Source organism: Nelumbo nucifera, chromosome 8 (genome assembly GCF_055504915.1).
Source record: "Nelumbo nucifera cultivar China Antique chromosome 8, China Antique-T2T, whole genome shotgun sequence".
Lineage (NCBI taxonomy): Eukaryota > Viridiplantae > Streptophyta > Magnoliopsida > Proteales > Nelumbonaceae > Nelumbo > Nelumbo nucifera.
The window spans coordinates 13,939,183-14,011,072 of record NC_142656.1 but is presented as its reverse complement, the minus strand read 5'-3'; the positions used below and the strand labels follow the sequence as shown (position 1 = coordinate 14,011,072).

Genomic DNA, 71,890 nt, shown 5'->3' with positions numbered 1-71,890 from the left:
AGGTGTGGATATGCATAAATCAGATTGGACTGGTTGTTGAGAGTAAGGTTTTAAAAAACTGAAGGCGTTGTTGAGGAATAATGGCCCAAAAAGGTGAGGCATAAACCTAAAGGCGTTGTAGGTGTAAGTCTCAAAGTTTAAGAAAAAAAATTAATTAAAGTTTGTAAATTGATGAAAATAACTTATAATATACTAAATTAAAATGAAAGGAGATATGCATATCTATAAACTAGAAGTTTGTAATTAAGCAATAAGTTTTGGCATTTAAGTATTAAGTGAAATAATAATTAATCGATTAACAATCATAAATATTTTATATTTCATGTAAAAAATAATTTAGAAGAAAGGAAACAACTTAGTTGATTCGGTCTATGTAAATAACAATAATAATAATAAGAGAAGAATTGAGAAAAATAACAAGCTTGGGACATTACATTTAGAATAATAAGGAAAATCCTAGTTGATTTATTCAAAAAAAAAACTAAGAACCTGATTAGTCTTTTTTGTATTGAACTATCTTAAAGCACGAAGAAGAACTAATAGAATTTGATTTATCTTATTAATTTTTCATTTTTAATTTTTTATTTGGTCCATAATTATTGAAGTATCTTTTCATATGTTTTAAATTATAAAAATACATATTTTTGCATTAAATCACTAGTTAATCATTGATATTTGAGGCTTATGCCTTTTTGCTCCTTAGGCTACGCCTCACGCCTTGAGGCTTGAGGCTTACGCCTCATTCTAACAAATGCTTAGATGTGAGGCTTAAGGCTTGAGGCAAAATCTATGCACCTCTCCTCAAGGCGTATGTTTCATGCTTGAAGGCTTAAGCCTTTTAAAACAATGGTTGAGAGAACAGATTAGTTATAAGTTAGAGCTTGATAGCTGTTTTACCGCTTATGAGACCAATCATTTTGCTCCACACCAATCATAAAATGCATATGGCCTACAATCACTCAAGGATTTAACTGTGAATTAAAACATGGAGTGAAATCCATGATTTGTATCACCCATAAGCCAAAGAGTGTAACTATAATACAGAAATGAATATTTAGTGTATGATAAATCTTGATATCAATCAATGGCATTAAAAACATCACATGCTCTATGGTTCACAATTCATCTGTTTATCACTTACACAGGGGCAGAGTTAAGAATTTTGTACTGCTTTTAGAAAACCAGATGGCAAGTGTGACAATGAATCAACTTAAAAGAAAGTTTATTCTCATTTCAACATCAGTGATCAACTATTTATTTACATGAAAACATGATTTGGCACAAAGAAAAGCCATATCCGCATACAAGAGACCAGGCAAAGATTACACATATAATTTGTTTAGTTAAGCAATATCCAAATTGTCCTCTCTTCTCGTCCAGGGCCCATGGCTTCACTCATTTGATGTTATCTGGGTTGTTAGTGTGAATAGGTTAGAGCTCGGCCATGCCGTCACCCTGATCCATTAAAGAAGTGGCTATTGTGTGACTATGTGAGAAGCCTGTATCTAGGGTGGGGGGATGTGGAACAGTGGAAACACAACCAATACCAGGAAAGCCCAAATTGATCGAACCAAGAATCACCACATGCGAACTATAGGAAAAGGACAATCAGAATAGGTTAAATCTAGAACTATTCACTCTCAAATCGAGCCCCAAGTACATAAAAAATAAACCTTATCTTTTTGTATTGTTCACAGACTCATAGATTGTGCACCTGGACTGAGAATTTGTTAAATGGTGAAGGGGCCCGGCCCAGTAAGTAGGACATTTTTGAAATCAGGTTCCGTCTCCTAATTTTTTTATCGTTACACGTTGAAAATCATATTCTGTGGGCGCTTGGGCAAATCGTAATCTATCTTTTAGCTGTTTCTGCTGTTTTTGTTTGCAATGCAGGCTACATTTAGTTGTGATGCAAACATAAACATAAATTGTTCGGGCCATGGGAGAGATGGCTTTGGGTGCCATGTGGCAGCCCAATCACCGCCCAGTCACCTTGGCTACGTCGGTGCAGCTCTACCATTTTCGCGGCGTACATCTGTTAAACCAAGTGCGGATCGAATCGAACGGCTGAGGTCTTTGGTGGTTTTACTTGCACGCAAAGAGAATGAGAGCAGCTTCACAGTATCAGACCCGAGACACCAACCTCTCAAACAATATGCAAGATAGTGTAGCTTAATCTGATTAGAACTAAAGTTGAGAGGATAATTTTCCTTTCTCAATAAAAGGCTTTTCTCATTGTTGTAAACCACTTGGGAGAGGTCTCTTAAATAGTTGCTCCTCCAATGTTAAATTCCTTGACATTAGGAACAATAGTTATCAGAATAACCAATTGAGATAAGCATTAGTATTTATGCTCCACCAGATTTGAGACAAGTGTCTCAACTTGACCAAGGATCTAACCACTTGGTCACCCAGTCTAGACTGGGTCAAATGGACATCCATTGACCCAATAAGAGCTGGAATATGGATCCAAATTATCCAACAACATTGGTATCTCCATGCATGAAAAAGTTTTTAAATAAGCAATCAAATAAATTTGTTTTTATAGAAAATAAATAAATAGGTAATTATTTAAAAATAAATGACTGTGTGTGAGAGTGTTGCATGGAGATGACCATCAACTATCAACCATCAACATGTGGCTTGTCACATGGCCATTGGATATTCCAACATGTTGAGGATTAAACAAGGGCCTATGGCCACTCCACCATCAACATCAACTCCATGGCCACGACTGTGCTATGCTAATTCTGTGGTTTTCACCTTATCCTCCCAACCACATTGACTCCACACCATGTGGATAAGTACAACCAAGAACAGGGGTGGATGGGGACAATTCTGTGGGGGGATTAGGACTCATCCCGAAGACTTTGGCAGTTAACCTCATCCCAACAACCCCAGAAGCTGAATCCAATCAAGATACGGACATTCGGCTATAAAAGGGTATTTCCCACTTAAGGTAAGGGATTCCAACATCTAGCACCCATATTGTTATTTTGTTCAGACCAGTATTGTTCTCTAACTTCTCAGGCCAACCACCCATCGCTTTCTACTGATTTGAACATTAGAGTGCCTACCCGGGGATAACTCCTCGGGCCTTTGACATCTTTCTTGATCATAGATCTTGGAGCGCAACTTCGTCCTTCCACCTCAGCTCCGTTTTGTTGGCAAGGACTATCTGACTATGACCTTGGTTCATGCACCACCTTGGATCGAGCAGTATCATAAATATATATTTTGTATAAATACCCTCTTTTAGGTTCAAGAATGTAAAGTGGGTTAGTAGTGTAATTTTTTTCTTTTTTGTATTTTTCTTCTTTGTTAAAAATTTGTGCAAAACGTGGGTCCCATCATTATATGTATTAAACTTTTGGTCAAATGCACCAATTATTAGAAGAGTACAAAAATGTATTCAAAAAATGAATACCGCATTCTCTTCATAGCACAAAATTATCAAAAAATACATTTTTGACATCTTAATCATTACATTTTTGCATACCAAACAAACAGAATACAAACGAGTCAATGCAAATTTTAATTTTTTTTTTTAAATTTGCTTTTATTTTGATTGTTTGTATTGTAAATTAAGTAAATAGGAAAAAAACCCGAAAACAAGTTACTGCAAGAACTAGTGCAAAAGAGTATCAGAATTTATACTTTTCTTGATACACCCAAAGATATAAATGAATACACTGATATAAATATGTTAAAAAGGTTTAATAATTTGTAGGGGTGTTCACGGGTCGGGTTGGGTCGGTTTATTGGGGTTTTCCCAACCGATCCGACCTGGTCGGGTTACTTGAGGTGGAAACCAAAATCGACCCACTGATAGGCCAAACCGACCTGGTCGGTTTGAGTCGGGTTGGGTCGGTTTGGGTCGGTTTCGGTTTTGCTCCTGTACAAAAAGACACCTAATTGAATTCTAATTGTAATTGCCTAATGAGTTGCCTATTTGGTGTAAAAGATTATATAAAGTTAGAAATTAGGATAAATTACCTATTCTAATTGTAATTGCCTAATAGGCCTTCTAGTTCTAGTAGAAGACTAGTTATAATTAAGTAGAAAACTACTCAAAATAGGTACTAATTCAGTTCGGGTCGGATTGGTTTCGATTTTCATACAAGAAAACCGATATTTGATGAAAACCCGGTGACTTGAGTTGGGTCAATCCGGATTGATCGGTTTAGTCGGGTTGGGCATTCTTATGAATAGCCCTAATAATTTGAGATGAAGGAAAGCATCCTTTGGTTCATATAAAATAAATAAAAATGATGATTATCAGTGATATCTGGGTATATTGATATTTTTAATCCTTGGAATTAAATAAAGAATGATCTGGGCTGTGTCGGTATGTAATTTTGGTTGCTGGTGGCACTAACAACTTGTAGCTCTACCACCCCTTTTGTTGTTAGCAATTTAGGATTGTTGTTTAGATCATTACATATCCTGGTGAACCCTACAACCCCGGTGTAGGTGGTATTCGCTACAATCCACATGGAGTTCACATTTCCGCCTTACAATGCCCTACAATATATTTTTGTCGTGTATTGAAAATATCTTCCAATGATAATATTATTGATTTTGATATTATCATCGGGAGATGTTCTCAATATATGACAGGGATGTGCTGTAAGGCGTTATGGGGCGAACATGTGAACTCACCTATAGAAGACTTACCAACCAACCAGTTCTAGCAGTTTTTATATATTGAACCATGAATTGTTAAATGAATATCAAACCGTTGACCCGTTCAATAAATGGTAAATGTTTAATAAAGTTGCATTTTCAATTAATTATATGAAATAGGGTGGGAGTGGGTTTAAGGAACTCACTAACTCCTTAAGAGCTCAAAATTAATTGGCCCTTGAATGACTCAAGCTCACGAAAGGACGTTTTTAGCAAAGTGAAATCTCATCACATGATCGACCAGCAGTGTTGGTTAATTGCCGTCTGATTCTTGAAATGTTGACCACCCAAATTTGTTCTATATAAGGAAAGCATTTGTTAAATTCCTCGCAAATGGATCAAGTTCAAGCCAGATGTACACCAGCAGTTTGGCGTCCTTGGACAGTTGGGTGCCTCGTGTAGGATCTCACAGTCACAGGTGACAAGCCCAGGGTTTGAGGAGAAGATAATCTGACGGTGCATTGAGTCTCCGCCACCGAATGGTTGTCGGTGGGACCATCAACCATGCACCGCTTGCTTCGTTACTTTCCATTGTACACAACCAGCTGACGAATTTTCTAGACAAATCCGAAGTTATAATTATTAATTAATCCTTAAATTTCTCGATAAACTTACGGTTTTTCAAACAACCCGTATATCTACACACTACAACTTGGGGGTGTTGGGTCGGGTTGGAGTCGGAATTTGTTAATTTTTCAATGGCCTTAAACCCTAAACTGAACTCGATGTAATAATTGTTCAAAAGGGCAAAAACTTCAAACTTTTTTGTTTTTTGTTTTTTTTTGTAGTTGGGATGACACCCCTAACTGCCTAGACTTTGCTATTGTTGATTCCCATTAATTTAATAATATTTTAATTTATAAAAAAACTCGTAGTTGAAAATTTTTATTTGAAGGGTGCTTGTTAACGTGGTTGATATGTTGTTATTGTATTTTGGGTGAATTAAGAAAAAATGTATGAAAAATAATGCTTTTTTATTTAGACACATACATTTGTAATTGGGCATCCCAAAAGCCTACCCATGATGGAGCCGCACATATCTGGAGTGTATAGTTTGTAGGGTGTTTGGCAATATGCTAAGTTTTATTTCTGTCCTACGCCAAGCAAATCTATACTCATTTTCTTAGAAAATTTTCAAAAGGCCTAGGTCAATTGACATTAACAAATACAAAAGCTTAATTCAAATCCAAGCATACTGAACCAGATTTGGAATTCAGCGCTACTAATTTTTTCTCTCAGGATTGGTTTGGATGTATTAGGATGGTGTTTGGAAGCATGGGCATTTTTTAGGACCGATTTAAAAAAAAAAAATGTTCATACTTGTTAGACCCGTTTTTCACAAAAAACACATTGATGTATTTGGAAGTATTTCTGCCACATAGGCAGTGAGCAATATTATACTGTTTGGTAAGGTGATTTTCATCACCGTTTTTCTACCACATATTCGTCATATCAGTCAATTGTTGGGGGCAACAGTTCACTGAAATATGAAAACGCCAATTTAACATTTTATGCAACAATTGGATCCTAATTTACGAGGCATGCCTGTTTTTCAGCATTTTTTTAAAAAACGCTTAAACCAAACAATCATGTATGTGAGTATCTGTTAAATCGCCTACATGGATCTAACGTGGCACCGTTTTTCAGAAAAACGGCCACGCTTCCAAACATCCGCTAGGTTTGAAGAGCAAATTCGATTTGTGTGGTTTATTGTTTTTGGTTAATTGTTAATGATTTAAAGCAACATGACAAAGAGTTAAAACGTGTGCAACAAAAAATGGACGGTCGAAGTTGTTGATATCCTAGTCAGCAAATCCATCCAACGTGTCAAAAGATAGGCATCGGACACATTGCTTTGAGAGACCAAAACACGACACGCGTTAAAGACAAAGCTGGCTTTTGTCTATAAATTGAAGTCCGTTTTTTTCGAGCGTCAAGGGATTTCCTCTTTCAAAGTGTCTTCTCTTCTGTGTCTCAAAAACAAATTTCCATTTCAAATATCTCGTGTTTTAGACTTTCTTTTTGGGTCAACATTGATTGAGTTTAGTTTTATTGATTCTTGGTAGAGGTTGAGATTGATTTTGTATATCATTCGGTAATCTTGTTGAATTCGAAGATGTTGGATATGGATATGGTGGGAGGATCTCTTCATCTTACATCGTTGAATCATGTCTCGATGCTGTGTAGATCAGTCAAAAAATCTCTACATTTCTATCAGCACGTACTAGGGTTCATCCCAGTTAGGCGGCCTGAATCTCTCAACTTCGAGGGAGCATGGTAAATTTATTATTAACACAACTCCATGTAGGATGTTTGATCTAATTTTGTTGTTGTTTGGATTTTCTTTCTTATGCGTAGGCTATTCGCTTATGGAATTGGCATCCATCTTCTGCAAGCAGGGAACCCAGAAAGCTTGCCGACGAAAAGCGAGATTAATCCTAAAGACAATCATATTTCTTTCCAGGTAGTTCCTTCTCTACTTCTCTCCAACTACCTTAATTAATTCACAGACGAGAGAACTGACTTTTTTATTCTTTACAATTAATTTATAAAACTTACTTTAATTTACAGGTTTAGCCAATGATACAAGCAAGAAAAAAGTAAGAAAGCTTGGCTGCATCTTCTGTGAAATTAATAAATGAAATAAAAGTGTGGGTGACATCAATGAAGTAATTAATAATTTAAGGAAGCTGAAAACAAGATAAATTTTAAAATAAATTGAGATTGAAAAGCGTCCTACGTATGTTCTGCGATTCTTTTGGTCCCCTCAGCTAAATTAGTTCTAACCTAAACAACTGAATGCTTCACTTGGGTTTTAACTTTTAATTAATTAACCGCCTTATTTCAGTAGTATTATTATGGAATTCTAGGTATAAGGAAACGACGGAAAATATAATATTTGGATGTGCATTGTGCAGTGTGAGAACATGACAGTAGTGGAGAGGAAGTTGAAGGAGATGGGAATAGAGTACGTGCAGAATAGAGTAGAGGAGGGTGGGATATACGTGGACCAGTTGTTTTTTCATGACCCAGATGGCTTCATGATCGAGATTTGCAACTGTGAAAACCTGCCGGTGGTCTACCTCGATGGCGAACCCGCTGGAGCAGTTTGCTCGAGACGTAGTTTCAAGAAGCACCAGCAACCACCACCATCACCGCAAATGGTTAAATGTGTTACAGCAGTATCTGTTAAGGAGGACTACCTCTCTTGTGCAGGATTCTATCGAGAGGGATCGAATTGTTAGATCAAAAGTATATTCCTTTTGTGTAGTGTTGTAATTTTTTTTTTCACTTTTCTTGTAGACGTAGATGATTGTATAAATAAGAAATTTTCTAATTCCCATCAATATTCATTGAATTCTATTTTCAACTTGTATGCAAAAAAAAATGTAATTTGAACTATTACATTTCTTCTGTTCAATTTCCCCTTATCTTATATTAATTAATCATATTAAAAAATAATAATTGTGATAAAGTATAATTATTTTTATTTATGATAAAAATAAAATAAAATACTAATTTAAAATAAAATAAAATATTAATTAATCATATTAAAAAATAAAATACTAATTTAAAACCAACCCCAAAAAATGTAGTTGCTTTCCTATTTGATTTCCAATTAACAATTCAATCTTTTGAGTCAAAATGTGTTACCTTGATGTTACTTTTAAAAATAATAAAAATTAAAAAAAATGAAAACACACAAAAATATAAAAATGCCAAAAAATTATAAAAAACTATTTAAACATATCTTTAATATTATATATTCATCATTTAACAATTTTTATAAAATAGAAATATAAAAAAAATTTTGAAAGCATATTATTTATTATTTTCGTCGTGATGAAAAATAACCATATACATAGCATCTGCACAATTCCTAATAGTCCAAAGTTCATTAAAGTTTAGGCTACCTGAAAATTTGTTACGTCCCCTACAGCGCTAATACCAAATGTTAGACACTTTTCGTGAGGGATGCATGCCTTTGTCCTTAATTTGTTTGTAACCAAATGTTGGACAGTATACGTCCTTCTTTGTAACCAAACAAATAAAAAAAAGCATTTTTAAATTACTGAAAAAATGGCATGTTTCGAGAGGTGAGAGGAATGCAATTGAGAAAAGTATGGATATATGGTGATAAATTTTCAGAAGATCCATGAGGCCTGATTGGTTGTTGCATGCATCTGTGCATAGCTAGGGGGAGTCAATGGACTGGTTTTGGGTTAGACCCTGTTCAAATCAAAATCAATTTGGCTGGTTTGGGTGGGCCAATAATACATATTGAAAAAGACCAGTCCAGATTTAATGATCCAAAGTATTTATTGGATTGGATTAGATCTGGTCTATTCTTAATCAATTTATATTGGATTGGGTTGAATTGTAGCAATATATTAATAGAAGACTAAGAATACAAATTTGGATTGAAACTAATCTAAATTAAAATAATGAAGTAAATTTGGATTGAAACTAATTTAAATTAAAATCAATTTGAACAGATTGAATGATCTAGACATTGAATTGAATTGGGCCAAAATGGTCCAGAGTATTCATTGGATCATCAGACCAAATCTGGTCCAATTGACACATTAATTCACCCATCTAGCACTGACAATGCTGCAAGTAGTCTATGTTAATCAACATGCATATCTTGTAGGGGAGCCTTGTTGATAGCCCAGGCTGTTATCTAAATTTTTCCCTACTCTCCTCACCCTTAATTTATTCATAAAAAACTAGGGTAAAAGTTCCCCCAAGTGCTCAAAATAAAGCCAGCTATATCCTTGTGGGCTTTTGCTGAATACGAGGAACTCACTAAAAATCAGAGTGATGGTAGATGTTCTGTGGCTGATCCATTAAATCCCCTTACAGCATCGCAAGGTAGCTACCATATATATATATATATATATATATATATATATATATATATATATATATATATATATATATATATTCACACTTCATTCGGATACTCAATTTTTATTGGTTTTGTGTTCTTTTCACAGCGTGTTGGAAAGCTTGTTAGACAGCCTTGTAGTCATACCCACAACCAATTGTATGCGTTAGGACTCCTTATGATGAAATAGAGTTTGGATGTGCTCCTCACACCAATCTCATATATAGTTTATTCCAGTCGCACAATGGGAACTTTTCTTGTCTTTATGTGTTGTTATTCATGGGGAGATGTTCTCAATCCATTGTGGGATGTGCTGTGTGGTTGGTGTGATCAAAGAGCAAATCCTGATTCAATGCAATGGTGATCTGAGTATCACAAGTGTTTTCAGACTCGAACCAGTCCACATGGTGATTAAGCAGTGAGCTTATTGGGTCCCAATTCTTTGACAGTTTCTTCAGTTGGCTGGTTAACCATTAATAAAACCTTGACCCAATGAGCTTAATTTCACTTTGTTTATTGGGTCTGAGCTAGTCTTTATGATATCTTCTGAATGGGGAGGGATTCGATCCCAAGTCTCCGCTACTGATAACACTGGTTAGTGAATAGTCATTAAGGGCCGGGGCATTTGGCAACCCACCTTTGATTGAACTAGCTGAAATGTTGATTACTTTTTAGCAAAACTCTTCACAAAAAATTAATAAAATTTGTTAATATAACGTAGGATCCCATTGCTTGGATTTACTTCATACATTGCCAAGTGACCCGGACTGGATAATGAACCGGGATAATCATCATCCAATTCATCTCAGAGTACCATGCGGATACTTATAAATTGGTAGTAATTAATCATCACCATCATCATTGGACGAATTAGAGTTATAAAAATAATGTTTTGAATGATCCTTCTCTATTTTATTAAATTTAAAAGGCATCAGTGGAATCTCAGGCTCAATTTGAATTGAATAAAAATACAAATATGTACTGTCCAAATACAAGGTTTTGCATACTACAAATTTGTATTTGCACTCCTACCAAACTGAGCCTTAATTATTATATTATTTTTAATTAGCTTGTAAACTAAGCTTTAATTAATAAATCGTGTGTGTGTCAAGGGCCCAAATATTTTCAACTTTTAGAACTTTGCCACCACCCAATGAAATAGCTAGGAATTTTTTAGCTGCGTAAATCTGAACCAATTTGCACCCAGTTTGGTTTTGCAATCATTTATTTGTAATTGTAATTTGCACTCTAATCTGATGCAAAACTTATACCTTTTGTCTTATTTGTATTCATATAAAATGGGACTGCTTTATCCTGCTGCTTCCTGCCTTGTTCCCATATGGATGATTCTCTTTCTACCTCCTCCATTCTCTCTTTCATGTAAAGTGGAACCATATATCATATTTTAATTCGTATTTTATTTCTAACGGCAATCAAATCTAAAGCAAAAGTAAATCAGGTTTTACACAACCTATTTGTACTCCCCTTGCATCTATACCATGCAAATGAAATTTGCGCACTGAAAACAACAAGTATCGAATTGGAAGATCTGCAATGTCTGCAACTCTTTTGAAAGAGGAAGGTAAATGGGGTGGTGGGTGGAAGTCAAGGAAAAAGTCGCCGGAGCTCCAACGTGTATGACGAAGAATATTGAAGATGGAAGAGGATGAATCTCTTCAAGGCCAAATGCAAATGCATGATTAATTGTAGGATGTTTAGTTCAAATGTCAAGCACACTCAATCGGTAGTTAGTTGCAGCGGTGAGGTGGTGAGGGGAGAAGAAATGAGAGGGAGAGAGAGAGACACAGAAACAAGTTCGGAGGAATGAAGGCGGAGAGATTTGGGGTAGATTAAAGGGGAAAGAATTCAAGCAAGTTTAGAGAATTTAAATTTGTTTGGGGTCCATACTGACGTTACCTCTTGACTCCGTTAAAATTGAATTCAAATTAAATAAAGACATGGCTGATTTCTATTGGAGGGGACAGAAATTTATTCTCTTAGGGACAGACGATGTGAGCTGGGTGGAAAGCAGGGAGATGGGGCCAAGTGAAACCAACTTATTCCTTACTTTTTTTTCTTAAAAGAGAAAATTTTAAAGTGGGATCCACCTATTATTTATACTCCATTGCATCTATATCATACTGCAAACAATCTAAGCCTTAATTATAAAGTTTTTTAACATGCAACTCTACATCTTTTATTCCTCTTGTTTTCTTTTCTATCTGATTTGATTTATGGTTTTTTTTTTCTTTTGCGGGAAGCTATATCTGCATAGAAAACTTTAATTTGTGAAAAAAATTGGCAGCTGGTTGGTTGTAAAATTTCATGCTCGTTGGGTTTCTAACAGCCAACAAGTGGAAAAGAAGACGAAGATAGATGGAGAAAAAGGGGAAAGAAAAAGCTTTTGTCAGCTGCTGGAATTCATATCCACTCCATTTGATCAAAGCTATAATAATAAAGGAAATAGTTTCAGTTATAGTTCAGAACTAGAACTATGTTTGTTTCGGCCTTTCGGGAAGCAAAAAGGATTGTTCTTTTTATTTTTTTAATCCCTTCCTTTTTCCAGGAACAAGTGAAAAGTTCTGTACTTCTGTTGGGATCGATGCCACCAGACACGGCCGGAATTCCTGAAACTCCAGAAACATTCATTCTCTATCTATAGTTATATAGCTGCATGTGTGAAAACCTAAAGCGATACATTTTTATTATAAACCTCTGATCTCTCTCCTCTGAGATGGAGATATCATAGCTCCGAGATGGAACCAAACCTAGTGATGAGTAAACCAACGACCCACATTTGAACGAACACAAAACACGCATATGTATATATGTGTGATATTAATTAGCGCCCTGTGATTAGCATTTGGTCAGGATTCTTGAGCGTCTCGAGTCGTTGCAGATGAAGCTTCTGCCTGTACTTCTTGATATATGCCTCAGCAAGGTCATTTACGTCGTAGCTGTCGGTGATGATCACGTTCTTCTTTTCTCCGGCAAGAGACCTTTTGTTTGCCTCCGCAGAGTTGTGCTCCGTGATGCCATGAGACTTCATGGGTCTGCTATCCCCTGAACTAGACCTGCTCGGTGGCCCGGGAACTTCCTCTATTTTCGGCACTATTGCTGATGACTTCTTTTCCCCGGCAAGAAACCCGTCTTTTGCCTCCGCAGAGTTGTGCTCTCTGCTGATACCATGGGACTTCAAGGGTCTGCTGTCCCCTGAATTAAACCTGCTCGGTGGCCGGGGAAGGGGAACTTCCTCTATTTGCAGCACCATTGCTGATGACTTCTTTTCACCGGCGAGAGACCTTTTGTTTGGCTCGGCAGAGTTGTGCTCTCTGCTGATGCCATGAGACTTCATGGGTCTGCTGTCCCCTGAACTAGACCTGGGTCTGGATGGTCGGGGAAGGGGAACTTCCTCAATTTGCACCACCCTTGCTGATGATGACTTCATCTTTTCCCCGAAAAGAGACCTGTCTTTAGGCTCGGAATCGGAAGAGTTGTGCTCTCTGCTGATACCATTGGAGTTCATGGGTCTGCTGTCCCCTGACCCTGAGTTAGACCTACTGCTCGGTGGCCGGGGAAGGGGAACTTCCTCTATTTGCAGCACCATTGGGTAGATAGCAGGAGCCCCGGCGCCCTTCTTCATCTTTTAATCCTCTTCGATATCGATCTTCACTCACAACTGATGATCTGAATCTATGAGAAACGACTTCTGTCCACATTACTACATTTATAGAGAAAGAATATGACGTAAATATGCTTCATTAACAAACAAGGACATTTTTACAAAAGACGTGTGAATGGTTGAAGTATTGAACTCTGCAAAGTCAAAAAGTCTATAGCCGTCTTTTATTTCTCAAATATATATATATATAATAGCCGTTTTTAGAAATAAAATTTGGCTGTCTAAATTTTGACAGCATGTGCTATCAATAGCCAGTTCGGTTACGCTATAAACAAATGTCATTCACACCCGAGCTAGGTGATTTATCATATGAGTGATACTTGGGGTGAGAAAGTGGGTAGGTTTTACCCGGAATCGAATGGAATCTACTTTAACTTGGCCTTGAATTGATTTTACCCAATTTGTTATAGGTAGGGTTTGATTTTAAATTCTTCGAATCGATCTTATCTAGGTTGGTTCTAGGGTCTAGGGTTTACCCTACCCGAATTGACCCAATGAATTGGTCTTGGTGGAATCAGCCTTGGAGCCAAATTTACCTTGAAATAAACTATTTTAAGAATGTGAAGATTTGAATCCAAGCACTCATTGTTACAAAATTCATGGTCTCACTTGATCATTGAATTACTTAAGTAAATTGATCATTTGTTTTCATTTTAATATTTGAATGTGTATAATAAATAATGTGAAAGGTAATATTTATAAAATTTAAATATTATAATATGATAAATTTTGAACCATATGCTAATATGTGATTATAATCTACATATTAAGTTACTCAATTTAATAAATAAACATAATATAAGTTTTAAATTATATATTATCATTATTGAAAATCAACTTTTTAAAAGACATGTTTCATAGGGTAGGCTCCGGTTCCAAAAACTTGGAATCGACCCCTATAGGGTAGGTTCTAGGTTCTACTATGGAATTGAACCAACATGCTCACCCCTAAGTGATACCCTTGTCGAGCCCACGATATATGAGAGACTAGATGGGTTGGAGACAAAATCATGCATAATGGGTTGAGCAATTTATCATGAGCGAACACGCCAGTGTTATTATTAAGGGTGGATTTGAATTGAGCCAAGCTGAATATTTGGCTATTCAAGCTTAAATTCGCAAGAAAGCCACGAGGCTCGAGCTTGTTTGAGCTAGAGAGTTGAGTTTGAGTTTGAGTTTGAATTTGATTTGACTCAAAAGCCCGTAAGCTCAAGCTTGACTATGAGCCAAGCTTCCTATAAAATTTTAAAACTATAAATATAAAAAATGCTTGTTAATTTTACCTATAAAAATATAAGAATTATAAAAACTACTTATTATTATACATATAAAAACTAGAAATATTACATATATAATATTTTATTTTTTATTATATATAGGCTCGATTAGACTCACAAGCCTTATGAGCCAAGCTATACTAGGCTCAAGCTCGACTCAATTAAAAAACAAACTTATATATTGGGGCCAAATTCGGCTCAAAGCTTAATTTAGACTAAGCCGATTTGAATTTTTCATAAGCCATCCAAACTCAAATAGCTTGTGAAAAGCTCAATTTAGCCAAACTCGAATAACTTGTAAAAAGTTCAATTTATTCCCACCCCTAATTACTCTAATTACTCTAGTTACTGTATATAAGGTCTGAATGGGTCTTATGTATAGAAACACTGACATATTCACTCGTGATAGAGAAGCTGTCCCTCGGTGCGTATGATTCTATCTCCAGCCCTGTCACCAAGGTTCTCCCGATGAATACTCCTTTGCAACAATATCAATATAGAATGCATCACATGGTGAATTAACGTGCCATACAAGGAGAGTCCTATTGACAGCCCAAGCTGTTGAATATGGACAGCGAAATAAAAAAAAAAAAAGAAAAGAAAAGTGAGTTTGTATTTCACCATTTCTTTGGTTCGAAGCAATGTAGTAGTTTTTCTTTTCCGAGTGCATGATTAAAAATACATTTTCAAGAAGCACGGCCCACTGGATATGTATGTCTCTGTGTTGGGAATGTATGTCTCTGTTTCCCACTACCCCTCTGACGTGTATTTAAACTCCTTTATTGAAGGAGGGAGGGATGCTCATCTTCATGGTGGAGATTAGAACCACGTCATGGATATGATGATGATCATAATATTAAAATCACGTCACCTGTGTTATCACAATTAATTTTAATTTCTTTGAACTAAGACAGAACAAAGGGAATTTGATTCCACTTTTGGAACACTAAATCATTAGCTTTTGACTTGATCCCCAAAGCAAAAGAGGATGTTTAAATAGCTTTGATGGTGAAGAACACGATTCTGGAGATGCCCACGTGAACTGGGAACATCTTCTCCTGTATAATATTATAATATTATGTAGGAGGATGAAATATTGTTCATGTATAACTATAATGTTATGTGGGTAAACGTGTATAAAATTTGTGTGGGCAAGAGATTCGGACTCGAAGAACAGTTGACTCTCAAAAGATATACGAATCATTTTTTATAGCATTAATTTCGTGTATGTTAGATGTGGCCTTTGTTATCCACCGTAAAATGGAGGATTCTCTCTTTTTCTAGGTGGGAGAGGCACCTGTTCCCTCACCATCCTCTAATGTGAAGATGGAGATGGAGTTCTTTTTCTTTTTTTTTTTACATAAAAATTAAATCAAAACAAAGTTTTCAAACAAAAAAATTCTTGTATCTCTATCCCCCTGTCCCCCTCTCTTTCTACTTCTTTTAAACCTTTTGTCTCTCTTCTTCTATCTCCCATTGTCTCCAATTAATTTGAAATGATTGTCCTCATTCAAAGGCATCTCTACCTTCGTTTGATTTTGCCTTTAATATTTTGGAAAATTTATTCATAAGGTTAAGCACGGATTAGTTTGATTTGGTTCTAATGCAGAATACGAAACCTATCCTCTCAAGGTTGATTTGGATTTAGCGGTTCCAAGGTCTACTCATGAAACATGTTCCTATGTACTGTATAAATACATACAAAATAATATAAAATACAAGGTTTTGCACTCTAGATATTTGTATTTGTACTCCTTTTAAATAGAGCCTAAGGCTGTTTTTGGTTGCAATACAAATAAATTTGTACTGATGCAAAACCATGGCAGTATAAATGATTTGAGTGTAGATTCTGACTTATTTCTGTTTCAAATTTTAACTTATTTTGTTTGATCGCAATACAAATAAAGTAAATAAAGACATGAAACAGAATAAAGTAAAACCCAAAATAAAAATAAACAAGAATTTGCATTATTTACATATTTACTCACATACATTTGTACCAATGCAAATAAAATTGCACTACAACCAAATAAGTCTAAAAAATAACAACAACAACAACAACAATATGCTATTTTTATCTTTTTACCTTTCAAAGCTTTCACCTGAGATAACAACCTATTATAAACATTCCACATTTCAAATCCATAGAAATTTTCAATCCCAATGAAATAAAACATAATCCATGAACAACCTAAATAATATCACATAATCATTAGTAATCCATAACCCAGTTTCATATACATTCCAAAGTTCAATAAAATGCAATCTCAATGCAAATAGGATATAATCCACAATCAACCCAAACAATATTTCATAGTTAATACGTAATCTATAATTCAAATCCATATGCTAAGTTCAAATTACACAGAAACCAGTTCCACCAAAGCCAATTTAATCAAGGCTGGTTCTCCGGTTGGTTGGGGTAAGATAAACCCTCAGGCTTTGGAATTGGCTTGGGTGAAGGCCAGTTCCAAGAATTTAAAATCAGACCCTAGCTGAGAATAGATTGATTGAAGACTGGTTCTAATTAGTTTTGGGTAGAATAGAACTGACCCATTTGCTCACCCCTACTACTTAAACCTTTTTTCATGTTTTTTAATATATACTGTGATACTTTCATATCCACAAAAACCTCCCCCAACATTTAATATTTAAATGCACCCTTTGTACCGTAACATTTTTTGTTCACCTGTTGAGGAGAAAACGAAACCCACTTAAATAAAGTGAATTGTCTTGATGAGATTATTCAGTAAATAAAGTGAATTGTCTTCTTGAGATTTAACTCATTACAATCTAAACATTTCTATCTGAAATCATAAAAACTTTTAACTAGTTGTAAAATACATAAGAAAAGTTGAAATAAATTTCCTTTTTTTCAGTAAGTGGAGTCCTGAGAAACCACTCAAGCTTCTCACCATTTTCTTCCCCTTCTTAGGTAATGATGAGTTGATGTTTGTTTATAGAGAAAAACGGCTTTTTGATCTCATCCCAAAGGCTAATTTTCTTTGAAGTCTCTCGGAAGGATTCTTTCCTTTACTTTTGACAATTGAAGGTGAGGGGTTTCACTGGAAAGTTGATTTCTCAGCTCATATAAACCTCTTTTTGGCTTTTTGGGTTCTTCATCCAACATGACTTCATGGCCTTCAGTGTGGGGCCAATCTTGCAATGCTAGAAGCTGCTGTGTGAAAGCCTCTTCAATGGGCAATAAGAGAATTGCCACACTTTGGGCTTTAGCATAGTTTATGTTTATGAGATCATCACCATTCAAGCTTTATTTCAACAATACATGGTCAGCTACATGAATCCTTTTTCACCAATCTGTTCTGTTTAATGACATGTCCATTGTTAAATTATCAGCAAAGTTCAAAGTATTGGAAACATAAGGTGTACTAGAAAGACAATTTTAAGAGACATATCGGGATATGCTTTGGATACTATGGATATAAACGAAAAATCAAGATACACATAAATATAGTAAAAAATTCAAATAAATCCTAAAAAATATATTACTAACAATATTTATAAATTTTATATGATTGTGAATAAGTCATTTAAATGTAAAAAACCATAATTTAATGGTTTATATAAAGTGTGACATATCGAGACACAATTAGTAACCATTGAAAATGATGGAATAAATAAAATGTAAAAAAACAAAAAACAACTAAAATGTGAATATCAATTTTTAAAAAACCAATATAATTAATCTTAATATTTATTAGTATATAACTTTTAATAATTAATTCTAGCATTTATTAATAAGCACTTGTAACTCATTAAGAAAAGTAAAAATTTACTTAAAATTAAAAATACATATTATCATAACAAACAAATACGTGTTTTTCATTGGCGAACTTGTGGTTGTTAAAATTAAGTGACCAAGGTTCAAATTTTACTATAGCTAAAATTTGAAGATTTTACACTAACAAAACAAAATTAATGAGAGGGGATACAATTTCTTCTTATGGGTGTTGTTGATGGTCTTCTATATACGTGACTAAATTATCATCTACTTTCTTTTACTTTGTCATCTATGGGAGCTATTCCTAGGTTTTGGGTGATTTATTTCTGATCCTATAATTTTTAGTTTTTCTACTCATTCATCTCAATATATGCAATTTTTGTCTTGCTCAATTTTATTTTTGGATATATTGTTTCTTGATTACCCAATAGTCTCTCCATAAACATAATTAGTCTCACAATTATTTTATAGAATATTTTTAACATAAATTGTATTTTAGTAAAAAAAAACTTGCGTATGCGGCTACAACAACAAGACCTGTATACTGGTCTGGGCCCACCATTAGATAGATCCCATTTTTGTGGCTAGCTAGACCAAAGATTAAGTTGAACGATAATTCAATGGACAAGATTCATCTGATCAGCTGAATTTTGGTGCAGAAAATGGGACCATCTAATGATGGGTCTTACATGCAAAGGTCGCAAGTAATGGGGGATTAGAAGTAATGGATAGCTATTATTGGGCTGGTACATCCATCTTCTGGCCCAGCCCATTGTCTCTTTGGTCTCTGCCCTTTGATGAACCGTTAACTCGTCAACTGGGTAAATAATCGGAGAGGTTATTTTCGAATTTCCACAGGACTCATTCATCTTCTTCCCGGATAAATCTTACAACGGAATTACCTAAATAACCCTTCTCAATTCGGGATAGATTTTGTTTATGTGAGCAGAAGCAGTGCAGAAGAAGATGGAGATCATTCAGCGATTCTCTCATCGCTTACTTCCTATCTCCATTGCCGAAAAATGCTTCAGAAACTCGAAGAACAACAACCTATTTGCGATAAGGCCAGTTTTGGGCATCAACGAAAACCAGGAACGAGGCTTCGGATCCGGAATTTCACTGCTGAAACCAGTCTCCAGTGTCGACTTTATTACCAGAAGAACTTACAGTTTTTCTTCAACTGCTCGAGCAGGTTGGTTTTTAGGTTTTGGAGATAAAAAGACAAGTTCGTTGCCAGATATAGTTAGGGCGGGTGACCCCGTACTTCACGAGCCAGCAAGCGATGTTCCCGCCGATGAAATTGGGTCCGAGAGGATCCAGAAAATAATTGAAGACATGATCAAGGTTATGAGGAAGGCACCTGGGGTTGGTCTTGCTGCTCCTCAGATTGGAATCCCATTGAAGGTTCCTTCCAATTCCCTTTAATCTAATTTCCATAGATACTGCATTTGATACAAGCTTAATCCAAATTGATAATTTTCTTGAAAACTTACTCTTTTTTTATCCTATTGCTTTTTGTTAGTTTGATTAATGAGAATAGATGTGAGCAATTTCGTTGAGTCAGTTTTCTAGGTGAGCTCTATGTTTCTGCATTCTTCTGTATTAACAAAATATTGGGTCACTTGAAAATTTACTCCTTTTTTTAGTTTTATGGATTTTTGTTGACTTGATTAGTGAGAATGAATGGGAGCAATCGGGGTTCCCACTCCTGTATGTTGTATTTCATCTTTTCTTTAGTTGCTCTGTTGGAGAAAACTTGTACCATTTCCATTGTTCCTAGTTACTTGTACTTAAGCGATGCTTAACAACATCTGATCATATAGTGATCTATATTTCCTGTGTTATCAATATGGGAGTCTGTGTTATCAATTCTCATATTGAAAGTCAATTAGTTTCCTACATTGTCTCCAATTGGTTGATAGGAATTGGAGGCACCATGATATTGTGAATGACAGTCACCTGTGCTGGCAATGTTCTGATGTTTGTTTCCTTCCAATTGCTTAGAAATTTCCATGCCATCATAATACAGCATGAAATTGCTAGTATTAAAGTTCTTAGCATTTAATTTGAAGTGTTTGTGATAGATGAATCAGAACCACTGCAAAATCTGTCTCCTACTTGGCAGAAAGGATCATCTATCCAACAATCATAGACTAATAATTTTGCCTGCCAAACCCACAGAAATGCTGAAGTATGATAGAGTGGCTCAATATCTAAAATGATATTTGACATTAAAACTTGCTTGTACTAATACATTTGGCTATACATAGAAGGCTAATTCTATACTTTTGGGAATAAAGTATTGTTCACAATGTATCCTCTGATACCTGGTTACCAATACAATGGTGTGCTGTATCAAGTTAGATACTTCAGTTTTTAGTGTAAATTTTATACTCTCCACCTTGTCCAGCCATGTTAATAAGTTGCATGGATTGGATGTTTAACTATTTAAAACTTGCATCCAAATTTGAGATTTGTTTCTTTTCTTTTTCACTTCTTGGTCAATATCTGAAGATAGATGATTGCTTGTGTACTTGCTGCCAGACAAATGATTTTATGTAGAACATCTAAGACCTATCACATTGTGCAAGAAATACCAAAGTCCAGTCTAGCCCTCCTAAAACCTCAAATACCTGAGAGTATCATTGGGTAATGGCTCTTTTTACATCTTTAAGTCCAATGTTTTGAGTAGTTAAGAAAGAGTTACTCTGATGGTCATTAATGCCAGGAGTGACAGACAGGAATAAGCTTCTTTATGAAGAAATTTAACAGCTTGAACAGTGCTAGAAAATATAATTAGTATTACTTTTTTTACATAACAATTTGTCAATTGACACTTAAAGTATTGTTAGATGATATCAAGATGTGTACTTTATACCAATTAGATCATGAAAGATGTTGGTAGTCCATCCAAAATTTATAAATAGTAACAAACTGTATAGACAATAATGGTAAAGTTGTTAAGGTGCAAATAAAATACTGGAAGGAAGAATAATAGGTTGTCCATTTTGCCTTTGCAGATAATTGTTCTGGAAGATACAAAAGAATATATTAGTTATGCTCCCAAGGAAGAAATTAAATCACAAGACAGGCGCCCTTTTGATCTTTTGGTAAGTTAATACATGCAAAGTTAAAGATCTAGATGTAGTTCCTTGTCATCAACAAATAAATCTTTTTTCTTTCTGGATTGCTATTATTTATGAATTCTTTTGAGGCAGATAATATTGAATCCAAAGCTGAAAAACAAGAGCAATAAAACTGCACTATTCTTTGAAGGGTGCCTGAGGTAAGAAGCTCACTTTAATCTAACAATGGACTTTCATTAATTACATCTGTGAAGATTTGTTAAAGCAACTTGTTACAGAATTGATGTTTCATGATCTCATGGATTAGCAGACAACATTCAGTTGGATTAATTGATTTAGCTTGCTTATTACATAGTCATAAAGTGGTTTTCATAGACAATTTGTATTTTCAGTGTTAACCTATTTCCAGTATATGGAAAAACATTTAACATAAATCTTAGAGGATGGCATAAGAGCATTGATTCTATGTAAATATGGATGCTTCCATGTTTCAGAACAGTAACGAAATGGTTTTGGAAAATCATGTTTATTCCCATCTAAAGCCCAAATCTTCTTTACTCGTGGTTTTTGCCCCATGCTGTTACATTAGTAGTACAATTTAATTATGTTTGATGTGATATTGGCAGTGTTGATGGATTCAGAGCCATGGTTGAGCGCTATCTTAACGTTGAGGTTACAGGTTTGGATCGCAATGGTCAGCCCATTAAAGTAGAAGCTTCAGGCTGGCAGGCGCGCATACTGCAACATGAGTGTGATCACTTGGATGGTACAGTCTATGTTGACAGGATGGTTCCCAGAACTTTCCGAACTGTAGACAACTTGGATTTACCTCTTGCTGCTGGGTGCCCCAAGCTTGGTGTTCGCTAGCATGTAAGACTTTAAAAAGCACATCAGTCATCCCTCTTGCAAATAAAAGCCATCTTTGACATTTGCCTCAAGCGGAATGATGATCCCTTGAAGCTAAATTGGATCAAGTTGTTCCTTGGTGTGATGGTCATGCTGTTGGAAGAAGACCCCTTGGGCAATGTGGAGGAAAATTCACGCTGATTTTACAGTAGATCCAACTTATTTGTGAAAAAAAAAAGAGAATGCCAGACATTGCTGAACTGTTTGACAGAGTTCATAGTATCTTAAGTGTCTCTTATCATTAAAATTGGCTTGTGATCCTTGTTTTTCCATTCCACCCTTTCCTTTTCACTCAATGTGGCAACTAACTTAAATAGAAACGACTTGGATAGAAGATATTTCTTACTAAAATCCAATTATTCCCTTGGAAGCACCAGGTTTAAGGGATTGTGATAATTGTGATTTGAGAATGGTCAGCATTACTGTGTTTTTGTTGTAATGGACGGGTTACTAATCCTGATTCAACATCTTGACAAGTTTACCTCTGCCAATACATGATTGTATTAATTACAAAACTCATTAATGATCAAATTGAGGCATGCTACAATAAGTGGGATTGACTGAAATCTTGATGAAAGGCAAAGGAGTTGGCATCACTATAAAACAACAGAGGCTTGAAGTGCACTAATTATTCCCTTTTTTTTCTTTTTGGTAAGAAGACAACTCATCTTTTGTTGGTTACTTGGTATACTTTAACCTTGAGAGGAATTGATGCTTCACAAGTTTGCTTTTATTATTACATTTGATGTTGACCCAATTTGAGAGAGTTCAAGGACCCGATTTTCTTGCTTGTTGGTCTCTGGTTTAAAGTATTGTCCTTTGTATTCCTGACTCTTAGAGACTTAGACTATGACATACAATTGACCTTATTTGCTGATTCAAAAGAAAAATATAAGACAATAATATATGAAATATTAATAAAATGACAAAAAAAATGTATACAGAAGTAATCATAATGAATTTAACATTCGCCAGTAGCCATTTGTGATGAACTATTTTGTTCTTTGTATTGAAGGTAAATAACATCAACTGAAGCACACTAAATCTGTTGCAAGATGCTACTATCAGATGCCAAACCTGGCACATCTTGTATATTAGATTGGCAAAGGTTCTTCTTCCACTTGAAGATGATTGGTAGTGCTAGAATAAACTAGCTGCTCAATGAAGTTTCTATTCCATGAGGAACAAGGAGGAGGGCATACTGAACCATAGCTGGAGCCCCTAGCTTTCCAGCAAAAGGTTCTTGTAAGCTCCCCCAAGTAGGATCTTAGATGTATATTTTCTAAATATATTTTTTTACATGGGAAAGTGTCACTGCAAGCAAATCTTATTGCTTCCCCGGTTGCTGAGGTTCCTTTGATGCCCACATAAGAAACATTAACCACCTGAACCGCCGAAGTCTGCATATCCTTGGATAATGATGTTAGCAACTAGAAAGTTCTTCAAAAGTTCCCATTGGGATGAACTCTTCTTTTGCAAATAGCAAGTTTGAATCTAAAACTGATGAAAAGCATTAATATTCAATCAAAATGCATTTTAACCCATTTCAGAGCATTTGATACAAGCTCTGTGTTGGAGAGAGCATCCCAGGGGAATTTCTTCTTGCTTTTGGTGGAAACAAAAAATTACTAGAAGAAGAATGTTTTACCTGGTTTGGACATGGCAGTGGTGAATCACAATAATATTGATCAATTATTATTGGGTTTGAAACATTTTCCATTTGTACACTCTGGAAAGTGATATCTTTGGCAAAACCATGACCTCCCTAAGTGGCATGCAGAAATATGGAAAAATTAATAAACTATGGATTCATTTCTTTTATGCAAAGTTAATTGGTACATACTTAGTTTTGAAGATTACCTGCCACGTCTTGATCCTCAACCCATTTTCAGTATTTGATATGATGGCTCCATCAACCAAGACATGGCTCACGCTATCCAATGAATTTGATTTCCCCAAACTTCCTATACTATTGGATATTGAATGGAATTAGTCTCTGTTAAAAGATACTGAGTTATCAGTAATTTAAGTTCAAAATGTCTTACCTTATGCCATGGCCAGGTCCACAATAAATGTTTCTGACTTGAATCATGGAAGAATTACTGACTATGGAGACACAGTCATCTCCTATAATAAGTCAAAGAGAATTCAAATTACAGAATCAGTGCTAATGTATGCAAAATCCTGTAACAAATGACCTATTAATAGTTAGATGTTAGAACTTAGAAGCAATCTAATGATAAAAGAAATGATATTTATGACACTTTGCCCACAAAGGACAAGCCTTACAAATCAGGACTGAATGTGAAATCGTTAACTATCTTGGGACCGGCAGTGTAAGACAAGCTCACATTAGCAGAGTTACAAAAGGTTCAAGAATAACAGAACTGGAAAATGGCTAGTCATGAAAACTGAAGGCCAAAGAGTAAGCAAAACCTAAGATATGCTTCTAGTAGTAAAGACAACTTCAACCTAAGTTATACTTTTACAAACTTGATGAGGCACTTCAGGAAACCTTAAAACAGCTTGGTGTAAACTAAAAGTCAAGTAGCATAAAACAACGTAACTGGATGCCTGAAATATCAAACAAATAGTCAGAGAACATCAATCCCAGGGAAGCAAGGATGGCTGAGGATTTCACTGCTGCAAATGGAAAAATATACTACGTTTTAGTGGTGATATAAGATATGCAAACCATAACTGATGGTGGCTCAGTTGGTAAGGTCTCTGTCTGGTTGTAGTGGAGACTTGGAATCAAATCCCACTGTCACCAAAGTTGGGGGATGGACTCCCTCCCCTCCTCTTGGGGTTGTGTAGCCCCATGAACCAAAAAATAATAGTAATAGTAAAAATAAGGGATGCAAACTCTAGAAAACCTGAAGTGCTGTATACTATACATGCCTAGTGTACTGGTATATATCGGATACGATGCTGGATACTGCAAAGGATACTTCTAGATGTACTCTATAGTATAAAGCTTTTAAAATATGTAAAGTGGTATATTTTATTTAGTTATACTATAAAAATAACTGCACATTTCAGAAATTTTAATTAAATTTGGAAAAATAAGGCTTGAAAGATTACAGTTAGCTTCGAAAACTAGATATAATTCATAATATAAGCATATTACATGGGATACCTATACCTGTATCTGTGTCCAGGATTTTAGGAAATGGAGAGTCATATCCCTGTTTCCCAATCTCTCTCTCTCTGTTAAACTCATCCATGTTCGTATCTGTATCTAGGCATCATAGATCAGATTGCTTAGAAAATTCATACCCATGTTATTCATTACCCATTGAAGAACTTGACATTTGATGGGGCAGAACTGTGCTCAAGGACCACAAAACTGTATACATTAGATACATTTTTTCTACTTTGAATGCCCAATGCCAATGGATTCCATGACAGTTGAACACTCAATTGCCAACATCCTATCAAGATCAGGTGTGGGACTTTTTGTTTTGTTTTGTTTTGTTTTTAACATCCTATCAATTGCCAACCTCTCCTTTTTAACATCTTAAGAAAGATGTGGATATACAATAACAAATCTTTTTTATCTTAGAATAATTGTCAAATCTGAAACTATCATGCAACCGGATAAAAACTCAACCCATCTTGTTTTACCACGTTGGTGCTTTTGTATCATTACATAATTTCTAGCAACTTGATATGAACCAAAACCTTTAACAAAATATGTCTAAAATCTGAATATATGAAAATTTGAAATTCTTGAGCAAACCTGTTTTGATCACACTATATTTGATCACAACATGGGTGGATGCACTTATGTGGATTCCATCAGTATTGGGGCTTTCCCTAGGGGCAATCACTTGGAGATAAGACGCCATGACCCAATGACTCTTTGAGAAAGCCATGTGCATTTGTTGACTGTTCACTATGATGAGGTGTTGAACTTTCAAATTCTTGCACCTACGAAAAGTAATTGCCTGTAATGCAATTATATATTTCTTCAGTTCTCAAATAATAACCTCAAAAGAAAGTACCATAAACAAACACCTGGGCTACAAAGGGGGAATAGTTTTTTTTTTTTTTTTTTTTTGAACAAGACAGAAGATGAAATCTATAAAAGTAGCAGCATGGGCCAAATAATTGATGTAGCTTTGCAATACTAACCGTTGGAGCATGTCGACATGGCTGCAAAATAATTGAATGCCAATTTCAGACACCAAATACAGGAAAAAAATCAGATAGAAAAAGAAACACCCCAAGGCAGATAATATTACATATGTTGCATTGATCTTGCAAGACCTAGCCCACCATTCCTTTCCCATCCCATTAATTGTCCCTCCTCCTTCTACAGTGAAGCGGTTCAACCTATAGAAATAGAGCCATCTTCTTCGACTAAAACCTTTCCAGGAAGCAGGATTTTTGGGAGCAGTTATATTACCAGAGACCTGTCAAGATGGAATCTTCAATATAAATGAGTGAACAGCTGGAAACTTGGTTTAGATAAATTCAGAACAAGATTAAACATGTTAAAGGATGAAAATCATTAACCAGAAGTTTGTATCAAGGAGGTGTTGGGGCAATTTGGAACTTGATACATACCCTCAATGTCAGACTTGATCGACAAGGCCCAGAAAAATCGGTTGGCCCAACCAAATAAGTTCTTCCAGCTGGAACTTCAAGTCTTGGTCGATATGGTAAAGAACAAGCAAACGTCCAGGCATCCGTGAAAGCCTGAAAACATGTAATTCATCAGAAATTACCACCAAACAAACAAATTAACATTCTTTGTCAATAAAGAAATAATTTCATGAAATGCTTTTCGTAAAGTCACATTACCGAAAAAGAAAAACGAACAGGAAAAGAAGGTTTTCTCCATTTGTAATGTGAATGGCAGGCTGGAAGCAATAAATAGGTATAGAAAGTACTCAGTTTCCAATCTAACCTATGCCTCTGCACAGGTGTTTTAAATGAGAAAGACACTAACTACTACTGGTTAAAAAATCCCAATCCTCTATTAATTTCAATTTGAAGGCTTTCTCCCAGTTGCAACTTGCAACACAGAATTCCTTAGCTGACATCAATGTCTACTTTATTTTTACTTTTTTTAATCAAAACATCAACTTTGGTTCATGGGTACGACGTTTCCTCGTCTCAATTAGGAAAAAGAGAAAATGCACATGAACTTCTTTCTCCATATGCCGAAAATTTTGATAGATGGGTAATCAGGACTTATTCTAAAACATGATCTTCTTCATCTAGCTTATATTTTAACAAATGAGATATATTATGTCACCATAAAAGGAGAAAAAGCAAGTCCTACCGGATGCTGCAACATTGAAACTAAGTCATCATTTCCCGTAACTAAAAAAATGAAAAAAGAAAAAGAAAAACAACTCAACTGAGATAACAGAACAAACATATCTCAGACTCATTTCTAGCCTTTTGGGACCATAACAGTGGCCTACCTGACTATCATCAGTCAAACCGTCTCCTTTAGCTCCGAAGTCCTTCACCGAAACAACCCTTCTGAACCTGAGTCGGTTTCTACTCCGAAACCGAGGAAGCTGGATCAGAGGCTCAAACCCTTTTGCACATATCAGATTTAAGCACAGAAATACATTTACAATAATAAACATTAAATTACAAGAAAATTTAGCTCCCCATTTTCTCATATTGAACAGAGAGAGAGAGAGAGAGGAACGGGGCTTTCTGGGTAGAACCTTCGACTTTAATAGTTACAGTTGAATAGTTCCATAGTCGAAAAAATGCGAACTTTCCATTAGATTCCTTCCGGAGGGAAGCAGGCATGATCTGTCTTCTAGTTTTAATTAGCTAGCTGACTCTGAGGAATGTAGATTTAACTGATCCACTCTGTTGACACGTAAAAGCTACCAACAACCATTAAATGCAGCTAGGCAGCTAGCTACCTTCCAAAGGAAACCCAAACTTTTGTAGGTCGTGTTTTCACCCTCTCACTTTCCACAACGATCAACAACATGCTCATTGCTCAACTCTAGAGTCTACACCTATTCATGGGCAGGGTAGCCCGATGGCCCGGCCCACACCCCGGTTGGGCGTGGTCATGTAATTAGGCCCGCGGGCCTGACCTCGAGCTTAATACAGTAAGTCTGACTATATTTTGGGTCGGATTCGGGATTTGTCAAAAAAGCCCGACTCAATATTATATATTTTATAAAATACATAATATTATATAAAATACATAAATAATATAATATTTATTAAAATATATATTTATAATTTAATATATATACATTTTTTATTTTTTTCTTTATAATTTCTCTCTCTCTATTTCTATTCAACCACTTCAGCAATAGTAACGCATGGGCTAAATTTCGGGCTTCGGGCTTTTTATGAGGGCCAGGCTCGGGCCCAAGTTGTGGGCCCGATGGTGGGGCTCAGGCCTTAAAAAAATTTGTTAATACAGAACGAAAATCCAACCCGAGCCCGGCCCAACCCATGAAAAGGTCTACTCAACTCCCATGGAAAGAATCTCCCCAAAAAACTCAACAAAATACCCCACGATACAAAAAAGTGGAATCACGTCTACGTTTGCTACTCCTATTCTAAAACATTGGTCTATGAATCTATGATGCATTTAATTAAGGCCCTGAATGAATCGGGTCCGATTCGATGTATTCGATGAACCTAAATCGATTGAATTGATTATCTTAGGGATGCAAATGGATTGGATTGGATGGAATCTTAGGATTTGAATTCAAATCCTATAAAATCATTGGATCTTTGGATTTAATCCGATCATAAAAAAATAAAATATAATAATTTAAATAAAAAATATAAGTATTTTTTCAACTATTTTGATCATATATACATGTTTTTTTATAAAAAATAAATAATATAATAAACATGTTTTCAAAATCAGATCAGACTGGAAAAACCGGGAACCGGTCACTTGACCGGTTTCGTTTTCCCCCCAAACCACTTTTTTCCCCAAAACCGTTGATTTTGGTCAGCAAACCGCTGAACCGGCCGATTAACCGTTCGAATAGTTTCGATCATTTTTCAATTTTTATTTTTTTTAATTTGTTTTTTATTTTTTGTCAAAACGGGCCAACTGTTCGGGTCGAACAGTCAGACCATTTGAACCAGTAACCAGACCCCTGACCGGTTTGATTTTAAATAAATAAATAGCATATTGTGTGTATATGTATTATATATTTATATAAATAAATAAATAGCACATGTATTGGATCGCCGATCCATTTACACCCACAGATTCTGGTTCTTGGGTGGGTTCCGATTCTACTGGACCCAATCCATTGACAATCTTACTTTTAATTGATCACGGGAGGGGAAGAAGGATTAGCTTTCATAGTGGGGCTCATAAATTTATTTCTGGCGTTCCATAGCCTGATGAGTAGCTATTGCAATCCAAATTGCTCTTTCAAACAACCTTGTTTCTCACTTCATCTTCAGCCCACGAAGGATGTATTCGGGGTTTGTTTGGATAATTCCATCTAACATAATGTTGGATAGGTTCTCTGCTTGAGATTGCACATGCTCAAGTAACTTCTCTTTTAGGTCGGAGATGTGAAAGTTGGGATGGATCTTGCTTCCTTTGGGTAAGTCCAAGTTGTAGGCTATTTGGCCCATTAACTATAGAATTTGATAAGGCCCACAGCATTGTGGGGCCAATTTCGGGTTCCTCCTCGTTGCCATGGTGGCTTGCCAATGTGGCCATTACCTCAAGAAGACCTTGCCCACTGGCCACAACTTCAAATTTTTATTCAGTTCTATAGGCTCATTTTAGAAAAAGTACAAATGCAAATATGTACGATACAAATACATGCAAAATAATACATAATATAAGGTTTTACGTTCTACAAATTTACATTTGTACTCTTTCCAAACTGAGCCATAGGCATTGATTATCCATGTGTTCTTGCGTTCTTCTCAAGTTTTCTTTAAGCAATTGGGTTGGGTATCTTCCATGAGTTGAACCTTCGTGGTCCCTTTTACATATGATGACATCAACCTAAGAGGTAGGTTGCTATAGATGGCTTCGCATGTGTCTACCAATGAAAGAGGGGATTGGAAGCACATTTTAAAAGACTAAAGGCAGAAGCAAGGCAGTTGCATATATATATACTTAGTGTTTATATATACTTGCGTAAAGGCATGTGTTATACACATGTACAAGAAAATGGTAAAGATATAAAGTAACACTACCATTATATAATCAAATTTCAGTACTTATATAAAGTAACACAAATGCACATTTTGTTTCTTTTTATGGCCAATTTACATATATTCTTTTTAGTAAATACTATGCTTTTGAATTTCTATTTTGTATTTTGTTTCATGTTTATAGCCTTCTCTACCTAATTTAAACAATTTATACATGCATACTAAAATTGTTCCTAATATCTACAACTAATCTGTGTCATACAATATTTCATTTTTAATTTCATGTATATTTGTTTTAATATTGATCCTGTTTATATATATTTAATTTTTAATGGCTATAACCTTTTTACCTAAATAAAATATCCCATCTACTTAATTTTCATATTTCTAGTTTACTCATACATATACAACAAATTGAATATTCATAATTTCTTTATACAATTTAAAACAAAATTCATTTCTTTCATAGTCAGTTTATATATTTAATTTTTAAGATTATAGTACTTTTAAATTTTAATGTAAGATTTTTTTTATTTTGTTTTACATTTATAACATTTTATACTTAAATAAAATAATAATTTTACTTAGTTTACATGTATCCTAGTACTCTTTCAATATAACCTAATTTATAAATGATAAAGAATGTTTGAGGATGAAAAATTAATACCAACAAAAGGGGGTTTGTCTGTATAGAATATTTTGGTTAATTAAAATTGAATTAAGGCATAAAAAGAAACTTAGTGAATATTTTTCATTATATACAATTTCTTTATATTGGAACTAAATGATTTATAAGTAATTAAGAGTAGTGGATAAAAACTATTTCGTAATTCTATTTAATTTTTAATATATTTATATATTTAAACTTTATTTATTAATAAAAATCATAACTATTATTTTTAGTTTGTAAACCAGTAGGTTCTACTATCATGTGTCATGGGTGAACATTTAAATTGGAGACACCATTCTCACGAGTTCGGCTTTTATCAGATCAACTCAGTGCTCACACCTTCCGAGCAGCCCCTTGCAATCTTACATTAGGGATATCTCTCACCACAAGGATGTAAAGGCTGTTGGAACGGGCTTTGCTCTGACTGAAGCTGAACTACATTGACAGACAAATGTAGTGGAGATTAAATTCTAACATATATGTACATTTGAGAGAAAATCAAAGAGATAATTTTTGGTTAGAAGTGATATTATGACTGACTTTTAAGTTTATATTGTTTTGTTTTTATTTATATTCAGCAAAATAAAAATCAAGGTTTATTTATATCCAACTAAAGTACTTTAAATTTTTTATTTTTTGGGCCTATAAGGCAGTTTGGCTCTGCTTTGCTTCGAGGCATATGCCTCACCGGTCACCACCTTGAAGAGTTATTGTAAAAATTAATATATAACTGTTGACTTTGAGCATGTTGTGGAGGTGGTGAAGCTTAAAAATATCGGTAAGGTTTGTGCTACTAGTCAACTGAGGGGTGGATCAGTTGGTTGGTATGTTAGCTATCTCGTTCACTACAGGGGTCATAAGTGTGATGGACGTATCACCAACGAGTCCAGATTACCTACCAATAGAGTCCGCGTTCTGCTCTGTGCACCCGTGGGTGCTCTGGACGCGAGAACCCGTGAATGGGAGGACATATGGACCATGCCAACGTTAATGTGCGTTTGAGCGTTAACATGGTCTGGTCGGTTCACGCAGACACAAAACGGTTTGAGACACACACAAAAGGGCCTCGCTTCTTCCATTTTGTTTCTCCCGGAGATCTAGAGCTCCTTCCACCAAACCCTTTCTCTATCGGCGACAACAGAGCTCCGGCGGTTCATCGATGGTGGCGTGTTCTTCTCTTCTTCTTCTCCTCTCCATTCTTCTTTTTCTCTTCTTCTTCGACAAGCAGCTCCGGTGCTAGGGCCAGCGACTACAGATGAATTATGTTACAGTAGCGATTAATATCAGTGACTCGGTGAGAGGAACAAGATAGACTAGGAGCGGATTTGTCCAGAAGATGAGTTGTGTTACAGTAAGAAGGAGATTGTTATTGTTCATGTAAAGGATAGGAGAAACAGTAGAACGGACTCAACTAGAAGAAGATCTACATCTAATACCTATATGTGTTGCAGCAGAAAACTAGGAAAAGGAAAACTCAAAGTAAAACAAAAGAAGGCGGAGGGCAGGATTTGAGAAAGTAGAGATGAAGATGTTGTTTCTTGTTCTGGGTGTTTGGTTTTAGACTTTAGTGGATACAGCTTTATATGCAAAAGGAATTTGGGTATAACGAAGGAGATGAGGGTTGGCTTCCAGCTTCTGATCTGGGAGTAATAAGAACTAAAACTTGGAACAGTTTACCTGTCCTTTTGCCAGAGAGCCAGCCGGCCCAAGTAAAGAAAACCTGCAACAACTTTAACGGGAGAAAGGTAGTGGTTGAGACTTGAGAGTTGAGACTTGGTTAAAGCTATTGCAGAGATACCAGAGAGAGATATAGGGTCCAGAGAGAAAACGGGAGTAATAAGCAAATTTATAGGTTGTAGACAAGTAGAAGACGATATATATATAAAAAAAAAAAGGCAAAGACAAAGGCTCCGATCCGGTTTTCTGAACTCTCCGCAGCTGCAGCCGCTGCCGCTGTTATTCACGTGGCATGCGGTTTATATCCAATTACCAAAGAAATAATCCTCTCCTCCTGTACACTTCACACTTCAGCTGGATGCTGTGATCGCCGGCCCTAAGAAGAGAAGAAAAATAGTTGCCGCAGGAGGTCTCTTTGTCGTCATCGATGAACCGCCGGAGCTCTGTTGCCACCGATGGAAGAAGGGTTTGGTGTATGGGTAGCGTTTGGTGGAAGGAGCTCTCCAGGGGAAACAAAATCGAAGAAATGAGGCCCTTTCGTCTGTGTTCAAAACCGGTCACGAACCGGTTCTATCCGTGTGAACTGTCCAATTGAATCGAACAGACCACGTGTTAACGTTGGCCTAGTCGATGTGTCTTCCCGTTCATGGGTTCACGCATCCAGTGCACCTACGGGGTGCACAAAACATGGACTCAAAATAGTATGTTCCAACACCCTATCAACAACATCGGACACCATACACCTTATATATGGCAGGTCCCACTTTTATGGTGGGCCTTAGTTTTATAGCGAGATGTATGGTCTCAGATCAAGTTAGTAGGGTGTTGGAACTGGTTTTGTTGACAGGTGATCCCAACTCATCACGAAGTACCCAAAAAAAAGGTTTGTAATACTAGAGATGCCGTATGAGAATGGGATGGGGCCATGAAATGGGCCTCTTTTAAGTGATCAATTCACAATCATGTAAATTGATATATGATGTAACCGTTCTTGGTCACGTATCAATTTTTTTGTGATGTATCAATTTTTTGGCTAAGTATCTCATTAGTAACGTCTGCTCCCAAGTGGCCTATGACTCAGAGGCTGAAGTGGAGCTCCCTAGTGGCGAGTTGTCTGGTGGTGAGCTATCTAGTGGTGAACTGCCTAGTGGTGAGTTACCTGGTGGCGAACTACCTGGTGGTGAACTACCTTGATGAGTTGCTTGGTGGTGAGCTACCTGGTGGCGAACTGGCTTGTGGTGAGCTACTTGGTGGTGAGCTACTTGTGAGGTGTCAGGCAGGTGTCGAACTGACCAGATGCCTAGCAGGTGCCGAACTAACCAGGTGTCGGGTTGGGTAGGTTAGGTGACGAGCTTCCTTGCTCTTTAGAGTCTTACAAGGAACCGAATGTCAGAGGACCCGAGGTGGCTAACCCGGCGAGGTCACTCCGATGCTTAAGTCAATACTCTCATAGTAGACTACGAGCTAAAAATCATAAAGTATGAGAGCTAGAATATGCCTACTTGCTTACTTGCTCTCCCTCCTTGCCCTTGGGGTTGATGCCTTTATATAGGCATTGTTTGGCGTGGGCTTCACGCACCATATCCGAGATTTCTGCAAGATCGTCTAAGTGGTTCGAGATTCCTGGAAGTAACTGCCATGCACGTTGACCACCCTCCGGATCGTTCGGCACATGGGCCAACTTCCAAGGATCGTGGGAGTGTTAGGATATGCATGTCGAATTTGTCGGTGAGCACGTCTCGCAGGTCGCCAGGTTGTGCCTGTGCCAGGCTGTCAGGTCGCGCTTGTGCCAAGCTACCAGCTCGCGCCAGGGCCAGGCCGCGCCTGTACCAAGCCATGCTTGTGCCAGGCTGCCGGGTGGGACACCATCAACTTGGTTAAGGCAAGTTATTGCCAAAATAGTTTCGAGTATCACCTAATTGTCCTGATGTGCCATGTGTCACAATATTATTGGAGGGTCAAATCCGCCCTCATCAATATCCTTTCCTTGCAAAGGGTGGGATACCTTATTAAATCTACAGATATTTCAATGCATGCCTTGTCAAGTATGGGTAAAGGCTGTAGGAGGTCAGCGGGAGAGAGATTTTCTAATAAGAGTCAGGCCTTTACACAAGTGTCTTATGATTTTTTTTATCAGCATCAAGGGGCATTTGATGCAGTGGCATTGCATTGCTGCTGCATTTTGGGTTGATGTTGAAATATCAAATTTGATAAATTAGGTAGAAATAGCAATTTGCACTGATGGGCTCAAAACATATCTCCCTTACAAATTTGTATTGAAGAGTCGGTAAATGTCTTGTGATTTTTCTTTTTATCAGCATCAAGGGGTGTTTGGTACAGTTACATTGTGTTGTGTTGCTGTTGCATTTTGGGTTGGTCAACCATTTAGGCTATGTTTGGTACTTAGTAAGAGGTCATTGTCTAGTACATAAGAAAACTTACAATCCTTGAAAGAAAAAGAACAGTGAGAAGTGAGAACCCTCCAAACCACTCCCATAAGGATTTTAGAGAGTTTTAGGTTATGTTTGGTTTAAAGGAAAAGATAGGGAAAGGAAGGAAAAGACAGGGAAACCTATACAAGGTTTGTAAAATTTTCCCTACCTTTCCCTGCTTTTTCCTTCAAACCAAACATAGCCTTAAGGAATTTGAATCAAATGGCCAAATAGCATATTCGCCAGCATCTATGCTTCCAATGGTCCACTTGCGGGAACATGTAATAAAGAAGATCTCCCATCTCTGCCAAGGATCAAAATTGTCACGTATCAGGCCGATACGTTTTGTATCGAAGCCTTCCCAACACACCAACCAATTTCAAAGAAAAAAAAAAACATAAAAAACAGTACCGATACAGGCGTATTGACGTATCGCCCTGTATCGATATTTTGAACCTTGATCTCTGCAGAATCTTGTAGCTCAAAGAATTATGGTTCTACGGTTGTATCAATTAAGTTACAAAAACCATGAATTCCTCCCACGATACACAATGAGAAGCCAGTTGGAAGCCGGGATTTTTTTTTCCATTCCTTTTCACATGGTGTGAAATTTCTAAAAGTTGCATAAACTTGTTTATTAACATTCCTCTCCATATTAAGAAGTTTCCGATTCATATTTTATACCAAAATAACCACAAAAAACTCATTCTACAGTCTTTGAATCTTTCTAACACTTATCAAAGCTTGTTTATGAAGGAATTACAGCCATGAATTGCTTGTATAAGTTAAATGATAACTACAATAATAAAAATATTAAAATACTGCACAACAAAAAATGTGAAACCGAATTCTTTACTTGGATGATGCCCTTACTTTAACCTAATAGGGCCTACATAAACAATTGGTGCAAGGACAGATGTAGCAACAGCAGAAGCCAGAAGGGGCTGGCCTGTTACCCGTAAACCTCCCTTGTAGATAGAAAATACAGCATAAATAACTGGTACCCTCACATACTGGTTTAGAAGCTTGCTATTTACACGACAGTGTACCAAAGGGAGATAGAAGGGGTTACCTCGACAAAATGACCTCTATAGGAATTAGCAGTTGATGCCACATTGACCTTTAGTAGCAGTTTTCGTGGAATCAGAGGTGAAGGGATCAATACGCACCCACAGCAATGAGAAAATGGAAGCCAGGAGGATAGACCAGACAATGACAATTGTGGGAGTACGGTTTTGCCGACCCAACAAACCCTTCAGGAATGGGTAGAGATGGAGAATAACCCATATGGCAAAGAACAGCTTGCCAAAGAGGGGCCCCCATGACTGATACCCACTGTTTATAGCATATGAAACACCTGCCACGATACCCACAAAGTTTATAATAAGCACAGTCGTCGGTGGTATCAGAAGCGACGTCCACTTGAACACATACAGCTCTGCAAACTCCCCATCATCATCAGATGCCTTGGATGTGACGGTGAAGTTGGTATCAATTCCAGCAAGCACCTTCAACAATCCCTGGAAGACAGCAACGAGATGGGCAGATGTACCACCAATGACCCAGAACTGTTCGTTTCTCCACCAGTCCTCGATCCCAACTCCACTCCACCTGAGCTCCAGAATTCCAGTTGCAAAGATAGAAATGAAGAGCAGAATGAACCACATGCTGGCAAGGTTGCTTATCTGCATTCATTATTATGACAGATCTATCAAGTTACAGCTTTGACCAGGAAAAATAATGGTAAAAGAATAGTTTGTATTGATAGCATATTATACAATGGAGAATGCCTGACATAGAATTCATCTACTGACGCGTGTGTAATTTTCCTAATAAAAAAATGAGGGGCTCGCTGGACACCCCACCTATTTCTGCCAAAGAATCCTATGATTGAACATTTAATTTCAAAAACTGCCCTTAACTCCTTCAGTAAATGGCCTCACTACAATGAGGGGGGCACTACACACGTGTAAGCATTTTAACATCCCAGGTAAAGCATGGCCTAGGATCACCTAGGTCATACAAAATTAGTTTACTTCATAAACTTGGATAATACCAATACACAATCACATATCCATGCACTCAACCCCCCTCTCCCCACCCGTCAAGAAAAAAAAAAAAAAACTTATCTTCCTTTTCCTTGACAAGAAAAAAGAAGAAAAAAATTAGACATGAAGCACATCAATATGTTGCTTATGTCTGAATAGATATGCCAGTTGGATTGTCTAGTGAGGAAGTCCACATGATGCAGGAACCCACCACATGATGGCCCCCCACCTTGCAGCCCCCAAGGAATCCTTTTATTTCTATTGACACCCCTGTGTCTGAATAGATACGCCACTTGGGTATACTATCTGCTTAACGCATAAGGAGAAGCCAGTAGGGGCTTGGAACTGCCCAAGGGTTGCTTTAGATGCATAAAAAGGCCTTAGATAAATTGACACTCACCTCAGGAATAATAAATTTTCCTGTGAGAAGACAAATTGCTGGAAGTACACAATAGGCAAGCAGTGGAATAGATGTAAGAGGATAAACAATGGTGTTTATGTATGCTAGTCTCTCCAACAACTTCAGTCTCCCATTATATCCATACCATATGGGGCAATGCCTGCTCAGAAGAATTTCAACTGACCCCAAGGCCCACCGAAGAACTTGATTCAAACGATCAGAAAGATTGATGGGAGCAGACCCCTTAAACGCTGGGCGTGGAGGCATGCAATAAATTGATACCCATCCTCGAGCATGCATCTTAAACCCAGTTAAGATATCTTCAGTCACAGAGCCATAGATCCACCCAATCTGATGCAGAAGAAAAAGAAAAAAGAAATTGTCAAGTTGGGTTAATAAGACAAACCACATTGAAGTAAGAGAAATGCCTCACTTCTGGCTCACACCTCTTTGCCCCATTCAGATTTGTCCTCATAACCACAGCTAATGACATGGATAGCTTCTTTTAGCAAAGTTGCAGGATTGGTAGATGGTGGAATGCCTCCTTGTTCCATGAAAGTTGATGCAATAAAAACTGGGGACTGTCCAAATCTCTTTTCTAAGGCCTTTTGAGACATAAGGAGTGATTTCTCATCATCGTATCCTGGAGAACATGGAAATATGTTAGATAGGGCAGGTAGATGATATATGTCTGTGCGTATGCAAAATCTCTCTATGTTCACACATGTTTAACCAGGTGTAGGTGTGAACTAAGCCCGTGGATGAGTAGGAAAAAGCAGCAAAGCCCACCTTCTACGCCCTCTTCAATATCTTCCATGTTGAAAATGGGAATGGTTGATTCAGTTCTTTTCATTGCTCGCTTCTTATCAATGTATTTCTTATTTGCACCCCTTTTCTTTCTTGAACCACAACAACTCTTGACAATGATGTTAGGTTCTAAGTCAGCTTCAGTCAAGACAGGATCATACCCATAGAGAGCTTGCCTGTTGAAACAACATCCAGTCCCCACATAGACTGGACCCTGGATGCCATCCAACCCTTTCAAGTTGATCTGCAAATTAAAACAAAAATAAGAATTTCATTGTCCAATCCTATGTATAGTTACATCTAGAAGGTCAACTTTTCTACTTGATTTGGTTATAGTCATACATCAAAGAAGACAATGTTGCGATTGGCATATCGATCATGCAAATCAATCCCATCAAATCGCTGTGGGAACTGAACATAGCAGGTTTTCTTTCCAAGAACAGGATCCATCATAAAACACATGGCTTCTCGAAGAGCCTTGCTATTATTAAAATAGTGATCACAATCAACATTCAGAAGATAGGCACCATTGGTCAGGACAGCTGATACTCGAATCTGGAGAATATACAAAAATCACATCCTGAGAAGGTGAGAAATAAAGAAGATTGCAATGTGAGAATTAGTGACATCAATAAATAGCCCATCTATGTTGAGAATATGGTGCATGAATCATGAATCAGCACTATTCAATCATTTTAACAATAATGTGGACTTTTCTGGGCATAATTATGAAACAAGGTAATGCTAGTGACATAGAAAAGAATTCATCTGGCATATATGTATTCATTAAATACTGAAAAATATATAACACATAAGATATAGTTGCTACAAACCAAAGCATTCATCGCTCCAGCTTTCTTGTGATGTTGGAAGCCTGGTCTCTTCTCACGGGAAACATAAACAAGTCGAGGTAGCTCATTCCCATCAGTATCAAGACCTCCACTGTGACCTAAGAACACCTGCAGTTTCAAAAATGAAATTGCTAAGCATATTTAGTATAAGCAAAGGCAATTGGTTTCTAGAAAAAGGTAACATTACCTGGATCATGCCAGGATGATCTCTAGGGTTATTTCCAGGCCAAGGAGTGCCATCCTGCATTGTCCAACCTTCTTCAGGCATTTTCTGTGCTTTGGCAACAAGGGCATTGATTCGCACCTTGAATTCTTCATACTCCCTCTGTAAAACATATTATTCCCACATTAATCCAAGACAATGGAAGAAAATAGTCACATCCTACTACATATTACTGCTTCTATATGATCAAGGATAAAGAGGAAAATATATATTTAACCTGGATGACTGGGCCTATATGACACCTATCCTCCTTATCATGTATGAACTCAAAATTCAACATTGTCAAGTGGATGGATGGGACATGGGAGCACAACTAGGAGTCAATATTTATATACTTCCAACCACCCAATAGTGATCCTTTGACCCAGTTGCAAATATTATTTTATTAGCCTATCCATGTCTTACTCTAAAATGGAAACTTTTAATTCCCTAGCTAAGTCTAATTTTTGGGCTATGCCTCTTTACAGATAACTACCAACCATAGTTGTCATGGCGATGCCTAGGCGTGTAGGCGCTTTTTGGGTCTCATCTCGCCCAAACGCCATATGATATACATATATATATATATATTGAGGTTTTAGACAAATTGTGTAGTCTGTAGTGGTAGTTTTTGATTATTTATTGTTTAGATAGGAAATGGGGACCACAGCACTCTTGTTGGGTCCTTTTTGAGCAGTTATTTTAATTGTTTTATGCTGTTTTATGTGTTAGCGGCCCTATAAGGGCACAATGGTCTTTGTACTCTTTATTATTTTAGACTATAAATAATAGTGAAGAGGGCACCCAGCATTGTTGCTCTCTTTTCTCTCTCAAATCTCTTCTCTTCCTTTTCTCCTTTCTTCTCTTCTTCTTCAAGAAATATTCTTCTCTCTCTCTCTCTCTCTCTCTATAGATAGATAGATAAAACCTATTGTAAGTTTTGTATATTTAATAATTTTTTTTTATATTCTAAGTCTATAATATAACCATAGACATGATGCACTGAATCATTATTTTTATTTATTTTATAAGATAATAAGTTTTTTTTATTAATTTCTTATCTCATCAAGGACCTCAAGGTTTCTGATAAATAATGTTTGAAGATGAGTTTGAGAGGTATGATATTCGAAGTCGAGTTCGAGGGTTCCAAGTTGTATGCCTTTGAACAAGAAACGGAAATCGATCACAGAAGAAGGTATGCTTTTCATTCTTCTTCTTCTTTCTGGAGCAAAAAACAAGGGCTCCGCCCCTTCTTCATTTTCTGTTTTAGAACAAAAACAGGGGCTCCGTCTTCATTTTCTGTTTTAGAACAAAAAGAGGGGCTCCACTCCTCCTTTCTCTTCCACTTCTTTGTGGAACAAAAAAATATCAGCGGACTACAACACTTTTTTCTTTTTCTTAAAACAAAAACACTCCTTCTGGAACAAAAAACAGGGGTCTGCACCTTCATTTTCTTTTTCTGGAAAAAAGAAAGTAGGGGTTCGTCCCCCTTTTGTTCTATATTTTTTTTTGACATTAAGCGGCGCCTAGGCGGGTGCCTAGGTGACCAGGCAACTAAGCGCTCTCCTGTCACCTAAGTTCACCTTGGTACCATGAAAATTATGCTACCAACCACTTAAAAAAGCACAACTGAGTAATGTCCTACATATGCAGTTTGAGACAGAGAAACAAAGGCTGAGGAGGCCAAGGTCCAACATCAAATATATTTTTCTGTGTGTGCGTTGTATTTTGCACTCTCATTTACCTTCATTGCCCTGCGCTCTTTTACAAAAGATGGTTGAATCTTGTCCTTCAAGTAGTCTATCTTCTGAGCAAAGTAGAATTCAGGTGCCCTAGGCTCAATATTGTGCTTCTTGCAGAAAGGCACCCACTTTCTTGCAAACTCAGAAGTCTCAGAGAGAGCTTCAAAAGTCAACATTGCTGATCCATCATCAGAGACATAACATGAGACTTTGTCAACAGGGTAATCCACGGCAAGTATGGACAACACAGTGTTTGCTGTTATAAGAGGAGGTTCCTTGAGAGGGTCCACTGTACTAACAAAGATATCTATGGGAGGTAGCTGCGAAGGCTCCCCTTCTCGATCATACCTGTGGATTTTAAACCCATAGTTAACAAGATTACAGCCCAGAAACCACACAAGAGAAATGGAAGAGAATGGCATCCTTTCTTCCCCCTTCATCTTGTAAACTTTTTATCTTGTTTTACTGGAGCTTATACTCCATTAAGAGACCCCATCCCCTCCACCCAAAGGAGGAAAAAAAAGGAATAGAAAAGAAGGAAACAAGGAGGCCCAGTCAACAAACCTCAGTGCAAGTCTGTCAAGGTATGTTTCACGATTGATAGGATACCATTTTGGGAACTGATCCAGAAGCCAAGACAAAGCGAACCAGATCTCACAAATAACCGATGTTAGCCACAATGGATAAGCATCACGCACAGGGTGGCTTACACGATATTGCAAGAAGAAGCCCAGGATAATAAGCCGGAGAATGATTACAACGCGATAGGGAGTAAGATGGGAAGAAGAAATAGGCACAGTCCGGTGTAAAGGTTGACGAGCATCATCAGCACTGCAATGGAGGAAATAAACATGTTAACTCTACTAAACATTTGAGGAGTTCTCAGTCAACCAAAGCTTGAAAGAAAAGCCCTTGAGGGTCAAAGAAAATCTATATCTAATATCTTTCACAAGCCAGTTCTTACATTTGCAAATCTTCTCCATTTGAACCAGTGCCTTCCACATCTCCCTTTCCTTCAGTGTATCTGCTGGTCATTTGCATCATATTCTTCTCCTGTTTAAGTTTCCAACCTTCAACCCTTTCCTTCCAGTCAACATTCCCAAGCCCATAAGTATTCAAATCCTTTGAAGGATCCACAATCCTAACTGGAACTGTTATCATATCATGGAAAATAAAAATCAAGAGTTGCTTCAATGAAAACAAATAAATCCAAGAAGGAAGATGCTGAGATTTTACGCATTAGAATATATAGAAAACCATAGTACCTGGCTGGCTTGGATCAATGTAAGGAAGTGAATGAACCCGCTTTTCACCAGATCCTAGAGGACCTGATGTTGTAGTCCGCACAGATTGATCATCAGGTGTAGCATTGGGCATTTCTCCAGAGACCTGAAAGGATTGGATGTATGCTTTCAGCAAACAAGGATACTAATGTACACATTCTCCACTTGTTTAAATAAATCCTTAACTGGAAGAAATATCAACAATGTTTTTATTTTATTTTATTTTGAGAAGATAACTACTAATCATTGTATTATATATGGAAGGAGCCAGGAGAGCTAGGAGGAGACATACATTAGGGAATATAAAATACATTAAGAAATGTACAGGAAAAGTGTAGAAAGAATTGTCGCTGTGCAAAAAGCTCCCCCAACCCCAGATCTTATTTGCCTATCTGCTATATAATTAAAGTCCCTTGAAACTCACGACATCTGAACTCAGCCACCTAATAGTTTCTTGTATTTCATTTTTTCATTTAAGAAACGATCCTGCCTCCATGGGCCACTTCCTAGTGTTGCATGGACACAGAATGGAAGTTGACATCTAAAGCATGTCCACGAGTTTGATTTTGCAAAATGGAAAAAAAAACACACACACACACACACACATGGATTCAGACAAATGTACAGAAAATAAGTCTAAACTGTATCTAAAGAAACCAGTTCTAAAAGGAACATATGTCAAATATAGATAGGAAAACTTTCATTTCTAACTAACCGGCTGTCCATTGGTGAGAAGTGGAATTGGGCGCTGAGACTCATGTCTATTGGAAGAAGAAAGGTCAACATCATCTCCCTGCCACTGTCTCATTCCCTTGCCATTTCCATGGGAGTAATTGAACTCATTATCCAGATCATCAACATCATCTTCTTCATCATCTCCCTCCACTCGAGGACTTCCTGAAATTTGCAACCTCATTGCCTTAATCCCCATAAAATAAGTTCCAGACCCAGTATAAACAACATTGAATGGTATCACCACTAATATTTTCTATAATCGCATGTTAAAATACAAAGAGGAAAAATATTCAAAACTGGAGTATACCAAAAATCTAACCTTTATGTCTTTTATACCTAGTCTTGCACTGTGGACAAGACTGGTTTCCATCTCTGCGCTCATACTCATAACAAGGCCGGCAAACCGGGAAGGCACACTCATTGCAAGCAACAAAAACATCACCCGTGGCTGTAACTCCAACAGTATCCCCACAGATTTGACACACTTGCCCATTCAAATGCTTGAGGGGCTTGGGCTGCATTATCCAAAGAAATCAGTAGTTGAGAGACTCTGGAGGAATTTATAATTGAATTGGCAATATAGAGAAAAAACAAGGACAATGCAACATTGCCCGTATGATACAAACAACTTAAATATTCCCTTCCTCTTTAGTTGAATAGTTACTTTTTCCAGTATGGAACCATAGATAGCAAATGATGATGCACAACCAAAATTGACTATGAATTAAGAATATGTAGAATAATTCCATGAAACTGAAATTATCAACTCACCATGCTACAGGACCATCATAGATACGTCAATCAAATATGTTCCAGGATAAGAAACAAAGGAAACTTCCTACACTAAGCTGAAAGAATTGTATTATACATATAGGGCTCAACTTGCAAATGCTAATAGCCTACTGTAGCTATAATTGTAATACCATGAGAGGTACCAAATCTCGACTTAAACCTCCCAATGATGTGCCAAATTCACTCAATAGCTGTAAAAAAATTAAAAGACACTTCAAACTATAGATAGCAAAAAGGAAATTCTATCAATATCCAACTACTTCACATAACCAGTCAAAATTATAAGTCGATTTGAGCTCAAAAGGAAAAAAAATATATATATCATAACTATAGGTCAGTTTAAAAACCAAAGGAATATCTCAACTAAAAAAAATCCATAAACCGTATCGAAGTGACCTAAAGAATTAAACACGGAGCTTCAACATGAAGAAACCATAGGGGAAAAGGATGTATGCATTCCTAAACTCCAAAGGGATCTGAACTGGAGGGGGAGATAGCAAACTTCACCGAACCTGACCATCAAAACATGAGCTTTGACACGTTCAGGTTCAGAGAGAATAAATAGAGAAATAAATGAAGAAAGAATCGCCACCATCTCCACAAATTAATCATGAAAACTTTGCAAGTCGAACAAGATCTGAGCTGCTGAAATCCCAAAAGATCCCATTTTGAGGCAATCCAGATAATGGATATACCGATTCAATCAATCTAATCAATACCCATTATCCAATTCCCTGGGAAGAAACTAGAACTAAACCTTAAAGCTAAACCAACAGAGTCAACGACCAGATCCAGACAACACACCCATGCAGAAATTAAAAAAGAAGAGAAACCATCTTGGAAATGAAAGACCAAATGGTTCAGTAAAGGAAACACACCCCAGCTTCTCCTTCGTTCCGAATCATAACGAACTCGTTTCGTTTGTGTGAACCAGCAACCATTCCAGCCTTTGCTTCCATGGCTTCCGAACGGAAGAAAAGCTAACAGGCGAGCAAAGACTTCAGTTTTCCTAATTTATGTGTTTTATGAGATACACATTGCAGAGATCAGAAGAAGAAAAAGTTGTGTCACGAGTGATAACAGATCTTCCGCTCAGTCACATTGCCCTCAACCCGAGTAGAAAAGCGATGGGCTTCCAAACTCCTCCCTCGGCTTCTTCGCCCATCATCTCTCTGCCCCTCCTTTGCTTCCTTTTAATCTTTTTTTTTCTCCTTCCTAATTATTTTCTTTATTTTTTATATATCTCATATTTTATTATTGTAAGGTCATTACAGCTACCGAGTTAACCCGTAACCAGGGTCCCGCCAAGCCACCAAGCTTAGAAAACGGCTCGGCTCGAACCAATCCGATGGGCTGTGGGCTCCACTTCTTGTTTTGCTTTTTAAACTGCGAATATTCTTTTTGGCCCAATAGCGATTATGTGGGCCCAGAGCCCAGACTCCAGTCATTCCGGCCGTGGTTAACAGCCTGTCTCCAGTCTCCACTTCCCGGTTGCTAACCGCTTACTGTCGGTAAGTCCTTTGCACGCAGGAGGACCACAGCTCGACCAGCTGTCGGTGGACTCCAATCTTCCCACTCTCCCTTTTGAAATAGCCTTTGTCTTTCTTAAAATTTCAGAAATACCCTTAGTGTTTGCCTTTTGGCCTTTATTTGTTTGTAATGCAATTTCATTTGTACCTGTGAAAAAGTATGGGGTGGAAATAAGTTTATTGCAAATTCTGATATTTTTCTCTTTTTTTATTAATTTTCACTTTGCTTTATTTGTAGTCTTTGTTTGTGTTTTGCTTCTTTGGACCCGTACTACGAATGGCCTCAATCTCATATGTTTGCACATAGTGGTTAATAGGGGTGGATTAGAGCTGAGCTGAGTCGAATAGTATGAGACTTGAGTTTGGCTCCCAAGGTTGTATAAGGCTCGAGTTCAAGTTCGGTTTGAGTTAGAACATTGAACTCGAGTTCGGTTTGAATCAAAAACTCATAAGTTCGAGTTCGATTTGAAGAAAAATATTTTATAAAATAAAAAATTATATCAAATATATTTTTATTTGATAATTATAATAATTAAGAATTATAATATTTTTATTATATATTATTTTCTATAATTTTATTATATATAATATATATTCAAATTCGGCTCGTTTATTAATCGAACTTGTAAATCGGGCTCGAATTCGACTTGAAACTCGATTCATAAAAAGCTCGGCTCGTTGCCACCCCTAATAGTTAATGTAGGAGAGGGTAATTCTGTAATTCCACAGAAAACCAGGGTTATTTTTTTTATTCATGGGCATAAATTTTATATATGTATTAGGGGGATTTTCTTTTTCAAAGGTGACGTTATTAGTAGTTGGCATTTCTTTATTGATAGTGGTTTTAAATACACAGCATGAACGTAACGTTAGGTTGATTGTCTTGTCAATTTGTTTCTTTCCATCCCTACCCCATCCTTCTTTTTTAATCTTTTTAGTAGTATTTGGTTTGTCGGTGAGAGAGAAAGAGTGAGAGATTTCCGTTTTTGGCTTTTTCTTCTTTTATGGAATTCTATTCCAGTACAAGGTTCTTTCTTTCTTCTTTTTTTGAGCATGTTCTTAATTTGTGCTGTGAGGAAATGACTTCAGAGACAAGACCAAGAAACATGTCTCCGATCCATAAACCCCCATAAAGGTTTTATCCAAATCGAGCTGGAGTTGTAACGGTTTTCTGCAAATGAGATGGGATGTTCCATTCTAATTTCTAACCCATGAACTCTTTTCCTTTTCACTTTTTCAGTGAAAGGAAAGAATGGTGAACCTCCTTTTGTGGAGACATCTACAAAAAACTAGTAGTTGTTAAAAAGATATTGCAACATTAGGCATTGTCTGATGGAAGAGGTAGTTTGAGCCCAGATTTGAGACATTTCATTTGCTTTCCCCATCAAAAGCTAAACCTTGAGGGAGATAACAACTCATCATCTCATATGCTTCAACATGAATCTTTCTCGGCAGTCCAAAATTTATGAAGTTTAGGTTGTGGTTATTTGGTGCCTGAGCTGACCTGACCTCAACAGGATTAGCTTGGTAGCCCAGTTGATACTTAGGTGGCCGACCCATATCCATGACATTAATATCAAGTTTAGGCCCGTTGAGTTGAAGAGGACAACTCTGGTTCGACCATATACAGGGCACTGTTAATGGGTAATGATGTTATGGAGAAAGAGTTTCTGTGAAGAAAGGAATGTCAATATTCATCAAAGATCATTTTGATTTTTGACAGTTGGTCCCATCACCTTTTGTTTCTCCTTTTCTTTTTCCTTAATTTATTGATGAACTATTCTTTCTCTTTATTGTAGGCTTGTAGACACATAAGCTCAATATGGGGAAGAGAACACAAGCTCAAGGCACCTCATAGAATCATAGTTACCTTCATGTTATATGACAACCCTACAGCTAGATTTCTATTGTGGTTTTATGCTAGAGGAGTGGCTTAACCATTACAACCTAGATGGTAGATATATTTATTAGCCCTTACCTGAATATCTATTCTGAAAGGGCATAAGATAAGAAATGATGGTGTGCGATGTGGATATTTCTAGCTGAAAGATGATTAGGACTCTAGTCGCATGGCAAGCTGGACCAAGCTGCAAGATAAAAGATCAAAGAATTTGGGGTGGCTAACCCGGCGAGGTCGCTCCAATGCTTAACTCAGTATGGATGCGAGTTGAATACTTGAGTGCTAGTGAGCAAATAATCGCGCATACCTTTGCCTTGAGGTTCAATGTCCTTATATAGTGGAGTAGTCGTGAATCTTACGAAAAAGCTTCGGGATCTCTGGGCTGCATAGATAAGATCTGTTCTATTTTTGAAGGAGAGCAATGCATTAGTTGATAAGGTTTATTGCTTTCCTCCGATTCGGGTAGAGTGAGAATGAGCCATGTTATTAGATGTCGTGATCCTAGGAAATTCGAAGTCCACTGGGGAGGCTTTTGGAGTCAATTATGTGACGCTTCAGTTCTTTAGCCCCGAACTAAATTGGGTGTCTATGTGCCTTTATGCCAAGGTGACCGAATACCCAAGCTCTAATTGTTGCTGACTGGGCTCTTTTCGCTAAGTTGTCATCCCTTGAGCAGATCGCGTCCACATGACCTCTACTTACTAGGTCGTGCCAAGTCACCCTTCATCAATTGCCCCCCACTCCTCGTGCCAGGGGTCCTGACCTGACACGAGGAGTTCATAACGAGTTCAAGTGGATTTGGCACAAAGTCTAGGTGACATGGAGGGCGGACCGTTGGTCGGACCTGTTCAATCATTTGACTCAACCAGGAAATGATCCAGATTGCATCTTGGTTGCGCGCGGACGTCAAAGGGCGCACTCAACCGATTTCATCCTCGGGTAGCGTGTAGCCGGTTTTCATGGGAGCCATTAGATCGCACAGATCTCAACCGTCGATTGCCAAATGTGGAGGATTATAAATAGGGGCCGAAGGGCCCATTATCCTAGCCATAAATCGTGTAACTGAGCTTTCTTGAGATCGCATCGGAGTCCTTCAGCTCGCCATTTTCTCCCCTTAAGTCTGAGGTCATTATCACCTTCTTCGGTGAGTTAGTCTTCTTGCACTGGTTGTCCCCTTTTCCTTTTTCTTTTCCTTTTTTCTGCCCAATATGTCTAGTGCTAGCATATATAGGTTACTTAGTGATTCTAGTGAGCCCGAGGGTGCCAAGGTGTGGTCCTCAGCTCTCGCTGGTGAGGCTAGCTTTTCGCTAGAGAGCTTCTCTTTGAACCTTTTAGGAGAAGTGCCTTTACCTGACGTCGGGCCAGCCTGGTTTGAGGGACCCGAACCTCAGGCAGAGCGGTCGACCTCTAGAGAGGGGGTCTCGTCTTCTACTCGAGGTCGGGATCCAGACAACTTCAGCCCTTTCACGATGACCTTAGACAAATTGTTGTCCTTAATAGCTCGTTACCGTCTCCCCGATACTCTCGTCTTCAGCATTCCTTTGGGTCAATACCCTTGGGTTCATGACCATTATGAACTCATGGTTTTTGATGAGCAGCTCGTAGCTGGGCTGCACTTCCCACTCCACCACTTCATCATAGAAATTATTAATTTTTTGACGTCACCATCGATTAGCTACACTTGAACTCCATCCGTACTATTGTTAGTACGATATCACTCTTCCACGAGTACAACCGACCTCTCTCTCTAGATACCTTTAGCTCAATTTGTTCCATTAAGAAAAATTCTTCTTGCGTGTTCGGTGACACCCGACAGAGTTACTATATCTCACCTCGCCCCGGGTTCAAGGTTCTATTCGGTAACCCAAACAAGGTATCAGCCTGGAAGAGAAGGCACTTTTTTGTTCGGAACCCCAAAGGATGGCCATTCCCGACTCATTGGCGAGTGGCCATTAAGGACCCCGGGGTGAGGCTGGATGCAGAGACTAGGGTGGTCATCCATTCTTGGAGGGACCTTGGCCTTGAGATGGAAGATTTCTTGACCGAGGAGAAGCTTGGGCAAGCTGGGCTGAGTCCTCCCGGTAGACCTCTACCTCGGCACACACATTACTTCTCTCTTTTCTCTTTTTGCACTTACTTTAGTTCGTAGTTGACTGGAAAAAATTCTTTTTTTCTTCTCTTTTGTAGGAGCTATGATGGGTGTCGACGTCGCTAACCTCTTGAAGAGTGTTCAGAAGGGGAAGAAGAGAAAGGCCTCGAAAAGATCCAGTCGAGAGGAGGCTACCTCTTCGGTACCTGCTGAACCCGAGGTCACAGCGCTAGAGCCAACCTCTGCCGAGCTCCCAGGGGAGGATGTTCATCCCCATCCTCCAGTTGTTGACCTAGAAAAAGATCAGGATGAGGAGACCCCACCCCCGCGAGCCCAAAGGTACTTCAGTGCCCGAGCCTCATCCCTCCTCAACAAAGGAAAGCATAATGACTCCGAGGCTCAGGCTCCTCAAAAGCAAAGGCGTAATGTTTCCTGCGGAGGTCGTGGAGTGGGCTGACATGCCAACAAGTCAGCTTGGAGGAAAAGCGGCCAGCTATTGTATGGCGGTAAGTAACCTGCCTCTTCATCTATTTTCTTATCCTTTTGTCAATGATACTTACGCTTGCTTTCCTTTTTAGGTGAACTCTGCTATCCACTCGCTAGTCTATCAATCTGAGATCCGCTTGAAGTGAGATCGGGAGGCCAAAGAGAACGCTCGAAAGCTTTACCGCGAGCTGGACTTAGCTCGGGGTGAAATTCTTAGGGCAAAAAAGGGAGCTCGAAGCCAGGAGGAGCTGATTTTGCTACTAATGGAGGAGAAGAAGAAGCTTAAGGGGGAGAAGGAAGCTCTCCACTGAGAGAACGAAAACCTTGAGGCAATGATCAATGAGCGCACTGAAATCTTCGACACCGCAATTCAGGAGGTGAAGATTTAGGAGAGAGATCGTGCCATCAAAGAGTTCAAGGAGTCCCCCGAGTTTCACGACCTCTAGGTCGAGTACGGTTCTGGCTCGTATCGATTAGGCTTCAAGCTTTACAAGTGGCTGGTGCGGCAGAAGTTCCCCGAGCTTGACCTCGGATCATTATAGTACCGAGCTATTCTCTGTTGGTATGCAGCAGTCCGAATGTAGGATAGGTCTCGCACCTCCTCTACCAGGTCTAGGTTGGTACAGAGCTCGTCGTCATTTGTTTCCTCATAATAGGCCTCAAATTGCAATGTGGGTACCTCGATCTCTGTCGGGATCACCGCCTCTGTACAATACGTGAGGTTGTAGGGGGTCTCACCCGTCGCGGTCTTGATGGTAGTTCAATAGGCCCAAAGGACATTGTGTAGCTCGTCCACCCACAATCCCTTTGCTTGAGCTAGGCAAGCTTTCAATCCGCGAAGTATCGCCCTGTTAGTTACTTCTACTTGTCCGTTCGCTTGGGGGTATGCCACTAAGGTGAAGTTTTGCTGAATCCCCATCTCGACACATCAGCTTTGAAACTTAATATCTTTGAACTACTTCCCATTGTCAGATATCAACACCCGGGGTAGTCCGAAGCGGCATACTATGCTTCTCTAGAAGAAACTCTGTATGTTACGGTCTGTGATGGTTACCAAGGGTTCGGCTTCCACCCGCTTCGTAAAATAATCTACTGCTACAACCAAGAACCTCATCTGCCCTATTGCTGGCGGGAAAGGACTAAGGATGTCGATTCCCCACTATGCGAAGGGCCACGAGCTGGTAAGGTATTTCAAATCAGCAGCAGGTTGGTGATGGATATTGGCATGCCTCTAACATTTGTCGCATTTCTTGATGATCTCAAGTGCATCCGCCTTCATTGTGGGCCAATAATAGCCTTGCCTTAACACTTTTTATGAAAGGGCTCTGCCCCACAAGTGTCCATCGCACAAGCCTTCATGGGTGTCGCGAAATGAGAGCTTACTTCTGAGGGTCGCAGGCAGCGCAGGTAGGGAAGCGTGAAGGATTTCTTGTATAGTTGTCTGTCTATGAGGATGTACTTAGATGATTGACGCTCTACCCTCTGAGCCACATTGCATTCTACAAGTAGGGTCCCATGGAGAAGATAACCAACGAGCGGGTTGATCCAGCTTAGTTTTGCTTGCAACATGGGAGCAACCTCTTCTGCCCCCCCGAGAATGCTGGGCTGAGGTAAGTCCTCTATGTACACAGTTCGCATAGTGTTGTCGCTTGTGCTTGCTAGATGTGATAAGGCATCGGCCTCAGCATTCTCGGACCTTGGAATTTATCTGATAAAATAGGAAATGAATCTATGCAGGATTTCTCTGACTTTGGACAGGTAAGCTGCCATAGTTGGGTCACGGGTTCCGTAATCGCTAGTGACTTAGTTGACCACTAGTTGTGAATTGCTACATACGATAATGTGCTTTGCTTTCATTTCCCTTGTTAAGTTCAACCCGACGATCAGCGCTTCATACTCTGCCTCGTTGTTCGAGCCTCGAATCTGAACCGGAGAGCATACTCCAGCTTCACCTCACTTGGGCCGTACAGTATCAGTCCTGCACCACTTCCCCGCTGGTTGGATGAGTCATCAACGTGGAGGATCTAGGGATCCTCATCCCAAGTCGGTACCACCCTGACTGGGTCCGGTGCCACACTGGTTGATGCCTTTGTCGTGTGAGCGAGCTTGGCCAATTCAGGGGTTATTGCACCGAACATGCACTCTGCTATGAAGTCTGCCAAGACCTGGGCTTTGATTGTTGGTCGTGCCTCGAACTGAATATCGTATCAGCTCGATGGACCACTTCGTTAATCTTCCAAATACCTCGTGCTTAAGCAGAATCTGCCTTAAGGTTTGTTGGTGAGAACAACGATGGTGTGGGCTTGGAAGTATGGGCGTAGTTTCCGGGCTGCTATGACCAACACGTATGCTAGTTTCTCGATCTCCAGATACCTAGTCTCTACGTCCTACAAAACTTTACTAACATAGTAGATGGGTCGTTGAACCCAATCTACTTCTTTGATCAATACCGAACTAACTACTTCGTCGCTCGCGGAGAGGTATAGTTTTAACACATCTCCTTCTTCAGGTCGAGTTAAAACTGGTGCGGTACTTAAGTACCTTTTCAAGTTGTCAAAGGCGAACTAACACTCTTTGGTCCATTCAAAGTTCTTGCTCTTTTTTATAGCTTTATAAAAGGGTAGGCATGTTATGCCGATTTAGACATGAAGCGGCTTAGGGCAGCTATCCAGCCAGTCAGCCTCTGGACTTTTTTTATTTTCTGGGGTGGTCTCATATTTAGGATTGCCTTTATTTTTTCTAGGTTGGCCTTGATGCCACGTCGGTTGATTATATACCATAGGAATTTACCCGAAGTGACTCCGAAGACACATTTATTCGGATTTAATTTCATATTATATCTTCTTAAAATTTGAAAAACATCATTTAAATCATTCAACAAAGAGCTCAAAAACTGGTTCTTCACGACCATTTCATCAACATAACATTCTACTTTATAGCCGATCAACGGCTCAAAAACTTTATTTACAAGGCGCTGGAATGTTGCCCCAACATTTTTCAATCCAAAGGGCATAACCTTGTAACAATATAGCACGAGCTCAGTTATGAAAGCGGTATTGTCTTCATTAGCATGATCCATCCTAATCTGGTTGTAACCGAAATAGGCATCCGGAAAACTCATCAAATCATGCCCTGAGGTCGTGTCCACTAGGCGGTCAATCTTGGGCAGTAGGAAATAGTCTTTCGGACAGGCTCTGTTTAGGTCAGTGTAGTCGATGCACATGAGCCACTTGCCATTGGCCTTCTTCACCAGAACTGGGTTAGCCACCCAACTCGGGTAATGGACTTTCCTGATGAAGTCTGCCGCGAAGAGCTTCCCGACCTCCTCAGCGACTACCCTCCAACGTTTCGGAGTGGGTTGTGTTTCTTTTGTCTTACTGGCATAACTAAAGGGTCAGCATTAAGCTTGTGAGTTATAACTTTAGGATCAATCCCGGGGATCTCTGCCGCGGACCAAGCAAAAATATCTAAATTTTCAAGTAAAAAACTTACTAGCTGGGTTCGAAGTGGTTCGTTGATTGAGGCACTGATCTGAAAAGTTCTGGTCGATTCGGTAGCAGAGACTGGAATCTGGGTTGTTTCTTCTTTCAGGGCAGCTCGCTCATCGGTATACTCCGCTGGTTGCTCAAGTTCGATGTCCTCTGCTAGCTTTGTTTTTCCTTTCAAAGCAGCCACGTAACACTTGCGGGATTCGAGCTGGTCACCTCGCACGACCCTTATTCCATAGTCAGTTGGGAACTTCATCGCTAAGTAGTAAATGGACACTATCGCACGTAAAACATGCGTGATAGGCTGACCTACTATCGCATTGTAGGGGGAGGGAGTCATGACCACCAAGAATGTGTGCTCAAATCGTACGATGTTCGGCCATGTGCTTGCCTCCACGGGTGCTATGACTCGACCAAGAGGCCTGATCTCCTCACCGTTGAACCCTATCAAGGGTGTATCTGCCGATTTCAGGTCGCTCTATTGTAACTGTAATTTATCGAAAGTCTCCTTAAAGAGTATGTCTGCTGAACTGCCTGAGTGTACTAAGATGCGTTTCACGTCGAAGTTGTTGATCCTTAGCTTCACTACTAAAGCATCATCGTGCGGGTACTAGATCCCACGCGCGTCATCCTCTGTGAAGTAAATTGGTTCTTCGAGCCGAGGTTGCTTTGGCGGGTTTCCGCTTTCATTCTCCAATTCATGTACTGAGGTCCTCCCAACTGCTGATGTACATCCCGCAATGATGGACCCGCTTGTGATCATATTGATCACTCTGCGAACTGGTCTCTCCTCTGGGAGCTGCCGAGGTGGTTGCTCATTCAGCTTGCTAGTCTCGGGGGAATTTCTCCTTTGGTCCCCTTGACGATCCCCCTGTCGGTCTGCCTGCCCCCTCTCTTCTTGCAGGATGTAATTATTTAGGTACCCTCGATGGATAAGTTCTTCGATCTCATTGCGGAGATTCTTGCAATTTTCCGTGTTGTGTCCATGATCTCGATGGAAGTGGTAGTAGACATTCGAGTTTCTTGTTGTCGGGTCTCCCCTTAGCCTGGGAGGCCATTTGACAAAGGAGGAGTCCTTAATAGCTATTAAGATCTCTCGCTTAGCATTTAGAGGTGTATAGTTCGTTCTTTCTACGGACAGAGTCCTAGAACGCCAACCTGACTTGTGGCCGCGCGAGGGGGACCTGCTTCTTGACTTGCTTCTTCCCCTACTCGGGGATTTGCTCTTCTTTCTTTTCTGCCCGCCATTGCTTGTCCCTTTATTCTCTCTTTTCCTCTTTTCAACCAGTGGATTGTTAGTCTTCTAGTTAATCTCCTCCTCGGTATCGATGAATTTGTCTGCCAACTTAAGGAACTCGATGATATCTTTTGGTTTGTTGGCTACCACACGCCACTTGAACTCTTTGTGAGTGATCCATTTCTTTGTTGCAATGAGATGCACCGCTGGATCGAGGTCCGGTATCTACAGGCAAGTATCATTGAAGCACTTGATGTAGCTTTTGATTGATTCTCCTTCCCTCTACATCACGTTCAAAAGGCTTTCTTGTGACTTCGGGCATTTCTTGCTGGTAATGAAATGCGCGGTGAACAAGTCAGCAAACTACGCCTAGCTTTTGATGGAGCCCGGTGCGAGGTTCCTATACCAGGTTTGAATTACCCCCTGGACATGGTAGAGAAGGCTACACACATGCAGGATTCGTCAGCCCCGGTTAGGTGCATCTGAGACTGGAAAGAATCCATGTGATCATTGGGGTCAAACGACCCGTCATACTTATTTAATGGAGGAACCTTGAAGTCTTTCGGCATTAGGGTTGCTAGGAGCTCGGGAGACAGAGGAGATGACCGACTAAGCAAAGGGGGTGCAGTTTTCGTTGCCACCAATCTCACTTCTTCCCTTTCTTTAGCTCACTCTGCTTGTTGGCTTGGCTTTACTGGCAGGCTGTTTCTGGCCGAGGAGCAGCGTGTCTTGCGGCGTCACCGTTGTTGCTTCTTCACCGGCTCAACATTGGTGTTGCTGACCTCAGTCTGGTTTGGTATCTCGACATCATTGCGGACATTGTTGCGAGGTGGATCCTGGTTCCTTCTTGCCGAGTTCTGGCTGTGGAGTTCGCACTAGCTATCACGAGGCACCGAAGGGTTCAACCTTGAGTTCGCACCTCGAGCTCCGGGCTGGTTGTTATCTCCTCGCGATCCATTGTTTTCCTACTGAGAGTGCCATAGCGGGTTGGCTCTGTTGAGTTGGCTATCCTCAGGTCTATTTCTAAAGTTTCTCCTTCCACGAGGTGAAGTTTGACCCCTGGGAGGGACCCTCACCTGTGAGGTCCCCTCACCCCGATGGGGGGATTGGGGGATCGGCAAACATTCTGGCTAGTTCCAGGCCAGTTCTGGTTTTGGCCCTGGCGCAACCCTAGGTGCTGGGGCGGAATTGGCTATTGGTTTGGCTGCAGTGGAGGGAACTATTGGTACAGTTAGTACTGCTGAAGTTGTTGGACCTGCTGCATCTAGATCTGCATCGTTTGGACGCACTGAACAAGGTCACAGAATTGGGAGTGCTCGATTCCAGGGGGGACCACAAATGGCTTAGAGAAAGTCACGCCCACTAGAGGAAGCGGGATGCTCACTTGCGTGGTGCCTTGTGGTATAGGCAGTGACGGAACCCCTAGAGCCGTAAGGGGAATGGTAAACTGGCCGATGCACACTGTGGAGCCTTGGGGAAGGTTTGCTGATCTTGCCCCCCGGTGACATTCATCTCGATGCTTTTTCCGATGTTGCTGGAAGAATCCATTGAGGTAGATCGAAAGCTAGAACTACAACTGAAATTGGGATGACCTTTTGATCGGTTTCCACAGACGACGCCAATTGATGGTGCGCGATCTGGATACTCCTAGCTGGAGGATGATTTGGACCCTAGTCGCGTGGCGAGCTAGACCAAGGTACAAGATAAAAGATCAGAGAACCTGGGGCGGCTAACCCGGCGAGGTTGCTCCGATGCTTAAGTCAGTACTATATTATGGATGCGAGCTGAATAGTTGAGTGCTAATGAGCAAATAATCGCGCGTACCTTTGCCTTGAGGTTCAATGTCCTTATATAGTGGAGTAGCCGTGAATCTTACGAGAAAGCTCCAGGATCTCCGAGCTGCATAGATAAGATCTCCGTTTTTGAAGGAGAGAAATGCGTCAGTTGATAAGGTTTATCGCTTTCCTCCGATTCGGGCAGAGCGAGGATGAGCCCTGTTATTAGATGTTGTGATCCTGGAAAATTCGGAGTCCGTTATGAGGCTTCTGGAGTCGATTACATGGCGCTTCGATTCTTTAGCCCTGAACTAAATTGGGTGTCAAGGTGCCTTTATGCCGAGGTGGTTTTGGGCCGAGGTGATCGAATACCCGAATTCTAATTGTTGCTGACTGAGCTCTTTTCACTGAGTTGTCATCCCTCGAACAGATCTCGTCCACATAACCTCTACTTACTAGGTTGTGCCAAATCATCCTTCATCAAGAAGTGTCCCCAGTTCTGTATCCTCGCCTGGAGTCCAATCAAAAGAAAGTCATTATGAGATCTCTTGCCACTGGATATATTTAGGTTGTAGGATAAAGTGGGATGATACGTGCTATGCTGCCTAACAGGTGGTATCTGGTTAAGATAGTATTATCATGTACCCCATAGACAAAAGGAGCTGACTTTGTATACAGATGAGCAAATGAAGAGTTTACAAAGACAATATTAATTCATATGGATGATATTTCTATTCATTTGAGACCTATTTTGATGGGTCATAACTCTCCTAGATGTTAGATGGCACCCATTTCGTAACAAACAATTTGGTTGATGGCCTCATCCGATGTGACAAGTTTCATCATAATAAGATCAGTTAATATGTTGCGGATTGTAAAGATGGAGTGCTGTTATCAACATTATTTTTCAGAGCCACCAGATTTAGAACTGTAAATGTCTGGTATCATTATGCCATATTGTTACCTGGAAACCAGGAAAGTAAACCATTAAAAGAAAAGCAGGAAAATTTATCACTATTCTAGTGATAAATTTAACTAGAATAGTAGAAATTGTAACTATCACTGTCATATCATAATGATAAAAAAAGAAGTCTGGAATCTGCATTATAGGGCCTGATATTTTGGTATTTTAAACCTAGGTTTCAAACTTTCAGGGACATTTACAATCAAGTGGTCAGCATATCATTGTCTTGCAGATTCATATACACAAAGATCAGTCTTTAACTTGAGCAAATACATGCTTTTTTTGTCAATCTTCTTGCAAATAATAGTGGAACCGTGGAGGTATCAGGGATATAATGGCATATTTTGAATAAAGAAATACATAAAACTTTCCTAGACCAAGTTGCGTGGAAGTAGTACGCTCGTTAAACTTTTATCTTCAACAATTTATTATTATTATTATTTTTTTAAACCAAAGGTTGATTCCATCCATCAAAAACAGAGTTACAAAAGATCCATATGTAAAGATCTTAGCAAGAATTCCAGAGGATCAGACCAAAATGTAACTCAAGAGATATGTAAAGCCTGTTGTGCCAACCTGTGAGCTACCCCTTTACAGCTTTGAGGGGTATATGACACAATAATTGAAGAGTAATAAAGCTTATCTGCAATCTGCAAATTACAGAAACAAACTTTCCTGCCTTTAACATGGTGTTGTAAACCTACACAATTTTTTTGTCAAAACCTACCTTCCATTTTTTTTGATAGTTAAAAAACCTATCTTTCCTTATAAAATTACAAATCTACATGTCTATAGATTAACAAAATCTCTATTTTAAATTTAGAGAAGATATAAAAGCCCTTTCTTTTTTTTGTGCCTTTTCCTTACTAATAATGAAGGCAAACCTCGTATAAGTTCTTTAATCATCATATCTGAAATGTTGAAAACTACAGCCAATCTACCAGAAAAAAAAGGAAAAAAGAAAAATTAGAGCTTAAATGATAAAATAATTATTTATCAGAGTGTGAACTGTGAACGTTCTCTATGTACTTGCCATTAAAACTGCTAAATAGTTAATCACCTGCAAATACACAACCATTTTATATTGATTAAACTCCCAAACTAATTATCATATAACGTCTACTTACTAAAAACACACTCCTAACTTGCTAGCATCACATTTGACCCTAAAATCCTTGTAAATTTACACTTGTTCCCTACAAATCAGATTGGTTACATGAGACCATTGACTTGGATGACACCAGTTCCAAGTAGCAAGTAATGACTAGTATTGCATGATCCATGATTGTTCCATTTGACACTGGCTATGCCTCAAGAGATGCCATTCTGAGGGATCTGCCAATGGAAGAGCACCAAAAGTTAGATACTACCCATTTCTGGTTATGATTTACTAAATTAAAAGACTTTATCATAAATAGTTAAAATGTTGCACATTACTCACAGACATAAAGAGATGACCTCTCCTGCAGACTATCAGCTCTGACAGATCTTCCTTATCAACCCAATTACCTATCTTGTTTGAGACAAGCCTATTTCATGATATTCCTTCCTAGATTGACCCTTAAGGTATACTCTGCTACAAGTTTTGTGAATGCTGAAGATTTGTTTTTTAGCAATTTTCTTGGGTGGTCATACTCCACAATAAGACCTGACAAAAATAGAAAAAAAAATTGGGAAACAAGTTTTTGAACAAAGTAACCACCCAGCAGAAAAATACCAATTTATCCATGCCAACCAACCTTGATCAAGTAGCAAGATCATGTCACTATCAAGGACAGAATCTATTCGATGAGCTACACTGATGACTGTTGACCCTGAAAATTGATCTCTTATTGTTCTCTGGATCAGGCTATCAGTTGCTGTATCTAATGAAGCTGTTGCTTCGTCAAGAACAAGAATTTTACTCTGTTTTAGTAAAACCCGTCCTAAGCAGACCAGCTGTCGCCGACCAAGGCTCCAATTTTCACCATTCTCAACTACTGCAAAAAAATCCCATTAACCACAAAAGTTAACCCAGGAATATGCTATGCTTCTGTAATGAGCATATGTGCAAATTCAAACCTTCTGAATCAAGCTTTTCCTCTTTCTTCCTAATTTCTTCTCCCAGTTGACACTTGTCTAGAGCTTCCCATATTTGTTGGTCTGTGTACTCACCAAGTGGATCAAGGTTGCTTCGCAGGGTACCCTTGAACATAGTGGGGTCTTGTGGAATGATACTTAATCTGGACCTCAGATCCTGCAGCCCTATATTTCTAATGTCAATACCATCGATTAGAATTTGACCACAGGTTGGATCCACAAGGCGGAATAACGAATGTATAAGAGTAGATTTGCCACTGCCTGTTCTCCCAACAATCCCAATATTTTCTCCACCATTGAAGGTGCATGTAATACCACACAAAACATGGGCCAAGTGTGGGGCATAACGAACCTGAATCCACTTGGGGTTGTTAAAAAAATATTGAGAAACTACAACATTTCTATTTTGCTGGAAGAAAATGAAAGCTGTGTTCTACAAGCATATAGACATCTATTACAAATATTGAAAGTTTGGAACATGGATTAATGTTAATGTTGCCTGGACTCTCCTAAATTGATGAAGTATCCATGTCAGAGTTATCTATGATTCTAACACTCCATGGGTTGTTGGAGGACATTTCTGTGTAATATTTTCCTTTCTGTCCTCCCTTATCTGATATAAATAAATAGCTAATGTACAAAATGGATGCCGATTTTCTTATGAAAAATTATTAAAACACAAATATAAACTTTAAACCCATTTTCTATACATATGTAATATTGAAATACAAAAAGATATGAACTACTTAAAGATTTTATACTTTTCTATAGGCAAGTCTACAAGTCTGTTTTTTCTTCCCAAGTCAGACTCCTGGACATGCATCGCATTCTTATTTTTAGGCCCATGTGTATGTTAATTATTATTTCTTTTTTCTGGTAATAGATAATTACACAGATTTCCTAGTTACTATTGGATTATGTATTTTTCATTCATTCAAAATAAAATGCCATACATTGAGACTTGACCTCACCTGTAAATTCTGAATCTCAACTTCTCCACAGGATGGCCAGTTAGGATCAGGTCTATTTCCTTCTATTATGGGAGGAGGTTCATGGGGAATGCATGCGTATTGAAGTATTCTCTCTACAGATACAATTTTATTCTCAAGGTCGCATAGGGTAAATATGATATCTTCTTGTAGCATGTTCAAAGTAAGTCCATACATCACTGCTAACCCTGCAATGACTGGAAGAAGAAATGGAGGGGGGAGAGGAAACTCTAAGCAGTAGCCACTGGTAAATAATGAAAACTTAAGGAATACTTTTTTGAAGAAAAAAATGTAATGAACTTACTTGGATCAATTACTCCTGGTAAGGTGATCAAAAGAACCAAAGCGAAAGTAAACATCACTAATGACAATATATCCAAGCGGAAGAATAGCCACAACATTGCACCAATACGGTAGAGATTGGGTTGTTGATAAGAATTAATTAGCTTGAGATTTTGTTTCCATGAATCTCGATTCCTGATCAAAACTCCTGATTGTAGTTGACCCTGATGCTGTTTCTGTAAAATGTTGTATGATATCAGCATTCCGCACACCGACCATCCGAGATAACTCTTTTATTGTGGCTATGCAGTATTGCTGCAAATTACTTGAATCATGAGAGAAGGAAATGAAGTTTCCGACTTACTTGTGCAGGCATGAAGAAACAGAAAAAAGAAAGCCACAACAAACAAACTCAAACACAAAATGAGAGAACATTTGTTAGTTAATTTTAGGTAAAGGATATAGACAATGAGAAGTTGTGTTGTAATTTTAAATTAAGGGAACAGAATAAAGAAACTGTAAAAAATGTTACAAAAAAAATCAGGAGCACTTTGAATAACACAGAGAATATATAGATATGTACCTGATACCAGATAGAAATAGAGATCATAAGGACAAAAATTATGAAAACATGCCAATAAACCTGGGACATCATTATTACTGTTCCCAAAAGTTGAATGGTTGAAAAAGCAAACCATTTTATTAAATTAGGTATCGACTCATCAACCTCGCTTTGATCAATTGATGCCTGCAAACAAGTCTTATTCACATTAAAAGGGGTACTCGGTTAGTATCATAACGTAAACAAGACAAGGTGTTACTTACTCTATTTAGGATACATGCAGAAGAAGTGGAGTCAAAGAATGACATTGGAGCTCGGAAAACACAATTGTGCATCTTCTTGAATAGCAGTGTAGCTGTCTTGTATCCAGATATTGCTTGAAGCAAGTCCGCAACAAGGATACAAACAGAACTTCCAAGGGCCAATGCAACATATTGTATAAGAAATAATCCTCCAGTTGGAGTTCTTTTATCTTCTGAAGCAGGAAAAGTACCAGCCACCCAGTATGTGCTCCCAATTTGAAGAAATTGAAAGAGAATTTGGGCAAGCAAAATACATGGTATGAGGGCGCCTCTATATGATGTTGTAATGTATGTCCAATAGATAGACATACCAACTTTGCCCTTGCCTCCATCTTCTTCTTGAACAAACTGCACCTTCGGCACTACTATCTCATCAAACTCACTATTTACTCCATCTTTTCTTAATTTTCCTTTTTTACAATTTTCCACAAAATAATGCAAGTTTTCTTCATTTTCTACCTGGTTTGGACATGTACTCTTTGTGGAATCAATGGCCCTTAGAGCTTTCTCATGTGCTGAAATCAGTTCCACGAAGTCAGATCCTGAAATAAGAATATCATCATACTTCCCTGCTTGTGTAATCATCCCATCATTCATTAACTTGAGAAAAAAAGAAAGTACACTGAGTCGAGGAATTATTACTGAGAACAAACATATCCTGATGGATGAAGAAAATAAGAACAGAAGTGCTCACCAGGATAAGGTCAGCATATGGTAAAAATTCCACCTGATGGGTGACATAGATCACTGTTTTTGATCCCAAAAGGCCAAGTAAACATCTCTGCCACAGATGAGTTTGCATGTTTATTAAGGATCATATGGAGAAATGTATCCTATTTCCTAATAAGATTCAAAAGCATCATATATAGATATAGTTTATCCTTTCATGGAAGTGATGGAAACAAACAACATTATGCAAGATTATGAAGAGCTCAAATCAGCCCCCCACAACGTCCCACAGCACATCCCCGCCATGTATTGTGAACATCTTCCGATGATGACAACATCACTTCTGGTATCACCATCAGGAGATGTTCCCAATACACGGTTTGAATGTGCTGTGGGACGTTGTGGGGGGCTGATTTGCTCTCGATTATGAAACCTTAAATTGAGGTGATCCATAAATGGATGAAAGCAGACACAAAAACAAACACATGCAAACGTGCTCATGCACACAAGGATTTAAAATTGAAGGAAGAAGAGGAGCAAATTTAAAGAAATAGGTTTCTGAGGCTGAGTGGAACAATTAAGTGTCAAAAGCAAAAGAAGAGATACCTTAAAGAGATGGGTTCCCGTGTAAGCATCAACAGCACTGAAAGGGTCATCAAACAGATAGATATCAGCATCCTGGTACAAAGCACGAGCAATTTGAATCCTTTGCTTCTGACCACCACTCGGGTTTATCCCCCTCTCACCTATGATTGTCTGATCCCCAAAATCAAGAACCTCAATGTCACTCTTCAAGGAGCATACTTCAAGAACTTGTTCATACTTCTCCCTGTCCATCTCTTTGCCAAACAGTATATTATATTCTATTGTGCCACCCTGTATCCAAGAAGACTGAGAAACATATACCTTACTCCCTGCCAACGTAACAGTCCCAGATAGCCTGGGGACTTCACCCAATATGCAGGACAGCAAGCTTGACTTCCCAGAACCAACAGTTCCACAAATAGCCACCTTCATGCCATTGTACACTCGCAAGTTTAAGTTTCTAAGGGTAGGGTTTGCATAGGATAGATCCCAGGAGAAATTTCCATTAATTATTTCTACTGAAACCTTAGAGCTTCCTCTTGGGAGCTTCTCTAGTATGTCTGGATGGAGGTCTTCAAGGCAGAGGAATGAGACAATCCTGTTAAGAGAGATCTTCATCTGAGCAAACATGGTAATTATAGCAGGAAGTTCATCAATAGGTACTTGCAGATATCTGAATGTTGCAAGGGCAGATAATATCCTTCCTGAAGTCAAAGGAATGCCCAGAGGTATACAAGACAGAAATGAGATGGCAGCCATAAAAGCAGGTACGCCACAGAAAAGAAACACTTCCACAACCGAAGTGTACAAATACTTCCTCAACAAATTCTCTTCTTTTTTCCTTAGTTCATATATTTGGGACAAGAACCTCATCTCCCAAGCTTGAAGCTTGAGAACTCTCATGTTCCTCAGAATCTCAGCTGTTGATTTCATGCGTTCGTCTTTTGCTTCCATCATACCAAGCTGGAACTTCTGTTGCAATCTCCCCACAGGTATATTACCTACCATAATGGTCATGGCAGCTGCCAAGGTAATGAATGAAGCAGGTCCCATGCTCCTGTACAAGATAAACATGGCCACTCCAATTTGGAATGGGACAAGACATAGACGAATCGCATACCAACTGAATTCCCCAATCCTCTCAGTATCAACACTCATGAGATTGACAATCTCTCCACTAGTATAGTCCTGCTTTGCACGGCTGGAGAGTGAGAGAAGCTTCTTATAGATAAGTGCAACCAGTGCCGTGTGGCCCTGCATCCCAAACCGATCAGCCCAGAAATGCAATTGACCTTGTGAAAGACACTCAACAAGCTTTGCCACAAGAAATACCGAGACTAATAGACATCCTTTGAGTGTGGAGTTTCCTCTGTCATGTAGGTATTGGATGAAGGTTTCCATTAGATAGGGACCCACATAAGAAGAGATTGTGTTTACAAGAGCAAAGAAAGCTGAATATAGGATTTCCTTCCACATTGATAAAATCAAGGCTTTTAACAATAAGAGTGATCCCACTCCATTACTTTCATTATCACTTCCACAATAAGATTCGAGCTTGTTTATAAAAATTGGGAATATTCTATTAGCACTACCAATTTCTGCAATCTCAGGAAGATCATTTGGGTCTAGTGTCTTCTTATTACCAAGTGAAATCAAAGGACTGATCCAAGAAAATGTCAACAGACTGAGAAGACCTGCACTTGAGTAAGGACTCACATTTCTAATCCCATTCCCATTGGATGATCCACCAACACCATTTAAAAGAGGTTCTTGAAGAGGAATAGTATTTTCTCTGTTCCTACCTCCAAATAAACCAATGTAACACAGGAACGAACCAGGGAGTACTGATCCAATGTCCAAAACCCAGAAATGGGTGGGCAAGTAGCATTTGTGTTGTGTATACAATACAATGTCTAGAGCAAGGCAAGAACAAGAAAGTAAGAAGTAGAAACCCCACCAAATCCTTGGAAATATTGGGTACTTCTTCTCACTTGAATAAGACAAACAGGCACGTAAGTAACCACAGACTACAAACCAAGCAAGAGTTCTGAGTACTAAATCAAACTGTATAGCAAGATAATTCTCAGACGATTCAGACCACCCATCACGGTACCAATAAAAGTAGTTTAAAACGGATAAAATTAGATGAAACAAAGACATACCCAAACAAGAGAGAAGAGTTGGAATGTAAAGTAAGAACTTGGCGTTATCCTTCAACCTCTGCTCCGTACATTCATGGCTGTTCACCTTGAGTCTGTTGCAGACCCAGGCCACGGACATAACAAGTAATAGAACAAAGTGTGCACAAGCAGAAAAGCCATGAAGGACAACTAGGTTTGGCTTGAAGAGAAAGTAAACCTGCATGGCTGTAACACTGGGTTTCTTCACTCTTGCCTCTCAAATGCGTTTCTGGGTTTTGGACAATTGGACCAGATGGAGAAAATTTGGAGTGGTATCTCTCCATTGTCAGTAAGTCTATTTAAATGGTCTTCGCAAAATCCTGTCACTTCATCGACACGTAATTTCCACGACAGAGGAACTCTTTTTTCAGGCTAACTCCATGACAGGAAGCTTCAAGCTTGGCATCATCAAGAAAGAGACGTAGAGCGCTGACTGGTTCGTTGATAGACACGACACAACAGGTCACGGACCTGGGTAACACCGTTTAACCGTTAACCCATAGTCATTTCAACCTGCTCAAATCCCTGTGAACGGTTGATATGCTTCATAAACGGTCCTACAAAGCAGCGCAACCGGAGCCTCACAACACTACAACGGTGAGATTGTTTTGTCTTCTCAATTAGTAGCTTCCTGAAAAGTGAAAAGGAAAGAGTTTACCAAATTCCAACCGGTCCATTAGAAACGGGTTTTGAATTGATGAGAATTGAGATTGGATGATCCGGATGATCGAACCCGTAACATTTATTTTAAGCCCAACTAATGACAAGGCCCATGGTTTTCTTATGGGTATACATGGTTAGTGGATTCATTGTGTAGTTTTCAAGAGACCATAGCTTAAGTCCAAAATCCAAACGTGGGAAGCAAGTTAAAGGTTGTAGAGGAATGTATCAAGAAAGACGGTAATTAGTGGTGTCCTTGGGTTAAATATTGTTGGATTAGAGCCTTTAATATAAGTGTTTGATAATGAACAAGAGTGTGGAAGAAAAGGGCTGTACTTAGATCCTACCTCTATGCCACATTCTAGAATATCAAGGTCCAAAAAGAATGTTCAAAAAGGGCCTTTTGGCTACATGAATAATTTAGGCAAAACTTATGTTGTATTAAATTAGTTATAAAGCGATACATCTTTAATATTGTTAGTCTTTAATGATACGTATTTTTATAAAATATGAATCAATGGAGTAGACTATGTGATTAGTCAAAATTTTGATATAATCAAATTCTTTATTCTAATGTTGTGTTTGGTTTGATAGAAAATAAATTGAAAGAGTGCAATAAAAATAATTAACATATTATTGAATTACTAATTAAAGAGCATGTGAATTATAAACAGTTTTTATTTTTATCGGTCTCCATCTGACACGTTAGTCCATAGAATCATTCTTCTATCCTTGTTAGACTAAGGCTGCATTTGGCATTCCTTATTTTAAGAACTTATTTCCTTTTTACAATTAAAATATCTCTATGAATATTGAGCTTTTAGTTGCAAAAAGGAGATAAGTCCTTAAAATAAGGAATGCCAAATACAGCTAAGACATTCCTTATTTTAAGGATTTTTCTCCATTTTCAATTAAAATGTCCCTATGAACACTGAATTTTCAACCACAAAAAAGAGATAAGTCATTAAAATCAAGAAGGCCAAATGTAGCCTAAGCCTAAATTCATATAAACTAACGTAAAAAAGGAGAGCCCTATGGACAACAGAGGCTATAGGACATAGATGGCCAAATTTTTTCAATAGTACATAGCTCATAAAGCTGTAGAAATGGCAAGTTAGTCATATATTTTCTTTTCCTTTTTCTATTAAGTAATTTTTTTTTTCAAATAGTACATAGTTCATAAAGATGTAGAAATGGCAAGTTAGTCATATATTTTCCTTTCCTTTTTTTAATAAGTAAAATGATTGCTATGAGAAACTGTGAACCATCAATTGTATATAATGTATCATGTTGACCCTGTATTATGATACGATGGGGTTAACATGATTTTGAAGGTTGTATACAATTCCTAATGACTAGGGTTTATCGATCTTCACTGAAAGAACTTCACTATCTAAGCCATTTTCAAATATTCAAGTTTAAAACAACTCGTAAGAGAACATCTTATGCATGTGTGAAAGTATGTATTAATGATATATGATATATGGTATTTCGGTATTTTGATTTATCTTTTATAACCTATATATCAAACCCCATCTAAGGGTTTACAACATGAGGAAAGTTAGATAATTTTTCTTAATGCTTAGTTTGGAAAGAGTACAAATATAAATAGATATAAAATAATACAAAATATAAAGTTTTGCATTCTACATATTTGTATTTATACTCCATCCAAACTGAGCCTTAATGTACCCCAAAAAAGGGTAAACTCTATATAGTGCCCTATAGCATGGGATTGTTTCACTTAACTACCTTAAGTGATCTCAGTGATATGATTCCTTCACCAATTTAGTTATTTTTTAATCTATTAATTAAAATCAATCCCTTGTTCACCAATCAGAACCCCATATGAGTTTTGATGGATACCAATTGATTGGTTAGCACACTTCTAGTCGGACTGAGATGAATTAGAAAGAAAGCTTTCAGGAAATATGTATTTTTGGTATCAAGATATTGTCATTTGGTAAGAGTGCAAACGCAAATATGTACAGTTATGAAAATATAAATTTGATTTGGTTTTGCATTGATAAATTTTATATTCTTATCAAACATAGGTTGTGTTGGGTACATATTTTTTTCACATTGACCAACTTTGAATGCAAAGATTACATCCATTTTTTAAAAGCCAACTTTATTTTCATTTTGAATGCAAACATGTAAGAAAATTCAAATCTATTGTCATTTTCAATACAAAAAAGGTATTCTTGCCAAATAGTTGCAAAACTAAATGAGAGTTCATTTGGTTCAATATTTGCACTCATACCAAATGCACCTTGCAAATCATTTTCAATACAATGATGTTTGGCATCATTGTCAACAATTACACCTTGAAATTCGATAAAATAACAATTAGATTCTGTACATATTTTAGATTTGCTACAAGCAAAATCCAATGATGCCGATAGGTTTTGCTACGAGGCAACTCTTCTTGGTGGCCACAGATGGAGAACATGGAGTAGGTGCTAGCGATACTGGACTTAGTTTAGGACCGTCTTTGGCTTCCTCATCTTGGCCTCATTAGGTGGATTTCTCATTCAGCTCATCAAACGGCGACAGACAACCAAAGATGGCCTTGCAGCAGCAGCAATATCAACAACATGTGAAGAACTGGGAGATGGGAGCCTCACATCTGGTATTAACTTGTTGTATATATGCTCCTTTGTCCATTTGAATTCGAATTTCTGACTTCTATTTTTATGTCATTTTTCAACAATTTCTCGTTTTCTCTTTTGTATAGGGATTGTGGCTCTTGGGTTACCTATGGCGGTAAAAGAAGGGAGGAGGAGGGGAGGAGAGAGAGAGAACATGGTGAATGACTAGTACCGTGTGGACATGGGGTAAGGTTGATTGTGATTGGTGAGGGCAAAATTGGATTTTCAAAAAACTAGAATGTCCCGTGATGTAATGTACAAGCGGAATGTGCCGTTAAACTGTGTCTGTTTGGCATCAATGTCATTGCTCCAGAAAATGGTGACACATCAGCGTTACGTTGGAAAAAACGGTATTCTAGGAAACATCAATACGTTTGGAACTGTTTTTCCATAAAAAACGATGTTCTAAGCCACACCTTGGAAATCGAGAAAGCATGGTTTGGAGCAATGCCGAATTCGACATTTTCTCATATTGGAGCTCGTTGCTGCCAATAAGGACATGAAGTGGCAGTGACATGGACTTCCTATAATGGGTACCAATGCTGAAAACGGATATGGATGTACCAAACATAAGATTGTTGTTGCTCCAAAAAACGTCCTACTTAGCATCAACATTTTCAAACAAAAAAAAGACACCGTTTTCTTAGAAAATAGTGCTTCTAACCCATACATTAGCAAAAAAAAAAAAAAAAACGGTGCTATATTTACAACTTAGATGCCAAACATACACCAAGACGGAGTGGTAGTTTGTGTAATATTACATAAGGATCTGATCTTAAGCTGGGTTTGAAACCTTTGGAGTACTTTTTTTTGGTAAGCCACCTTAGGGGTACTTTAATTAATTGTCAGATGACTAAGGGTAGTTTAGTCCAGATATTGAACCCGGGAGAGAAACATAGTTTAGAATTAGAGATATTAATTAATATATACCTTGAGGTTTGAGGAAACTGCTACTTATGTATACTTTTAGCTTCAAAAACTATTTATACATACCTTATTCAAAAACTACAAGAAAGAGTTAGAGTTTGGGGAGCCAACACTTTCTTAGGGTTGTCAACGGGTTGGATCTTGGTAGAACCAGTCCTGAACCGATTGGAACAAAATCATAGACGCAGAGTCGTCCTAGTTCATTGATAGTCAAGTCTATTGAATATGGGCCCGATAGATCCAACTATACTAAAAATTATATTTGTTTATTTAAATAATAACTTATATTCTAATTTTGATAATATAACTGATGATGTGCATTTTGGCAGCTCTTGGCTGGCTTGTGACTTAGATGCCTAACTGAATAATCCCTATTTTGAAGGTGGCTTGAACGTCTAACTGAATGGTGATGAGTAGAAGAGGTGGTTCTAATGCCTAGCTAAATGTTGACAAGCTGGAGAGGTGGCTCTGATGCCTGGATGAATGGTGATGAGTTGGAGAGGTGGCTTTGATGCCTAACTGAGTGGTGATGAGCTGGAGAGGTGGCTCTGATGCTTAGTTGAATGGTGACGAGCTGGAAAGGTGGCTCTAATGCCTAATTGAGTGGTGACGAGCTGGAGAGGTGGCTCTGATGCCTAGATGAATGGTGACGAGCTGGAGAGGTGGCTCTAATGCCTAGCTGAATGGTGACAAACTGGAGAGGTGGCTCTGATGCGACCTGCAAGGAAATAGTGTCAGTGCCCGGGTTGCTTTACCCGGGGTGGGCACTCCGATGCTTAAGTTAGCAAATAAGAGATTTTAAGATAGCTAAATGTGAGAGAGTTGGAGAACTACAAGAACTAAAAATTGTGCATCTACCTAGGTCTCAGGGGTTGATGCCCTTATATAGTTGGGCTACCGTGGGTCTCGTGAAACACTCCCGGAATCCTCGGCCCACAATGTAGGGGTCCGTTCCGCTTTGGAAGGAGGATAGCATGCCAGTTAATAAGGCTTACCGTTTCCCTCCGATTCGGATGGGATGAGGATAAGGCCTACGGTTACGCGACGTGATACTAAAACGTTTGGAGACAACTGGCAAGCTTCTAGAGAGGTAGGTCACCAAGTCGGCGACAGAGGCAGATCACCAGGTCGGCGATAGAGGCAGGTTGATAGGTCGGCGACAGAGGTAGGTCACCAAGTCGGCGATAGGAGTAGACCCCCGGGTCGACGACAGAGGTAGGTCGCCAGGTCGGCAATAGAACTAGGTCACTAGGTCAACGGCAGAGGCAAATTGCCAGCTGAGACCCCATTTTGGCTAAGGCAAGTTGTCGCCTACGTGATGCTGGGATGTAGTCCAACTGTTTTGATATGCCATGAGTCATGATGTTAGTGGAGGGCCAAATCTACCCTCATCAATAACCTTAACAAAAATGATAAAAAATACTAAATTATTTATATGTTAATAAATTAAACATTTTAAACTAGCATTATTTTATTTATTATCTATCAAATTTATCACTTTGAATATAAAATATGACAAAAATTATAAAAAATTAAAAAATTAAGAAAATATTATATATTTAATAAAATAATCGGTTTTGTGTCTGAATCAATTTGGGACATACAAGAATATTAATCGAGAAAAAATTGTGGAACCAAAACCATTATAATCACTTCTTTGAGTCTGTTGGGTACACACAGCCTTACACCTCATACGTTTTGTCAATTGATAAAATTGCTTTTTTTTTTTATTCAGGTGAAAAATAAACTCCACCTACATTAGAATTTTGTTTTACCAGTGACTCATTCTTTAGCTTGACCTGGGCAAGTCCCTGTCAAACCATCCATGGCTCATACTTCATCTCCAAAAAGACTCCACCTTAACTGAAATTCCAACCAGAGATTATTACATTAGGATTAGTTAAGCACAATGAATAAACAAAAGAAAAATGATTTGTTTTTTTATTTAATTTATTTATCCTTCCATCGCCTCCATTTTTGAGCGGTGGATATGTTTATAGAAGATGGTGTTGGTGTAGGTTCAATCATTTGTTGAGCTCTCCCTTTCTATCATTAATTCTTCTCTTGTTGGTTATTACTTCTGATGGTTGATTCCACTAGAATCAGCCGTTATCTCTTCAATTATGGTAACGACCCATTTCATTGCAACTTTGCAACTGATCTACTTCTTGTGGTAATTCTTAGTTACTTTTTCAAACTCATTCTCCGGAAACCATTTCCATTGACGCTGTCGTCGGTGATTGATGAGGTGTCTTCCTTATAATTAAAAGGTAGAGTAAATTCTAAATCAGGAATGGTTTTGAGGCCAAGTGGGTAATTGACCTTGAGTCCAGATCACCTACTAATAAAATACATCCCAACACCCTATCAACATCATCCGACACTACACATCTCATGCATGATAGGTCTCACTTTTATGGTGGCCCCCAATTTCATAGTTTGATGTGTGTTGTTAAATCAAATTGATAGGGTGTTGGAACATATTTTG

The 71,890-nt window shown here is 38.3% G+C and overlaps 5 protein-coding genes across 5 annotated transcripts; 2 read left to right on the top strand and 3 right to left on the bottom strand.

Annotated features, from left to right (window-relative positions):
- Positions 1–6,632: 6,632 nt before the first annotated feature.
- Positions 6,633–8,025, top strand: GLYI4 (Lactoylglutathione lyase / glyoxalase I family protein). The gene is made up of 3 exons (XM_010251743.3): positions 6,633–6,963; positions 7,045–7,150; positions 7,605–8,025. Exons 1-3 carry the CDS (start codon positions 6,803–6,805, stop codon positions 7,929–7,931), a joined length of 594 nt encoding a protein of 197 aa, XP_010250045.1. The 5' UTR covers positions 6,633–6,802; the 3' UTR covers positions 7,932–8,025.
- An 11,098-nt stretch (positions 8,026–19,123) lies between these two features.
- PDF1A (peptide deformylase 1A) lies at positions 19,124–22,759 on the top strand. The gene is made up of 4 exons (XM_010251739.2): positions 19,124–19,682; positions 21,299–21,388; positions 21,497–21,564; positions 21,991–22,759. The coding sequence occupies exons 1-4, from the start codon at positions 19,245–19,247 to the stop codon at positions 22,229–22,231; spliced, it is 837 nt and encodes a 278-aa protein (XP_010250041.1). The 5' UTR covers positions 19,124–19,244; the 3' UTR covers positions 22,232–22,759.
- Positions 22,760–23,162: 403 nt separating this feature from the next.
- On the bottom strand, positions 23,163–28,241 carry LOC104592391 (putative polygalacturonase At1g80170). Its single transcript, XM_010251738.3, has 9 exons — positions 27,709–28,241; positions 26,843–26,974; positions 26,518–26,688; positions 26,408–26,428; positions 26,013–26,220; positions 24,316–24,397; positions 24,131–24,239; positions 23,919–24,035; positions 23,163–23,670 (listed from the first exon to the last, which is right to left on the bottom strand). Exons 1-9 carry the CDS (start codon positions 27,913–27,915, stop codon positions 23,365–23,367), a joined length of 1,353 nt encoding a protein of 450 aa, XP_010250040.1. The 5' UTR covers positions 27,916–28,241; the 3' UTR covers positions 23,163–23,364.
- Positions 28,242–35,899: 7,658 nt separating this feature from the next.
- LOC104592390 (putative cellulose synthase A catalytic subunit 1 [UDP-forming]) lies at positions 35,900–45,264 on the bottom strand. Its single transcript, XM_010251737.3, has 14 exons — positions 44,927–45,264; positions 43,576–43,771; positions 43,237–43,418; positions 42,504–42,627; positions 42,203–42,389; positions 41,803–42,069; positions 41,241–41,586; positions 39,482–39,619; positions 39,277–39,402; positions 38,786–38,998; positions 38,426–38,687; positions 38,083–38,279; positions 37,637–37,987; positions 35,900–36,873 (listed from the first exon to the last, which is right to left on the bottom strand). Exons 1-14 carry the CDS (start codon positions 45,005–45,007, stop codon positions 36,286–36,288), a joined length of 3,258 nt encoding a protein of 1,085 aa, XP_010250039.1. The 5' UTR covers positions 45,008–45,264; the 3' UTR covers positions 35,900–36,285.
- A 13,112-nt stretch (positions 45,265–58,376) lies between these two features.
- On the bottom strand, positions 58,377–65,422 carry LOC104592389 (ABC transporter C family member 3-like). Its single transcript, XM_010251736.3, is given in 11 exon segments — positions 58,377–58,851; positions 58,958–59,164; positions 59,256–59,495; positions 59,578–59,947; positions 60,567–60,781; positions 60,889–61,042; positions 61,044–61,181; positions 61,450–61,614; positions 61,692–62,330; positions 62,425–62,511; positions 63,006–65,422. Coding segments are annotated over 10 exon segments (4,470 nt in total). The 5' UTR covers positions 65,349–65,422; the 3' UTR covers positions 58,377–58,851; positions 58,958–59,045.
- Positions 65,423–71,890: the final 6,468 nt, after the last annotated feature.

Bases quoted from the DNA above. Each gene is read 5' to 3' on its own strand.
- GLYI4 (XM_010251743.3), top strand. From the start codon at position 6,803: ATGTTGGATATGGATATGGTGGGAGGATCTCTTCATCTTACATCGTTG. The intron at 6,964-7,044 runs GTAAATTTATTA...TCTTATGCGTAG, and splicing joins CTCAACTTCGAGGGAGCATG to GCTATTCGCTTATGGAATTG. The intron at 7,151-7,604 runs GTAGTTCCTTCT...TGCATTGTGCAG, and splicing joins ACAATCATATTTCTTTCCAG to TGTGAGAACATGACAGTAGT.
- PDF1A (XM_010251739.2), top strand. From the start codon at position 19,245: ATGGAGATCATTCAGCGATTCTCTCATCGCTTACTTCCTATCTCCATT. The intron at 19,683-21,298 runs GTTCCTTCCAAT...TTGCCTTTGCAG, and splicing joins AGATTGGAATCCCATTGAAG to ATAATTGTTCTGGAAGATAC. The intron at 21,565-21,990 runs GTAAGAAGCTCA...TGATATTGGCAG, and splicing joins TTCTTTGAAGGGTGCCTGAG to TGTTGATGGATTCAGAGCCA.
- LOC104592391 (XM_010251738.3), bottom strand. From the start codon at position 27,915: ATGAGAAAATGGGGAGCTAAATTTTCTTGTAATTTAATGTTTATTATT. The intron at 26,975-27,708 runs GTAGGCCACTGT...ACATGTTTTCAG, and splicing joins GTTTGACTGATGATAGTCAG to GCTTTCACGGATGCCTGGAC. The intron at 24,240-24,315 runs GTAAGACATTTT...AATATCCAATAG, and splicing joins GGACCTGGCCATGGCATAAG to TATAGGAAGTTTGGGGAAAT.
- LOC104592390 (XM_010251737.3), bottom strand. From the start codon at position 45,007: ATGGAAGCAAAGGCTGGAATGGTTGCTGGTTCACACAAACGAAACGAG. The intron at 43,419-43,575 runs GTTAGATTTTTG...TGCAAATTTCAG, and splicing joins TAGGTATAAAAGACATAAAG to GAAGTCCTCGAGTGGAGGGA. The intron at 41,587-41,802 runs GTTTGTTGACTG...TAAAATCCACAG, and splicing joins CTTGACAGACTTGCACTGAG to GTATGATCGAGAAGGGGAGC.